Below are 72,089 nucleotides of genomic sequence, written 5' to 3' on the forward strand. Positions count from 1 at the left end.
GAAACCAAGGATCAGAGGAGAAGCCATGCCCAGGGAATCAGGATTTACACAAGACATCATGTGACCCTGAACCTCTAAAAGAGACCACACTAAGCCCATTTGTTTGCCCAGAAAAATGGTCAGAGCTGCCGGCAGGCATGTGACCCTTTCCTGTGGAAGACTTTCCTCATGCAAAGAGTAGGATAGATCCCCTATGAACCCTAAGTACTTGGGACTTGATGAAATCTCTGCTGGTGCCTGAAACTTTGTTTATTCTAATTGTACACCGACATACGGTTGGTCTGTGACTTGCTTTTAGTTTACTTTTGCAGTTTCAGGGTTCCTAGCATTTTAACACATTTTATTCCCTCACAGCTCTAGTGACAATCAGTTAGGACTTTTTAGATCTCGCCGTACTTTTTACCAAATATTGCTTCTAGGTTCATTTAATTATAGTTGTAATGCATAATTAACATTTGTAGTGCTCTATAAATATTCTATTTGACCTGCCTAAGCTTGTAAACGCTGCTTTGCTCTTTTAGTCTGTGTATACAGTAGAAGAAGCTGATAGACTACAGCCCCAAAGGGCTCAGCAGCTCCCACGCATAAAAATTAGCAGAATAGGCGTGAGAGCGCCGGCACAAGACCCCAATTGGTATGTGGCGGTCAGTGAAGGACCAGAAGACAGGAAGCGTCGGAAGTCTCAACCGCTTTCTCCATGGACCTCAATGAAGTACTAGCTGCCATTACTGCTGCAAGAGCCATTTTTGATACCAGTAAACTAGCAGTAGACTCCAGAATTAAGGTAAATCACTGTGTGACTAATACGAATGGTTACCATCAGGAGCAAAGTATTGTTTCAGCGCCATGTGATAACTCACAGAGAATAGTAGATGGTTTGATCATGAATGAGACTGTGGTCCCCTTGCATACTACCAGCATTATGCAGGGTGTCTCAGAGTCAGAAAAACATCAAGCTGACCATGTATGGGGCCAGGTTGCTCCTCTTATCTCATGTGTTTTGTCAACTACCCAAGAGGATGCTAACACTTAAATGTGCTATACTTACAGGGAAAACATAGTTCAGGATACTCAAATGGGTTTCTCTGTTAACCTCCAACTTCTTTTACTTAATACTAGATCTATGGTTAAGCATGCGGTAGAAATAGCGGATTATATAGTAGAGCGACACTTAGATATCTGTGCCTTGACCGAGACCCGGATGCATGAGGCCGCTGGCCCTTCCCTGGCTCTTGCCACCACAAAGATTATGCTATTATATGCGCCAATTGTATCTCAACTGAATAGTTTGGTTTGGTCCCAACTCAAATGGCTCATAATAGGAGACTTTAATTTATGGAACAACGACCCCAAAGATCATGCGGAAAGATAACCTATCAGATTTATGACAACTCTGGGATTCGTACACCATATTGACCATCCCACACATTCATGGGTCACATATTGGATTGGGCGTTTTTATTTAATCTAAAGATCATCATACCTGATATCTCCTTGTGTCCCTGGTCGGATCACTGGTTTATTGAATTTGGTGTAGACATCCCGAGCCAACAAAAACGGACCAAACCTAAACAAAACTGGATCATGTCCAGAAATTTGAAGAGGATTAACCCGGAAACCCTGAGGGATTGGATATTACTCATACCCCAGGAGGCTCTGTCGCCCTCCATGAAATTGGAGGGTATGGCTGATACCCTTCTTGACACCCTCACTAAAGCTATTGATGTAATAGCTCCTTTAAAAAACAGGAAGGTTACCGGTCACACAAAAAACATCTGGTTTTTGGAGGAAATCAAGAAGCTAAGAATGGTAAAAAGGAAAACCTTCTACTAGTGGAAAAAGTCAAAGGAGGAAGAGGATAGGACAATCTATCAGGGGGCGGCTCACACATTTTAATTGGCCATCATAAAAGGCAAAAACGAATCCTATGAAGCACGCATACAAAATGCCCATCACAATTCAAAGGACATTTGTGCAATACTTAGGGAACTGGAAAAACCAGATACTAAGCATCAAGAATTTATACATAAAGATAAGGAGTGGTGTACACAGATCCGGGATGCCATGGTTACCAAGACCAAAAAAATGAAAAGTGTTATTGAGCAAACATTAAACAGACAGCAAATAAAAACACCTAAGGTCAGAGAGAGAAAAAATGTCAATGAAGGGCAATCTATACCTGAGTTTAATTTTAGGAGCATTATGGAAGATGAATTGTGCACTATTTTCATTACACTCAAGCCATCCACCTGCAAAGGGGACCAGTTTCCAGCCACAGCTATCAAGTCCTGTTTGGCGCTCTTGATTAGCTCAATCAATAGGATTGTGAATGCTTCTTTTAGAGAGGGTAGAGTCCCCACTAGATTAAAGGGTGCCTGGATCACCCTGTTTCTTAAGAAACCTGACCAAGACCACAAAACAGCTACCAATTATCATCCAATATCCAATTCCCTCTTCATTTTGAAGATAATGGACAGAGTGGCTTATGAACCACTCTTGTGCCACATACAAGAGAATTCTATCCTGAATGAAGGTCAATCTGATTTCAGACCAGGTTTCAGTACTGAGTCAGCATTGCTAGAATTAAAGTCTAATATGACTTACATCAATGAGGGCTCAACAATGCTGCTGATGTCCTTGGATTTATCAGCAGCATTCGACTTAGTGGATCATTCCCTACTCTTGGATAGACTACAGAATGGAGCTAATTTTAGTGACCAAGCAAGGGACTGTATGCAGTCATTTTTGGGGCTGAGGACGATGTGGGTTTGCAGCAAGTGAGCAGAACTGGACCCTGTCATACTTAGCTATGGTGTCCCCCAAGGGGCCTCTCTATCACCAGTTTTATATAATGTTTTCGCAACTCCCTTTTTTTACATGTTAAAGGAGAAAAAGATCTGCTTCTCAAACTATGCAGATGATTCACAATGTCGTATTCCACTAAAGGACAGTTATGTGAAAGATGTGTTAGCAGGAGCTAAGGTATATGATATAATACACAAGTGGATGGACATGAATGGGCTGGCTCTAAATCAAGGCAAGACGGAACTCATGATTGTCGGTTCCAGACCAAGACTCGACAAACTTGCCGCAGAGTATGAATATTTTCGCATTGCAAATCACGATATTCCCATGAAAGAATAAATGTAAATATTAGGAGTTACTCTGGATGAAACCCTGAATATGTCTGCTCAGGTTAATAGTCTGGTCTCAGCATCAGCCTACTACATTAGGCTCCTTTCACACATCTGCCCTTTCTTGTCCCAAAAGGGCTGTGAAATGATTGCTAGAGCCATCATTTCTTCCAAAATTGATTATTGTGGCTCTCTTCTCATGGGGGTGGGTAAAACTGAACTCGACAAACTACAAGTGGTGCAGAATCACACCATTAAAGCAATCAGGGGAATGCAAAAGTATGTACATGTGTCAGAGGTGAGGAGAAACTGCACTGGCTTCCTGTTGTGGAGAGGATAGATTTCAGGCTGTTTATTGTTACGCATAGATCCCTTATGGGATCTTACCCTGCCTATACTGCAAACAGATTAAAAAGTAATCTGGTAGTGGGCACCCTTCGTTCCAATGATGCAAAACGTTTGGAAATACTGAAAACTGAAAAAAAAATAAAACATAACTCAAAACACATCTGTTTAGATACGATGGTGGCTTGTCCCCGGTCCGCTCTTAGAATCCTCTCTTTTGATTGCTTGGCGCCCATATGCTTCCAGGCCTTTGGTTGTGCCTTACAAATAATGTAATGTAAGGTAATGGGCTACTCCTGTACTGTCTCAAACACCTGGAGAAGATGCGATTGTGCAGTCCCCGTCTGGGCATCTTTAATCAACCAATCGTCCATTTAGGGGGATTTCTGAATGCCACAGAGATGGAGAAGGTCGAATAATGGAGCCACCAGCTTCATAAAGTTCTGGGAATTGTATTTAATCTAAAGGAGGGGCTTGGAATCAATAATGTCTCCCTCCAACAGCAGAACGGAGGAACCTCTACTGGGAGGGCTGATAGGCACATGATAATATACTTTGTGAAAAAGGTGATCCCCTTTCACAACCAACGAGATTATAATCTGTAGGGCTTGCATTTTGAGTTTTCTCTGCTTTATATACACATTAAAAAATGTATTTGTGAGCCTGCATTTAGGTGTAAGAGTAATGAACATGTTTTATTGCACTGAAGGGCCAGCTCTCTCCTGACCCACGAACCCACTGAGCAGCCAGATTTGCCCAGGTCTCTTTGGATGTCCTTTCCCTTTCAATGCATAGCTAAACTTGGCTTTTTGTTGGAGAATTTCCAAGCCACTCAGGGGCCTGAACTACAATGTGCCATCTTTAGCCACTCCTTTGAATAAATGAGTAGCCACACCAGCATACATGGACTGCCAGCCCCAATTGCTGTCAGCAGTGAGCGCCAGACCTTTCAGTGCAGGGTGAGATGCAGTAACCATGGAACCCCCGTGAGCCGAGCCTCCAATTAAGACAGAGAACTCCAGCGCCACCAGTGATGCCTCTGTATCCAAAACATTGTGGCAACGCCCGCAGTGGTGGTCTCCTTCTGCTCAGTTCCTCCCCTGAAAATGTTACCTTGTGGGCCATGTGCACAGGTTCCCCTGCCACCCCTGGGCCTACTGAGGTAATTGGGGGTGCTCAATAGGAACCCCTATTGGCTCTCAGGGGGCCCAACAGCATATTTACCATCCTGGCTCCTGGCCTATCAGATTTTGCTTAATTGCACCCCCTTACCCAGCAGGTGGTCCAACAACACATGAACCCTCATGTCCTACTTCTGCCCCGCTTGAATTGGGACAAGGGAGGCCTGACATTGTTGCGCCCCAGAGCCTTGCTCCAGGAATGTGTTGACGGTTCCTGTCCAGGAGACAGAACATTCTCTTAACACTGGATTGAGGGTAAGTGGGAGGTTAATGTACCTCCAGGAAACAAAACAATCAAAGATGGTTCCTGTGAGGGAGGCTGGGCCTCAAAGGTTAGTACTGGGATGAGGAAGAGGGACGTGGAGGTAATGTCCTTCAGCATCTGTTAGGTGAATAGTAGCTGCCAGGAAGTCAGGAGTGGGAACCCAATCAGAGCCCAGGAACCAATTATGACTTTTGACTCTGCCTGGACTGCTAGCCCCCGTCCACTTAACTTTCTCGTCTCTGTCATTTACGCCACCAGATCAGGGGGTCTAAGCAGAGAAACACTAGTGCTACTTTGTGGTATGCACCAGGCTCCAGCCAGGTTCTGATCTCTAAAATTACAATGAGATTAAAAAAACACAATGGTCTGGGATAAAGTAGAAAAAACACATGGGTCTGCAGGACCAAGAAAGGAACGAAGAAAACCGAGGAATAGACACGTTCATATTTGGAGGGAAGTCTAACTTCTGCTTCGCGGGGAGTTGACGTCATTGGCAGACAATCATTCTTCTGCTGGTTGGTGTGTTATCATCAGCAAAACCCTGGCTTCAATATCTCAGGCTGAAAGCTGGAAGCTCCAGTTATAACAGCTTGATAGATTATCCAATCAGGACTTGGCAAATCCCCTCTCTAAAAAAAAGATCCTTCAAACAGTGAACCTCTCCAAGTATAAACACGCTCCTGACTGGCCTAATCTCCGCTGCGATGAAACATGCTCGCGTGTCAGGCGTTTACGAAGTCATTTGCTGTGGAGACGCTCTCCAGCAAAATCCCATCTCTTCATTGGCAGCTCTTGAAACTCGCCGGTGTTGTGGAAAGAGCAAATAGGAGGAGGCCCTGTCCGGCTCGAAATTAGTGACAATAAAACAGGTAATATATGTAAAGTGCATATGAAATTAGGGTGCCATGCATATGAAAAGTGAAGCCTGATATTTTTGTGTTTATTTAATACAGACAAAAACAACATGGGGTCTTGCTGGGATGAAAGCTAGCAACCAACACATATCGGCGTAAGAAACGTATTATCTCTGCACGATCACGATGTTTTTTTTTTTATTTTCAAATAAAAAATCATGAACAATGTATTTTAGATTGTAAATACTTTGGTACTAGTTTCCAGCGCCTCTGCGCACACAGATCAGTATATCTAGAATGGTTTAACATGCTGGAAAATGCTGGACTGGAAGCTAATTGCCACTGGTTATGATGAATTCAAAACTGTTGGCAATCTTCATTACACTGTGTCTTAGTCTCCGTAGTCGCAGTCCTTCTGTGAGGTGGAGTCTCACAGGACAGACTTTCCCACTCCCAGTACCCAAGAACTAGAAGAAACAACTTTCAGAGCCCTTCTTCTATGTTTAGTATTTTGTCGAACATCCCAAGTGACCTATCATAGCAACTCACCCGCACACTACTTCCTTTCTTTTGTTTGTCTCTGCAGCATGCAGGTTCTTAAGAATTGTGCCGAATCACAGCCATAGCGCCATTTGCGCGATCTGAATGACACCTGGCCTAGTAGGATTGTTTGTCTGTCTTCCCCCCTGCTCCCCCTACCTTGCCTCGTCGCACCTTAAAACGCTTGTGTATAGGCGTTTTATAAATGCCATATCATACCATATCATATCATAGTAGGTTCAAATCATGGAGGCGCATTATGCCCCTATCCTAGGTCACCGGACATACCCTGCTAGGAATAATAACAGGAGCAAAAGAGATGTAAAAGACACGGTATGCAGGAAAGGAGTTTCCAGACACAGGAAGCTAGCAATGCAGGGCTTAATATGTGTATGAGTATGGATTTGTTTGTCCATTATATGTAATCACTGTATATGCATTAGGGATGAGCAAGCATTAAAGTGCTCAACTTGAATGCTGGTTCGAACCAGAAAAGGTTTGAAACGAATGGAGCCATTCGACCCTCTATAGTGATGTTTCACCAGTCAAATGAAACCGAGGCGGCAAAGTCCGATTCAGCTCAAATCAGTTAGCCCCAGGTCGAGCCGTACAACACTATTCTCAACTTGGGTTAAAAACAATTAAAATCCATGTGACAAAGAAAGGTGTGTAAGATCCTCAGACCTTTTTTTGGTGCAAATCATGAGAGGATCATGCGCATCTCATCATTTGCGCTCCCAAAAAATTCACCCTTTTTTAAAGGTTCTCTAAAAATGGGCATCATAGATGCAAAATCTATGTGCACTTTTTACCCCTTTCGAACGTTTTCTCCAATAGGGGAGTGTGCACATTTCAAAGCACATCTCGAAGCCAAGAACAGAATGTGCATAAAATAGTCACACTTCCTTGTACAAATGTGTAATAGTATTGAGGTTAAGTCCTCTTCCCGAGAGACCTACAAGAATCCCACAGCTGATCCTTCTTGTCCGGCTAACTATCGCCCAATTTCCATTACTCATTTTCTTGGTAAACTCCTGGAAAAGCTGGCCATCTCTCAGCTTAACCTTCATTCCGATTCTGTTGGCTCTCTCCATGACCACCAGTCTGGCTTCAGAGCTACCAGAAGCACGGAAACTGCTCTCCTGAACATCCCTGAAGATCTGCTCTCCAACTTTGACTCTAACATTCCCTTTGTCCTCATCCTACTCGATCTCTCTTCTGCCTTCAACAAGGTCAACCATACCACCCGGCTCAACCGTCTCCGTGATAACCTGGGCATCACCGATCAGGCTCTGGCCTGGATGACATCTTTCCTCTCTGATCGACTCTCCCAGGTCCAACTTGGGCCCTTCGTATCATCTATCTCCCTCTCTAACTGTGGTGTTCCCCAGGGATCTAACCTCTCACGCTGGCTTTTCAACCAATATCTGGCAACTATCGCCCACTGCATTGCCATTTTCTGCTCAAAATTCCAGTGCTATGCTGGTGACACTCAACTCATTTTCAGGCTTCCCTCGGCCACCTCCTCTCCTTCTCTCATCTCTGATTTCCTAACTTAGCCGGTCAGATAGCACAGCGAGTAGAGCACTCACTTTGACATCCATGCAGACCCTATGCAGGTTCGAATCCCAGAAGGGCCAAACTTAGCATTTCATCCTTCCGAGATCGATAAATGAGCACCACAAACCGTGGGATAAGCAGCGCTCAGATGCCTGAGGGCTCGTAGCGCTATATAAACACACATTTTTATTAGTATTAATATTATTATTATTACTATTATTATTATTATTATTATTATTAATATTATTATTATTATTAATAACTGGCATTCAAGAGTGGTGTGCCGCCAATGATCTTTGTCAATGCGAACAAGACTGAGATCCTCCTCATCGGTACACCGTGACCATCCTTTCCGTTCACTCTCTGGCCGGCCTCCCTTGGCCCTCTTCCTACCCTTGCCTGCGAGGCTAAGAAACTCTGGGTCATCTTTGACTCCACACTTTCCTTTCTGCCCACATCTCTGACATCGCTAAAAAGTCAAACTTCTTACTGTACCTCCTCAGAGGTACTCTGCCTTTCCTCTCCTTCCCCCAGAAGTTGATTGTCTCCCAAGCTCTGGTTCTCTCTAGGTTGGACTATTGTAACAGCCTCTTTCTAAATCTACCTGCCTCTACTCTCTGCCCTTTACAACTAATCCAGAACAGGACTGCAAGACTTGTCCTTGGCCTCAAGCCCTGGGATCTTATCTCTCAGCTCTGAAATCCCTCCATTGCCTCCCAGTGGATGTAAGGATTCAATTCAAAACCCTCTGCCTTGTCCACAATTCTTTCTGGGGCCTGAGTACAAAATACCTTCAACTATCCCTCTGTTAATACCTCCCCACTCAAGCTCTTTGCTCTTCACTCCTCTTCCTCTAACTCCCTCAGGATCGGTCGTTTGTCTAAGAAATGAGCTGGAGGTATATCTGTGTCTTCAGCTGGGGCCTCTCTTTGGAAAAGCCTCCCTGCCACTGCTTCTGCCTTTGCCCCCCCATCTCCCTTGCTGATCTGTTTCTCTCTCAGCACCGTTCACCTGGCCAACCTCTGTCCTCCGTGCCCAGGTACCTGCTCACCCTGCCACCCTCCTGCACTGCCTCGGGGTCACCCCTTGCACTGGGCTCTGTATCTGTACCCATACAGTCCCCCAAACCCTTCCTTTTCTTTCTGCACTTGTCAGACATACCCTGTCTGCTGCCTTAAAGCCAGCACTTGCCACTTGCTGGCTGCATTACCACCATTCATTGCCTTTATTATTTAGTTTTCATATGTATTTATTATTATTTATCTGTTTCTCCTCTGCTCTGCACTTTCCACTTCAAGCCCCTTTTATGCACTTTTCCCATGCACTTGCACATTCTCAATGTCACTAGGCCTACTAAGATTGTTGTTTTGTTCTCCCTTGTTCCCCTCCCTTGCCTTGTCGTGCTCTGAAACACTTGTGTACAAGCGCAATATAAATAAAATATGATATCATATCATAATGCCTGACAGGGTCATTGCCAACCCTGTAATGCATATTCTTTTAACTGGAACAGCAGCGGTATGAACCCCTGCTGTCTCACTTGCTGTTCTATCCCTTAAACAGGATAGAAATGCTACATTTTCATTTGATAATTTCACAATGACCGCCCTTACAGGGCCCACGGCAGTGCCAGATTAAACCGTATGGAGGCCCCAGGCAGTAAAAAGTTTGGGGACCCCTCGCAAATTATCTCCTAATACATTTTTGATTTTCTGCACCGCTTTGGCACCTCATTTTCGGGCGCCGATGTTATGGTTCTACAAAAGAGCGGCAACAAACAGTATTTATGCTTTCTTCTAGAAAATGAAAGAAGTCTTAAGTTTCAGCCAAAGTTAAGTAAAAGTGCCTGAATAAGATAGATTTGTTCTGGTGCGGTAGAAATTAGATGGTGAAGTTAATCAAACTTCATTTTAACTCGGAAAAGCTAACTTAACAATAGAAATGCAGACGTTGGGTACCATTTATATACTCATCAGTGTTCTCAAAGCTTCTACTCGCAAATGTTCTATTAGGGTCTGGAGTCGGTGGGGACTCGGGACACACAGAAAGCTTTCTTTCTTGAGGTTTCTTGTGCATGACTGCACACCGCATGCTCTAGTGGGATAACATTGAACTAAGAAGAGTGCACGTCGGCCGCAAGATGGAGATGACCATCAATACTGTACATTACACATATGTAGTTTGCACCAGATCTTTTTACAAAATGACAGCTGCCAGAAGATGAGCTTTTAAGAGACAAACTGTTATGTCTCTGGTTATTGTACTTTAAGCTGTTAATGGGTGCATTGCATTAATACAGTATTTTCTCTATAGTGTATCTTTAATGCAAAGTTTTAATTTGTTCCTTTGAGTTGATTCATTTTTTACTATCTTTTGGAAACAATTTAAGAAAGCTTGATTGTAATTTCTTTCAAAATCAAATCAATATTATTTTGATCCATTGTTGCGGGCCTATAAAAAGCAGTGGGGCCCATAGGCCGGTGCCTACTTTGCCTATTTGGTAATCCCACACTGGCCCGCCACTGTGTACACTCCTAATGCACACTTGGGTCCTGAGAGCTTGTCATACATTAGGGTTGTGAGTGTTCTCCTGACACTAATGTATGCCAGGGACATGGCCAGTGCATCGTTTTAGCTCGTCCACCCAACCCTATGATGAATAGAGTGCTCAGGTTTTGCACTGTTACGGGAAAGACTTGGGTAATAAATATTATGGGCAAGTAATCAAGCCATAAAGCCCTATTCAATTTTCCACAACACAACCTTAACTTACATGAGGACCTACCAAGTAGTGTCCAAGTAAGTAAATGACAAGGACACATTTGTGATGTGCAACCTATGATTTTAATCCTTACAAATCAACTTGCAGCTGGAGAATGCTCTGCAGTTCCAGACCGTGAAATTATGTTACCCCTTCTCAACAGTTTTTAATGGCAGATGAATGTCATGGTAACCACCGAGGTTCCAGCTCAGAACATGTCGTCAATGTATGCATATCTATATTCCAACCAGGATGAAAAGTCACCCATTGTAGACTGACACCAAATGGAGGATGTTGGGGGAGTGCTAAAAGCCTCATAAGGTATGGTAATAATACACTTAATCAATTTACTCAAGATGTAATGGGGAGGCTCATGATGCCCGCTTGGAAGTTTTGAAGGTGATGAATACGGAATATGCCTGCTGAAATTCTCTGCTGCACTGTAGATACATGGTAATGCTCTGGCCACATCTAATGCATGTCAGGTATGAAATGGAGGTGGGTTATGCGGCATGCTAGTGCATTAATCTACCCCATCCTATGCCATGAAGTCTTTGCAACTGGGAACACAACTTTGGACAACAGAAGGTTGAGTGCTACATGTTTAAGGATATCACATGGATGGGGTTGTAATGCCCTTTGGATAATTCCTAGGATCCATGAGGGCATTAGTCAGTGTGCTAGAAGAAGTAGAGCTTGAAACTATCATATATCCTGGAGACATGTTGCTTTCTCCGTGGTAAACCTCTCCATTTGTAATGGAATTCTTAGATATCTGCCAATTTTCATTAACAGGTAGAAATGGAGAAAGACAGGAGGAGCAAATTCTTTTGAAAATCTAGAATTAGGAATGGGACCGCGTCTGTAGGAAAGGAATCCCTCTGCATGCACCAAGTTGAGACATTGTGGCAAAGGTATATCTGCAGTACAAATGGGTTCTGAGCCCCCAGAATGGAGAGGCACACTCCCTTATACAACCCATTTTCTGTAAATCGGCCCTTTATACATCCAGGTCACTAAATGAGGGTTGTGAAGAGTCATGTTGAAACAAGTGGAGGCAATAGGGTTGGAGATGTACCTCCAAAGATCTCTCTGGGAGGGATGACTAGCAGAACCTCCACCCCTGCCTCTAAATATTCTCTAGTAGCCTGGATATCAAGTGACAATGGAGGAAAACATAAGGACGACCCTGTGGCAAGGGGAAGGACAGGGATTATTGCATCCCAGACCTTGGGGAGGGGACAGCTGATGCCCAGGACATAAGCATATGAAAATACATTCACAAGAGATGTTCAATGAAGGAAACAAAGCTGCTGGAAAGTACAGGATAAGAGAGCATACTTGTCCAAAGAGGGGAGCACTTGGCATAGGCGATAGGCAAGCATATTCTCCATCACCATAATATATGCTGCAGTTAGAGATTCCATGTTCTGGTCTGACCATTAAGAGATCCCCTTTGCTATTGTGGCAAGGCACCTGCATCTTTTGACACTGTTGGCCATGGATATAACTCTTTGACATCTGATTGTCTCTTCTGACCAGAGACATTTTTATGGGAGGGCAAAACGGGCACTTGCCCAGGGCCCTCACCTTGGAGGGGGGCACCGCAAAGCTGCCTGATCTGAAGAAGTAAGATTACATTGTTCACCAGGCTTAAATAGCACACGTCAGGATATTTCATGGGGTTTTGTTGAGGTTCTAAATCCATGGCTTTCTGTTTTGACAAGTACATTCTGCCTTGATCAATTTCATCATGTATTGTTTTCTGTGTTCACCATGGTATACATAGTTTGTGTGTTCCTTACGGCACAACTCTGAATCATGATTTCCTTCCTGTGGGAATTATGGTGATCATGTGCAATAGGCAACGGTGAAATGCATATTGATAAATTGAGTGCCACAATGGTTCAGAAGTGAGCTCAGTGTGTGAAGCACCCATTGATGAGAAATGTGGTCATATGCAAAATTAGAATATCACATTCCAGCAAGGCTGGCTGAGCCTTTCCTATGTCTGAAGTTTATAAACCTGAATACATATGTACTTGGTTTTGCAGAAGAACATCTGCTATTATCAGCAATGTACCTTCACCAGATAGGGGTTGCTATAAAAACTAACATATCATCTGTATGATGAAGGTCTAGAAATTGGTTTCTTTAGATGGGGTGTTGTAAAACCTAGGTAATCGCCTCCAACGATGAGCATAAACTGTTAGTCCAACAGGTGAATAAGTATCCAGATTCAAGACTGTGGAAAAAAGCGTTCATGCATGTACCCTGCATTTGCCAGCAGACCATACAGTGATCCTGGTCAAATCATCTAATATCTTACTGTACTGTCTTCTGTGAGGTTTGCCTTCTTGCATGCTGCTCTTATCATTTAGCCCATTACTTGATCTTTCTTCTCATGTAGGCCTTTTGGGTGGAAGGGTTGGTAGACAGAAGTGAGGGGACCAGATTTTGCAGGCCTCAGGCAAACATATTTTAAGGTCTGCGTGTTTGACACAAAAACGGTTTGCTTTTTGGTAAAAGTCAAAGTTTTTTATGCACGTTTAGAAATGAAAATGTCACAAGCCATTGTTTTGGAAGTATTTAAAGCTTAAAAATACAAAAGACAAACCCAGATTAAATTTGTTAAAACATCGATTGGTATGCTGGTACTTATATACTTCCCTTGATGATGGAGAGAATGAAGCTAGAACCATTGCTATTTTGCATAAAACCCTTCTATAATATTTAGTTTAAAAATTGTCATGTTTGGTAATGTGATTTGTGTACTTTCCAAGTCCGTTTTTATAACATCTGATTGTTATAGATCATGGTAAGAACAAGAAAAGAAAGTGCTCAAATGCAGAAATTGCAGAGTTGGCACAAATCCCAGCTTCTCCCCTTCAACCTTTAACCAATGTGTGATCCTGCGCATCTCATTTTATCTTGTATTGCCTAACCTCTCTATATTGCCAGTCCCTAAACCTTTCAAAATGGTCGGCCCTTCAGAGTGATTTCCTTCTCATGGTATGATCTTCGTAAAAGAGTTGCTTAGACTTTAATAGTGAGCATATTTATATCGCACATCACAGGCATTTGTTCCTTTGATATCTAATGGCAACACTATTTGAAAATGTATGAGCAAGACCCAATGTCACCAACCGGTAACCCCTATATGCACTCCCAAAGGATCTATGTGATCACTGCAACCACACATAAGTCCGACCCCCCACAGCCTCTCCATATTACTTTAATATCCCATACCCACCCCCACATATATATGTGGTGTAAAGGGGGTGTTTAAAAAAATAAGAGAAAGTCGGGCTTTTCAGCCGTCGCAATTGTGAGGGTGACATTTTGGGCCATTTCCCTCTAAAGGGATATATAATCCCAGGTCACTTTGAACACGTGAAAGAGCTGAGCGCCAAACAGAAGCTTCTCTCATACATTAATTATGTTCATAAGATCTCAATATAACCTTGCTATTACAATCATACCATTTAAATTTTCATCATGTAATTCGACTCTCCACAACAGAGAGATCTCCCAATGTTCATATATATGTAAAGGGTGTGATAATATCACTCATAAAGTAATACCATCAGACTTAATCTGAGTATAATATTAGAAACAAACACCATAAGGAAAAATGGTCTTTAAAACTCCAAAGTAAGAAGAACATATCATGTGCCAAATCATTTTTTGTTCAACAAGGTGAAGCAATTGTATTATACAATTCACACAATTTTCTTTCAAAACTTCAAACAATAAATGCAAGCACAATTGTGATTATCCTATCCTAATAAACTCCATTGTAGATAACAATTGCCAACGCAAATCCATCTTCAAGGCTTTGGAGTCCATAGCTCCTTAATCATTACACAATAAATTTGATACTTGATTTGCCAGCTACAAAATAATGCAGAGAACTAATGTCATTTTGCGGTGACTATAAGTAATTAAAACAGACTATTTGAAAACCATATCCCACTTCGAATCTCAGTCTGTCTGGATAAAGACACCTTCCTGCTAGCTTCTAATCTGCATCCACTATCCATGCTACCGTATGCGTAGCTTTCTCCTTCCTTCCAATTGGTCTCCTCTAACAATGCATGAGCACCTTTGCATTCTGTGAGGCAGCTAAAGTGAGTTCTCTGTCTATAATGGTTTATATGTACCTTTACATATGGTCCTGCATTAATACTACAGGCTGCATACCTTCCTGGATGTTATTGATAAAAATGATCCTGTTTGTACTAGAACAGTAATCACTTCGTAGACAGCTAATGTTGGTCTTCAAATGCTATTTGTTTATCATTCTGATTAGAGCAACAACAAAGAGGTTAAGGGGACTTAAAGGGAGTAAACGTGATTATTATGCTGCGAGATAGCATACCAAGCTATAGGTTGTGAGCGCAACGGGTAAGGGTTGGGGGGGGGGTGCGACCAGTATTCTTGATCCCTTAATTCCTTTGGTTTGGTGGAGGGGGCCCCCGAAGATGTCCATGCCCAGGGCCCCAAAAGTGCTTAAGATGGCCCTGCTTCTGACTAGGACTGCCTGCCACTTCAACTATGATACAAAATGGAGGAGGGATCTGTGAATGGCTGACAACTCACAGAAAGAGTGTTACGCCTATGACCTGAGCCATATCACCTTTACAATGGCTGAGACTAGAGTTGTCCCTGACCAGTGTAACATTCATCCGTGGTCAGGACTATGTGGGTTAGGAGGGCAGGGAAACTCTGGATAGGTTGGCTGGGGAGATTGATGTGAGACCAATGGTTCATGAGTTGACATAAAAAGGGCTTAAGCTGAAAGCATGCCCATGGTAATGCCTATGTTTATGCTGCCTTCTCTCCTTCCCTGAGCCATTCGCTTACTGAGGGAAACTCCTTGTCTAAGCAGGATTGTAGATTTCTCTGTTCTGTGATCACTGATCTTCTGGAAGGAGTTCTCTGAAATGTTGATGATAGGAAGTTTGCCCCTATGATAGGCATTGACTGGGATGGGGCGAGATGGTGCTTTTCCCGGCTAATGAGGAATCTATGTTCTTTGAGGGTTCTGCGTACCCTAAATCAGAAGAAGCCTTTATTAACCATTCATCCTGGTTAGGGAAAGCTTTGAAACTCTCCACAAGCAAAGCAACTTGACCTTGTTGTGGGAACAGTACCTGATGGTGGAGGCACTTTTGAGACCACTACTGAAACGTTCATGAGCTTGAGAGACCATTGATCCATCGTGTCGGGCCTTCCACTGACGAATATCATGTCTTAGTCAGCCCCCTTCTAGATCTTGCTTTTCCCCACATCTCCACAAATAGGCTAATCAGGGCTTCAGTTCTGGCTTGGAATGTGTGAAGTTGGAAGGCCCAGCAGAATGCCAGGATCTGCCTGGCGTTGGGACACACCCTAATGCAACCGCTGCCTTGAACAGGTAACTTTTCTTGGGCGGCCTAGAAAAGCGTATTGATTTTCAAGAAGGAAAAACTCTCTACGATGCTTGACAAACAGAATTAATGATTTTTCTGTCTTCTGAAGTTTTCTTTATTAAATCCTCATCCTCAGGACCAAAGAGTTTTCAACCCCCAGAGGGCATAAAAGGGCTAAATCCTTCTGTCTTAGCTCCATGTGTGCATTGTATATTTGCCAACGTGCTGCAATGAAAAATTTGCTGACTCAGCTGAAACAAATAGTCCATCAAAGTTCACACATTGTAGTCTGCTTTTCTATTCCACCTCTGATATCTATTCCCGCTTTCTCTCCCCCTCTCCCCTGTTAACATTACTGACACTGCACTGAATCTGCAACGGGGCCACTCACCTACCCCGGTCCGTGGCCCTGCCACTCTCCCCTGCACTGCCTACCTGCCAACCCCTGCACTGTGGGACTGTCTCTGTATCCCTACAGCCCCTCCTCCCAGCACTTGTCTGCACTTATCTTGCACTTGCCACCAGCTGGCCCTTATTATTTATCTTGTTCTACTAAACCTGTACTGCACTTCTCTCCCTTTCCCCCTTGCACTTTTCCCTTCCCCCCACCGTGCACTTGCATGATCTGAATGACACCTGGCCTAGTAGGATCGTTTGTCTGTCTCCCCTTGTTCCCCCCCTGCCTCGTCGCGCCTTGAAACACTTGGCGCGTTATAAATGCCATATCATATCATATCATATCATATCATATCATATCATATCATATAAGTGGATAGTAAGGTCCTCCGGACAATGTAGAGCGCCCTTTTTACTGCAACGAGAAACAACACCAGAGAGACATCATCTGAGGGCACTGACATCTATGTAGTCAAATTACAGGGTAAGGAATCTATGTTTGCTACAGATAGACATTCTGTCTGAAATCCGATTGGCTGGTCTATGTCTTTCCACTCCTTAACTAGAAGGTTGTCTACTGTCCTGTGGTAAGCAAACATTCTCGCAAAGTTATTTTGTACTGGCCAAGAGATCTTGGTCCCCTGCACCAGGAAGGTAGTGGGGGAAGTCAGATAGATGTATCATCTCTTTTGTATGTTTTAGTCCGGCCTCCAGATGTCCCCCAGATGTAGGTATATGCCCATGTGTGTGGTGGTTGTCTGTTCTCCACAACGGCCACATCTTTATCAAATCCCAAGTCTAGAGCTTCCTGCTTCTTGAATGCTGAAGCCACACCCATTGAAATTAACTTCTAAAACCGCCCCTACTCTATATGAATAATTGTAGGAGGAGAAGGGGTTGGGGAAGCCAGCTAGTCCGGTACTAGAATTGACTTTCTTCTTTCCTCCACATTTTGGTGCTTCACAGCAATTTTCCTCTGGGCTGCTGTCTTCTCCATTGCTGTGCAGGTGTTAATCTCCGGAGTTCCTGCATTACATGTTGCCTAACGACTATTTCTGTGGAAATGTCACAAAATCTTGGCAACATTATTGGGTCAAGCACCTCGCACTCTGTATACTTTTGGACTTCCTGTCCGATTATTGTTCCCTCATGTAGGTAACTTCTGACTTTATTCATATCTGGCCAGTACACCAGAACTAAAACATCCTGCAACCTGCTCCACAGAAGTGGATGAACTGTAGGTGCATCAGGAAGTGCCACACCTGTGTAGCACCCTGTCCTTTACGTGGAAGCGCAGATAAGCCAGTGCCATGGTACTACTGCATCCTGTGAGCCGCCACTGAGTGGGAGAACAGAACTTGCGGAGGAGTCATTGCTCTCCATTGCACTATATTCATTCATGTACATTGATTACATATAGGTCTATACATAGCTGAATGCCTTTGGACTAAGGGTTGAAGATGCTGCATGCTTCAGATACAGACAAGTAGTTTGGAGGTAGTTTGCTGTTATTGGTCAAATGGGATGCACTAAACAAAATTCAAATGTTAGAAAGACAGAGGCATGGAATATTTCTGGAAAGTATAGGAGGGAGAGTCTCTGCTGGAAGACTCAGCCTCTCATAAGTAAGGACTGTGAAGGGGGAATGTATACATCACTCTTCAGTATTATCTAAGTCGCCCCTTGGTCTAGTATTAGAGACAGTTTCAGCATAGTTGAAATGATGTTTACCCAGCACCACCACCAAGAAGCAGGGTTGGTATCCAGAACAGTCCAAATGGTGTTTACCGAGCACCGCCACCAAAGCTGGTCCTGGGAACAGTCTGAATACTGTATACCTATCACCTCCAGTGCTGGTAGCAGGGACAGAATGAGCATGTTTTGCTCGGCAACATGAGAGCTGGTATCAGGGACAGACCAAATACTATTTACTTAGCACAAGCACCAGGGCTGGTTCAAGACAGTCCAAAAACCGTTTACCTATCAAGGACAGCCTGAGCGGTGGTTATCCTGCATCTGGTACAGTCGAAATCCTATTAATTTAGGGCCACCACCAGGGATGCTTAAGGACAGTCCAGATACCATTTACATTGCACCCCTAAGGGCTCGAATCAGTGACAGACTGAAACATGATTATCTTGCACCCACAGGGCTAGTACCAAGTGCATTCTGAATACTTTTTGCCCATGACCCCTACCCAAAATTCCCCCACCTTCCACTAGTTTCAAAGCACGCTAAAATGTGCCTCTTTCAACAATAGCTAACAGACAAACAAAATAAAAGACCTCTCTCCCTCCACCAACACATTGTGCTACTGTATAAAATGCCAACCCAAATACTGGCACCCCCCCTGTTGTAAAGCTCACCGTTGCTCTCAAGCTAGGTTTGCGATATAAGCAGCACAAAAGAAAATAATGCAGTCACATTCTAAGCTGGAGTCTTTGAACCTGGAAGGGCCTGTTTTACAAGAAAGCAGAACATGTACAGATAAAATGGAGAAGGGTTTTAAAGAGGCAATTACAAAGATGGAGACAATGCAGGGCCTGCATGGCAAATAAGGCAGAATAAATGCATATGGGATGGGTCTGCAATAAGCAGGCAAAGGCAAAGCTGGGGCTCATGATTGGCCAGCGTGCCAGACAATTGACAGGCAATCCAAAGGAACCCACATGGTCAATAGATATATAATGCACAGTGTCTGGAACCTTTGACACCACTAGAAGTAACCCAGAATTGTGTTAATGTGTACATTTATGAGTAGAAATCAGTCAACTCCTCCTCTACCCTAGAAAGGCAAACAATTCACATGCCCTCCCCTTTTATAGTGCACATAGCTGGCACTGGGTTAGTCAGCTCCTTTCTGGCCCCAAGAAATTCCCTTTGGGGACAGTTCACACCTTTTGCATATGTTAAGCCATGCCAGCCCCTCGGTCTCCTTGAAAGGCACCCACAGGTTAGATAAATATTGCATATCTACCTTTGCTTGGTTCCTTCTCACGCTCTTGCAAAATGGTTTCCAAGCAACTCTGGCACAGATCGGTACCTAGTAATGATCCGGAGTAACTGCACATTTGACAATGCATTGATATGGCACTCCCCATCCTATTCCCCTTCCCTAACTGCAATGTGTTCACTAGTAGTGCGCTGCTCGTATCCGTCCTGCAGTCAAGTCAACCCTTTATGGTAAGGGATTCCCCACCCACCTTTGCAGGGGACTTTGGAGAATCCACACTACACTTTGTTTCATTGTTCATCTTTCACATCTCATCATGAAGAACCCAATACAGGGTTTGAGCATCCGCCTGAAACTGAAATTATGAAGATGCTCAACACCAGCTGAGGTGGCGGGAGAGGGGCTTTCCTCTTGACCTGTTTCTGTGAGCACTGTGCGAGGGGAGTTTCCGGCTTGTGGACGACACTGTTGTTGATTTCTGTGAGAAACGACCAGGGTTTCTGGCCTCAGTCCAATCACCTGACAAATGCCTGACAAACACAGTTTGTTGCCTGGGTGGGCAAAAGCCCCAGCTGGCTACTGAGCACAGCACCTGGGTAGGTAATAGTAAGGTTTGAAATAACTCAACCTGTCAGTCAGTCGGAAAACGAGAATGACAGCTAGGATTGAATTATTTCCAGCAGCCATTTCACTGAACTAAAAGTTCAAGCATCCCTTCAAAAGTAGCACTTCCCTTATGGTAGTGAATGAGTGTCCAGACTCCCCGCTCCCCACATGTACCAATTCCCTGATCCTTCTTTCACACAGGATGCTATGTAGCTACTTGACAGAGAGAGAGAGAGGGATCAAGAGAGAAGTGAAAGGGAGACAGGACTGGACAGTCCAAAGTAAGAAAGTGAAGTGGGAGCTGCCTGCAGATCTGAATGTTATGAGAACGGGGAGGACACTAAGTTGTTTTGCCTTGGTTGGACTATTTCATGGGCTGCCATAACGTGTTGTACGGCTTTCTATCCAATGTTATGATCTGTTTGCGGCTTCAGAATTTTCTGTGCCCCTCACCAACCTGCCCATTGAGGTCTACGACTGTTCCTGCACAAGCGTGCTCACATTTAGTTCCAACACAAAGTATGCATACCAACCAAGCCTCCCAAAAATGACAATTGAATGGTCAGCAGAACTCCAACAACAGAAAACTGCACCTCAATCAATCAATCAAACAACACTTATAAACGCGCAAAAACCTTCACCATAGGCATCAGGGCGCTAAAAGAAAAAACGGAGATAAGAGAAACCACAAATATGTACACAAGCAAATATGCTTTCAACTGAGCCATTAAACAACTGAAGTCCTGGATCTTACGCAGAAATAATGTAGGTGATTTGACCGAATTCATGTTTCGAAAAAGAGTGAAGTGACCAATTTGTTTTTTTATTGTGGGGGACAACCCCCCAAACTCCCTCCTTCCCCCTACCTTTATTAATATCTCTTAACTCACCCCCACATATATTTTATAAAGAAAAAGGTTTATTTTTTTCCAGTAAAAAAATAAAAATAAAAAAAATCAGTCACTTCCACCGCGAAACATTGTGTTCGGTCCCTTCCACAGTATCAAAAAAGCTTGACCACCACATCTTTCCAACCGGTAGTGCAGAATTTCCAGCAAACATAGGACAGCCAAATGTAGTAAGCTATTAGGCAGATAACGAGTAATTTTCTCTTGTAGTGCCAGACAACCTCTCGCCCTGCAATGGTAGAGGAATCATACCAAGGGATTTTAACTGAATATGTGCTGCGATTGGAAGCCAATGATGGCTGTGTCGGGCTCCTGAGATAGGCAATACACAGGGAATGCCTTTAGCTACTCGGACTGCTGCATTTTTCAGCACCTGCAGGAGATTTACCAAATAAGTAGGCTGAGCTAGGAAAACAGCTTTACAGTAATCAAGACTACTGTTTATTGTGGCTATAATAACTGCTGCATGACAGCCAGATCGGGTATAGGGCAAAATATTTTTCACATTCTTCAGCTTAAAAAACCATGGGACCATCATAACACCTAGGTTTTCACAACTTCCACAGGAGGGAGCAGAGGGCCAAGATCAGCCGGCTCAAAGTCTGATATCCAGAACTGAGTTACTGCCAGGCACCCAACCGCTAGCGTCTCCGTTTTTCCCCCATTCAGATGAAGCCAGTTTTGGGCCATCCAGCTACTCACTGCTGTTAAGCAGGATCTTAAACGGTTGACAGTACCATCCCGCTCGAGATCCATCTGAAAAAGGATCTGTGTGTGGACACCCTTGAAACTCACTTACATACCACAAATTCATTCTAGGACCAAGTGCGTGCAAAGCTTTCATGTTCTGGACACAGATTAAACTGACATGCATGCAGAGCTCAGAGTACTTCGCATCTGCACGCATCAAAGCAACAGTAAAGCTACCTTGATTCTTCCCTTCCTTGCTACTACCCTAAACCCACCCTCTTCTCTTTCAAATCCACCAAAGTGCCTTCTGGGCATGCAAATGGCACCGGCATGTAGTATACATCCCTGTAACATAACATATCATACCATAAGCTGCACCACCAGGGTTTGTTTCCAAAACCTGTTGAATGCCATTCACACAGCGCTAGCACTAGGCTTGGTATCAGGGACATTGTGAGTGAATGTTGTTTTTCTGTCAGCCCAAGTGCTGCTATCTGACATAGCCTGAATGCTATTTTGACTAGTACCACAATAAGCGTTTGTGTGCAGGGCATGTGAATGTTGTTTACTAAAAACCACCAGCAGGGTTGGATTCCTGGATAGTCCAAATGTGGTCTATCCAGCCCCCCACGGGATAGTATCAGAGACAGTATGATTATTGTATGCCTGGAACCCTAAGGGCTGGCATCATGAACAATCTGAATGCTATTTACTTAGCTCAATCACAAGAGCTGGTATGCGGACAGTCTAAATGCTGCTTATCTAGCACCACAAGAGCTTGTATCAAGGACAATCTGAATAGTGTAAATCTAGCAGCAGCACTGGGGCAGGTGTGAGGGACAGTCCAAATGCTGTTTACGTAGAAACCCAAAGGCTGGTGTCATGGACAGTATGAACGCTGTTTGCCTGGCTGTCTCAGAGCTGATACCCTGGCCAATCCAGGTAGTATTTACCTACCAGCATTGCCAAGGCCGGTAGCTGGGACAGTCTCAATGCTGTTTCGATAGTACAATCTATTTAGTCAGCACCTCCAGCATTGGTATCAGGGACAATATGAATGTTTACAAAGCAGCAAAAGGTCTGTTTTCAAGGACAGTTAGAGTTCTATTTAACTAGTACCTCGCAGGGATGGTATCAGTGACAGTCGGAATGGTGTATACCTAGACTCAACACCAGGCTGGTATCCATGATGGTATCCAGTGATGTTACCGAAAATAAAATATCGAATAACATTTTTACCTAAACTTAATACCGAAAAAATACAGAATTTATAATAAATATATACATGGGGCTGGGGTAAGGGATTAAAAAGAGTGGGGAGCGGGTCGGGAAGGCCTTATTTATCCCCCATTCCCATTGTAAAACATGGGAATGGGGGATAAAAAAATTAAATTAAAAAAAATCGCTATTTTTTCACTGATAAAGTGTTGGTACATTTTGTTTCGTTAAAACAATTTGCGTTAACAACACATGGAACCTACCAGGGCAGCCTGCATACTGTTTTACATAGCTCTGAAGCTAGGTTTGTTGAGAAATGCGGTTTACCTAGTACCCCCCAGGGCAGTACCTGGGACAGTATGCTTTTTATTTGTTACTGGTACCCCTAGTGCCTGTGTCCAGAATAGATTGAATACAGTTTATCTAACTCTACGACCGGGATTGCCATACAGGGCATTCAACATGCTGTTCATCTAGCACCCCTGGGTCTGGTTTCAGGGACAGTTTGAGTGCTGCCAGGGATGGTATCTCAGACAATCCCAAGGCAGTTCAGCTAGGACCCTGAAGGCTTCTATCAGGGGCAGTCTGGATGCTGTTTATCTAAGGATAGAAAGGGAAAAGCTGGAGAGCATGAAGGGCCTGTTTTTCACAAGAATGCAGACTATACACGGAAAAAAGTGAGGAGTAATGCTGAAGATCCAAGGGTAAAGCTGTAGAGTCCTGGGAGTCAGGAGAAGACAGGAAACATCGAGACGGGATGGGCCAACAATAGGCAGGCAATGGCAAAGCTGGTGACTATGAGTGTCCTATATATCATAAGAAGGATGCACACATACAGCCAAAAGGGGGAGGTTTTTTTCTTTTTTTTTTGATGATGCAAGTGTAAAACTGCCAGCCATGCAGAACATATGTTTAAAAGAGAGCAGGAAAAATGCTGATAGGGTGGGCCCACAATGCACAGGCAAAGGTGAAGTTGGAGCCCATGAAGGTCAGATGGCCAGCAGATATGTCAAAGGATCACGGAAGAACTACATGCTGTTGCACCGAATTTACCCTTTCCCCCCTTCACTAAAGACATGGGCTGCCACAAGGTTCACGTCCCACCTCAGAGTCCTGGAGAAAACAAATAGGAAACTGGAACAAACATGGAAGAACCACCATGACCAACAGGACAAAATCACATACCAGAAACAGACAACTTAATAAAGTCGAACTCACGAGAGCAAAAAACAACGCTGTTCTGAACTTATCTAAAAAAGTGTTCAGCATCAGCAATTTGAAAAGGATCTCAACAGCTTACAATAAAACAAGCACTCCATCATAGAAACTATTCCATGACCTTGCAATCCTCTTAAAAAACAAAGTCATAAACATCCAACAACTCCAAAAGACAACAGCACACACATTGTCAGTGACCCAACTCCAGAAGCAACCACAAGACTTAACCTCTTCACACCAATCTCAACAGAAGGATTTACTAAACTAGTATAAGAAAGAAAAAAAAACTGTTTTGCCAATAGACCCTTGCGCAGCAGACATCTACAAGATCAACCTCAGGAAATAGATGCCTGCAGAATATTTCCACAACTTCATGACCACTGTCTGGCAACAGGAACCATACTGAGGAGGTTAAAAGTGGCACACATTAAATCACTTCTCAAAGGTATTGCAGCAAACAAAGACATCCTAACAATCTACCAGCCTATTTCAAAGATCCCTCACCTGGTGAAACTCAAAGAAACTCCAAGAAACCTACATGTATGGGCCAACTATCGCCCAATCTCCATCACTCCCTTCCTGGGCAAGCTCCTGGAGAAACTGCCCATCTCCCAGCTAAATCTTCACACCGAATCTGTTGGTTGTCTTCATGACCATCAGTCTGGCTTCAGAGCTGCCAGAAGCACGGAAACCGCTCTCCTGAACATCCGTGAAGCCCTGCTCTCCAGCCTTGACTCCAATACCAGTTGCATCCTCATCTTGCTTGATCTCTCTTCTGCCTTTGACACTGTCAACCACGCCATCCTGCTCAACCATCTCCGTGATAACTTGGGTATCACCGGTCAGGCTCTGGCGTGGCTGACTTCTTTCCGTTCCGACCGACCCTCCCAGGTCTAACTCGGGTCCTTCCTCTCCAATATCTTTTTCTCTACCTGTGGTGTCCCCCAGGGATCTAACCTCCCTCCCTGGCTTTTCAACCATTACCTGGCACTCCTTGCCCACAGCATTGCCACTCTCTGCCCCAACTTTCAGTGCCATGCGGATGACACACAGCTCATTTTCAGGCTACCCTCGGCCTCCTCCTCCCCTTCCCTCATCTCTGACTGTCTGTCTGCTATCCAGGATTGGTGTGCCGCCAATGACTTCTGCCTTAATGCCAGTAAGACTGAGATCCTACTCATCGGCACACCCACTCCCTCCTTCCCTGCAGCCCTCTGGCCGGCCTCTCTTGGCCCACTTCCTGTTCCCACCTGCAAGGCTAAGAATCTTGGGGTTATCTTCGACTCCACACTATCCTTCTCTCCTCACATCTCTGACGTCTCTAAGAAGTCCCACTACCAGCTGCACCTCCTCAGAGGTATTCTTCCTTTCCTCTCCTTCCCCCAGAAGCTCACCGTCTCCAGAGCCCTGGTTCTCTCTAGGCTGGACTATTGTAACAGCCTCTTTTAAATCTGCCTGCCTCTACTCTCCGCCCTTTGCAACTTATCCAGAACAGGACTGCAAGACTTGTCCTTGGCCTCAAGCCAAGGGATCATATCTCTCCATGACTGAAATCTCTGCACTGGCTCCCAGTGGCTGCGAGGATTAAGTTCAAAACCCTCTGCATTGTCCACAAGGGCTACTGGGGCCGAAATACCTTCAACTCTCTCTTTCCAAATATCTTCCTTCTCGACCTCATCGCTCATCTGCCTCCAACTCCCTCAGTGTCAGTTGCTTCTCTAAGCAACGAGTTGGCGGTAGATCTCTCTCTTCGGCATGGGCCACCCTCTGGCTTTCCTGCCTCCCTGAAACTTGAGGAGAACCATCTCCGGTTCCATAAGTACCTCAAAACCTTCCTCTTTGCTTCCGCTTTCTCTCCCTCTCTCCCCTGCTGAACGCCTGGCTGCCAGTTGCACACCTGCACTGCCTTCCATGGCAACCCTGCACATAAGGCCTGTTTCTGTCTCCCTACAGTCTCCCTACCAGCACTTATGTCTGCACTTACCTTTCACTGCCACCATCTGGCTGTTTTATTATCTTATTTATTCTACTACCCCTTGTACTGCACTTTCCCCTCCCTTTTCCCCCCTCGCACTTTTCCCTTTTCCCCCCCTCCCATGCACTCGCGCGATCTGAATGACACCTGTCCTAGTAGGATCATTGTCTGTCGTCCCTTTGTTCCCCCCTCCTTGCCTTGTCGCACCTTGAAATACTTGTGTATAGGTGCGTTATAAATGCCATATCATATCATATATATCATATCATATCAATCATGGCACATTTGGAAACCAACCACATACTGGACCAGACACAAATGGTTACAGACCTATGAGAGGAATGGAATGAGCACTACTCTCCATCCTGGACAACCCCAAAATTAACTCCAACATCACCTCAGCACTAATGCTACTAGACCTTTTAGCGGTCTTCCACACAGTCGACCATTCAACCCACATAGAAGAATCCATGAAATAGCAATTAGCTACACCACACTACTATGGATAAAGACCTCCCTGACAGAAACAATGGGAGTCATCTGGTTACTTTCCTTCAGCTCAGCACCTCAGATACCAACCTGTGGGGTTGCAGAAGGCTCACCCTCCCCACCAAAACTAGCAAATTAGAAAAATGAACCTCTCTATGTATTCACGTACTGCGTCAGAACCCAGAAGAAATGATGGTGTTGGATCTTGGGATATGATAGCGATAGGCGAGGATCATTTCACCTATCCCTCAGTCTCCCAGGCAGCTGGTAAATTGGGGTGGATTGGGTAGTTTCCTGGGTTCTTTAGGCATGTTAAGATTCCTAACAACTTTGATGCAAGCTGATCAGACTCAGTGAGGTACGTAGGATCATGAAGGACCTGACAGCATTCAGGTGTCATGCAGCGGCGTATGCGGGTGCCCGTTGTGGTCAAATGGCTGCAGTTCACGTGATGCAGGCCGGGGTTGGCATTCGCAGGAATGCTTCACAGTTAGCCAGGCCAAGTCAGTAGTAGAGGTCGGTGGGTGGCGCTCCAGCAGTTCAAGTCGGTGGGCTATGGCCATAAAGTGGTGATCAAGGGTGCGCCGAAGTGCAGTCAATGAGTCAGCAGTTCTCAAGCTAGCTGGGCCAAGCCATGGTTGTAATCCCCTGTTAAAGTTAAAATTGGCAATTAACCCTCCAGATATTTGGTTCGGGTTCCAGCATTGAGCAGACCCTTTGGGCCTGACAAGTAATGAGCTTTGCTAGGACACAATGTAGTGTCAAGCTGGTTTAGATGCATTTCAATAGCTTGGATGGTTGGCAGAACGCAGACACCAGCACCAGCACCTTCCTTATTGTTCAGGATGCCAGGAGCACGGAGCTGGTCTGGGACTCTGGTTTTCGTGAGGCCTTTGCACAGGACCGAATTACAGTGTACTCCAGTTCAGGATCTGCTCTTCTGGCTTAGAATATCCATTTCAGAATGTTTGGCCATGGGTCCACAGCACTGGTCACTCCTGATGTTCCCTGGGAGTGATAAGAGGACAGATCTTCTTTCTGTCTTGGATTGCTCCTTCTTCCCCCCAGGCAGAGGGCTTTGGACAGTACAGCTGACCCAAAGCAAGTCCAGGTGAGAACCTTCAGTACGTCTCTTCAGCATTAAAAGGAACCTTGAGAAAGTGAGGGAAATCTGTTGAAGGGGAACAATACTCCTTCTTTTAAAGGCCCAAGTCCTCAGGTGTGGTTAAAAGCAAGACTGCTTTAGGGGACCTATCCCTGCTCCTGGCTGGAGTGAACTTTGCCCTGGTAATCTTGCACCCAAAGTGCTTTTCTCCAGAGTAAGTGGAAAAGACAGTAAAGGGAAAGAGAGACAGTGAGGAACAAGATGGTAGAAGGCTTCTCCAGTGTCCAGAAGAATCCTGCCTATCCTACTCCCAACCCTTTCCTACTACTGACAACAAAGGCATTTGGATATGCAGCACCCTTGTGTGAGGCTACTCCTCCTGAATGGGTGTACTCATTTGATATCTGGGCCTACTGTGTGGCTGCCTCTGAGGGAGTGTGTTACTGGGTATCCTAAAGAGAATCAAAGAGAGGACGGGTCCACTGGGTGTGGCCATATCGGCCTGTCTGACCAAAATACTCAGTCCCTTCCACAGCAGAGCTGACTCACAGAACCTGACACATGTGCAATATCACTTGGGATGCGGCAGCCATGATCAAAAATATCAACATGCACTATGCCTAAATTCAGGCATAGCTTATTCTTAGAGGTTACCCTGCCACCAGCATGGGGTACTCATGATCATTGTAGTTTGGGTACAGGCGGCATATCTTAATGTTGCGTCTGTGCTGCAGTGACTTTGTCATAGCGGTGACGTTTGAGTGGGCATCTTCTAACCTCTCAACCTGCTCTGCGCCACAAGCAGATTGGGAGCTGTTGATGAGGCTACTGATGCAGCAGTTTACATTTGCATTATGATTTTGGCATTGATTTGCAACACAGGCGCATCTAGTTAACAGATTACCCCTTTGAAGAAGGAATCACCTGCATCATTTTATGTAATACATATTTTCTATGTAAAAAGCCAGCTCTTTGAACCCTTATAGACAATTCCTCGCACCTGTGCATTTCTCAAAGTAATACAAATAAAAACTGCTTCCTCAGCCCATGATTAATTTGCATTTTGTTCTGTGAAATTTTCACTGTGATTTTTTTTAACTGCAAACAAAGCGCTCATTTTTGTTTCTATATTAAAGAAACATGCAGGTGCAAGCCATTAGTTGTTGATACCCTCTGCTCTCTTTGAGTATACAATGCAGAGAACAGTTGCATTAATTACCCATTCCATTAAATGTATCCTTTGTTTGCTTTGAGGACAGGCAGGACATTTCTGACCTTTTCAACTAAATGCTTACAGCAACATTTCATCAGCAAAATTTCATCAGCATGAATTGTCAGGTGCTTAACCGAATGTATTGAAAGTTCATCTAACCCAACGGACTATATAAATAAAAATGTATCACTGTTATTATTATTATTATTTTTATTATTATTATTATTATTATTATTATTATTATTATTATTATTATTATTATTATTATACCTGTCCACACGCAGCAACCACATAAATGTGTAGCACACATTAGGTGATGTCACTCCTATAACTGTATGATGTTTCTTCAATGGTAGGAAATTGATTCAAAGTTTGCTGAACCCGAATTACCCAAATGAGGTGAACATCGGGTGATTTGCGGTTTGGTTGAATTTATTTGCCCAGGATTACTCAAGATAGAAGAAGTTTTTCCTCAGCTGCCACTGGTTAGTTGTGTGTACACATATAATGGAATCTGCTTATTGTCTTGCACTTCGCCTCTTAGATCATTGCATGCATTGGAGTGAGTTAGATTCAGTCTGGCATTGGTAGCAGATCTGAGATAACTCTCAAGGCTTTAGCAATGTCTGGCTCAGCATGGCTGAGCGGCCACTGGACCACCCACACAAAGGCCGTTTCACAATGTCAGGCACTGGGCTGAGCTCAAGACATTTGTTTTATATTAATTACGTCTGGACTAGAACATAAAAAGTGATGAACCTGTCAGTGTTGGAGATGTTTTAGGACAGTGTTGATAAGAGCTGTGTGGCGGGGCAGAACATGAAGGTTATTTCTCTGTGTGCAATGTCTGAGCACATGGTACACTCATGGACGGATGCAGAAGGACAATCTATGCAGCAGCCCAACTGCAATGTCTTATGCATTTACCGAAAATCAGACAAAACAGGAGCCAGAAAGGGCTTTGTGGCTTAACAATAGGAAGCAGGCAAGATATTATATTTCTGAAATTTCCACTATGAATCTTTCCAAAACCTGCTTTCCTTCTTCCCAAGAAATGTGTACCTTTATTTTACCAGGCTTAAAGTAAATCTTGTAACGATCTGAACAGCCCTACACACAGAGCGCACAGGCCAGCTCTACACTCCCCTCTCTTCCACATTAAGGTGTAATCTGATTTCAATGGCTTCAAACCCACAGGGAGAGATTAAGAGCGAGTGTGTCCTGACAACTGTGCACGAAATTCTGTCTGCCAAAATCAGACACGACAGCAGAGCAAAGGCGTCTCTCGCAGCAAGCAAGCTGCATAGCCTCACAGGGAGAGTCTAGATCTTTCTTACCTGTGCACTACTCTGATACTTTCATGGACTGATAGCAGAGCTATCTCCCAATATATTGTCAATACCTAGACAATTTTTATTCTTAATTTATAAAGTCATTTCATATGCATGCTTCAAAACGTATCCAATCAACAAAAGCAATGATCAGATGTGTTAATGCAATGATTCAATGTGTGTCCCATTATATGTTATAAAACACTATGCAACTCAAAACACAAACAAGGATTCGGGCAGACATCAAGGTAAGAGTGAAGTAGATGTAAAAAAAAAAAGATGAACCTCCAGGTTTGCTTCTGTTTTAGGTTTTCTAAATTAGAGTTAGAATTGGAGGTAGAAGCTAGCATATTCAAATTAACGATGTTCACGGGTATCTCGTAACTTTCTGGACTGCAAATATTTCGAATTTAGGCATGTAGTGTCACAACACGACAGCAGAGCTATCTCTCAGTGGAAATGTATACGTTGGAGTTCATTTTAATATGGACCGAGTGGGGAGTAGGAGTGTGATTGCTGCTCTGGCCCATTCTTGCAGCACTGACTAGACGGGGGCAGAGTGGAGATAGAATCACTGCCATGAAGTCCTTCTCTGTCTTGTCACTACACCTCACTGCACACTCGCGGGACGTTTTTATACAGGGATGCCATGTTTGCATGCATCCGCCTTGGTTTTGCACCTAGTCAATATCAGGTGGATTCATATGCACCGCAGACTATTGGGTGCTACATGGCTTGGAATCCCCTATGGAGTAGGCTGACCATGCACAGGGTTGCACCATCCAGCCGTGAAGGTTTTTACTGTATATGGATGACGATGTGTCCCCTTTAAAGTTCATGATTGCGCCCTTCTTACTCAGAACGTTTCTGGGCAGCAGAGTTCTTTGCTCGCACACCTATTGTTTGTATAATTAAAAATTGTTTATGTTTAAGTTCTATCCATATCGTTATGTGGAAGGTGGGAATAGGGTGGGAGCGGGACATGTGAAAGAAAAGGATGTGATGGGGAAAGAGGAAGGGCATTAAAACAAAGACGGTGTTGAGACTGGTACCTACCGTGTGGGCTTGCTGTTATTCCAGAGCGCACAGCACCCTGGGCTGCTGTGTTTACTATGCAGAGTAGTGTGTCCACTCCTCAACATTGGCAAAGAGGATGCTTGGACCCGGCGTGGTCCTGTCAGATCAAGCTCTCACCGAGACAGAGACTTGGCGGCATGGCCCTCCTCAGCTGATCACACCTGCCTGGGCCACGAGGGCGGCAGTGATTCCATTCATAAGCTATAAAGTATACGTATAAAAGCTTCATAATGTGACGAGGTTGGTCTAGTCGCTATAGCACAACCCAGATATAATAGCTCTTTCCAACACAATGTTTTCCATCTGGCATTTACATTTCTCCACAGCTCCATGAGATCCCCCTATACACAATGTTTTAGTCTTTTTTTTAATGACCATTTCATTTTCCCTGGCATAGTTGAATAATGTGTTCAACCTACGCTGCACAATACAAAATATAATACAAATATCAGTGTTGGTGATGGACACTGAAGTGGTGGAAGGGTCGTTGAGACAATTGTTTTTTGGCCGAAAGGGTGGAGCTGTTTAATGAAGCTTGCATGAAGTTGGCCTTCATCAGGACGGTGTGGCTAATAGTGGAGGAAAGTGTCCTGTTGGTCTCTGTCAAAGGAATGACAAAGAGGTACGTGGATCAAAAGGGTGTGTAATCTCATAATGCAGTTGCTCAGTAACAGAAAGCTATTAATACAATATTTAAGATGAAATAGCGATAGTGTCAGGATGACACATCACTAGGCCTACGGTGTGCAATGTTTTGCTACGGTGTGGGGCTGGTGTGGGGCTCGTAAACTGTTCCCCTGTTCTTCTTCAGACACTTTTATTTTGGTATGGAGGCGGTTGTTGAGTATACACCGGCTCTTGCTGCATGCACGCCACCAATATCTCAGGCACAGATTAGCATAAATACACGCCAGGCCACTTCACGGAAAACACGGCGGAGCACCATTGGTTGAAACCATGGCAACCTTGTGTTGCCAGAAATGAGTCATTCGGTGATGGGCGCTGGCACGTGAAAAAAGCAGACATTGCCTATGTAATGCTGCATGACGGATCATTTTCTCGTCTGGGCATTTCTTGCCACGCTCGTGAACCAGCAGCAGCGTCCTGTAGCAACTCCCAGACACAGCATTCCTCAGCAAAGTAAGTGCATAGCCCTCAGACGAGTACACACCTGATCCGATCCCATCACAAACTCCAGATCACTGGGATCACTTCTCTGGGTACAAGATCAGTGCGTCGCACTAGCCCTATAGAACGGCCCCAATTCATAGACACGCATTCCTTTGCAAATCTTATGAAGGCACAGGAACTTCAGTTTTGCATGCGGCACAGCCCTACACCGCAGAGCTAAATTGCACGTGTTTCTTGTACCACACACTGCTGATTCAAGGTTCTGGTTATATCACACTATCAACTTGATTTGATATTCAATACATTAGATGTTTTGCTCTATATTGTATGTTGGGATCCCACCAGCATCTCGAAGATGAATCCACACACTGCTGCCTTGGCACTTTGAGCGTTGGTGTAGCGGTCTGGTATATTTAGTACCTGACCACCACAGTATTGAGGAGGCCCAGGGATTTTACCCCCAATACGCCACTGGATCCATCAGCGCCAAACAACCTTGTATGCACTAGGAACCAGTGTCTTCTGATAGAAAACAATTTCCATTAAGGTAAGACGATTGCTTGACCTTACCTCCAGGGCAGAGAAAATGTGTTCATCATAAGAGACTTGTCTTCATGCTCAAAGTCTTTCCATAGCCATTCCATTCTTGTCTTTCTTTTCAAGGTAGTTGAATTTGCCCGCACCCACCAAGCAACTGTGGTTCATTTCTCCTACAATAAGAACAGTGGAACAGTTTACAAGCCCTTCACCATAGCAAAACATTGCACACGGTACCCCTAGTGATGTGTCATCCTAACACTATCGCTATTTCATCTTAAATATAGCATTAATAGCTTACTGTTACTGAGCAACTGCATTATGAGATGACTCACTCTTGTGCATCACGTACCTCTTTGTCAGTCCTTTGACAGGGACCAACAGGACACTCTCCTCCACTACTAGCCACACTGTCCTGATGAAGGCCAACTTCATGCAAGCTTCATTAAACAGTTCCACTCTTTTGGCCGAAACACAATAGTGTCGACTACCCTTCCAACACTTCAGCGTCCATCACCAACACTGATATTTGTTCACTGTATTTTTGTACTGTGCTCACATTTTATTTGTAACCTGAGTTCCGTTGATCAAAGAAGAAACATGTCCAATGTTCATCAAATCCAGTCAATGTGACTGGACTGTACCCATGTATATTGTGTAGAAAATGTAAAATTGACAAGTGTTCCCGGTTGTCTTTTACTATGACAAACAAATGTGCTTTAAGAAATCTCGGCGCCAAAACCCTCGTTGACCCTCAGAAAAAGGTAAAAAACTAGAGAATTGTTTTTGATTCGTATGAGTATAGTTATGAAAGTGTGTGTTATCTCTCACACTGATTATTGTGTGATTCTATAAGTATATACCCACCTGGGTAAATCAGAGTCTAGCCAGGAGCCCTTTGTTTAACCCTTCTGGGCTGGCTCTAAGCCTAATTTCATATGGTCTTTCCCCTTCTGTAATTGCTTGGCAGTCTGAAAAACGATGGTCTGAAGGGTTGTCAAGAGCAGCGCCTGTGGTTATGATTTATCCAACATCTTCCAGCCATTAAATTTTGGTTTTTCTTTAGTAACTGTCAGTACCTCACAGATAATCCCAGTGGCCAATCCGCTTCCATTCTGGAACAACCCCAAGAAGGGGTCTTTTCTATGAGGGCGACCTTTCCCATGAAGCACAATCCCCCTATTGACCAATACCGGGGGGGTCGTAATTCACATGAAAGAGCAAAAATACCACCAGGTATAAGCACCAGGCTATAAATGTTATAAATGGTAACGTTGCAATAGTAGTAAATATACACATACATCAGAAACAACACTTACCTGCGAAACACTTGGCGACTAATTTAATCTCTCTAAGGGAGTTGTCCAGTGGAAAAAAGGCTCTGCCTTGTTCTGTAAACTGCAGAATAAAGGAGATTGTAGAAAAGGAGGACATGCTATCCATTCTGTGCTAAAAAGCCTACCTGGTATTTTAGACGTACGAATCCGAAATGGAGGATAGCATGAACAAGAGAGGTGAAGCAGGAATGGGAAACTCTAGGCACGAAAGGGAAGGGATGTTGGTAAGGTTAGAGGCACCTAACTCAGGGCAAACAGAAGACACTATAAGAATGGCAAAGTGCACCACAAGCAGCATAGCGTCAAAAGTCCACTGCACTGCTAATTCCCAAAGTCAGTGTCAACTTTAGCACAGGTCTACAAATGAAGGTCAGGCGAACAGTAAGTCAGGGAAGAAATCTGGTGAACAAGGCAAAGGGAAATCCACGAAGCAATCCAAGGGACAGTCAGAGAGTTCAGGAGCCAGTAGTCACGTAGTCAAAGTACAAAGTCGTAATCCAATCAGGAAGTCAAAAACCACAAAACCGGATCAGGGGGAGCACAAGAGAAGGCATTGAAACCAAACACTTTAATCAGAAGCGCCGACGCCGTGGTACTGCAGGAATTTAAACACTGTGGAGCCGGCCTCAGACATGCCAGCGTACCGCTATAAGTCGGGTCTCCATGGCAATGGGGGACGCTGGCTGACGTGAGAGCAGCGCCGGAGGTGCATGTTGCTAACGCTTTGAGCATTGGAGTAAGCAACATGGCAAACGCCATCAATGGGTAGCGGCAGGCTGCTGCTCCTGTGATGCATAACAGTAAACCAGCGCGGGACGGCTATGTTCAGAAGTGGGTCCCGAGCTGTAGACTTTTGCACCACCTGGTTTGGGCAGATCACTATCCTACCACAATGCATCATGATGATATTGCAACTCAGAAGGAAGCAACGTCCAAGACATCTGGCTATGGCGGCACCAGTGTGTGTGGATCTCCCTGAGGTGTTACTGGTAAAGCCGACCCTGGTAATGATGAATGGTAAGGACCATCAGGACCATCAAAGTGGCCAACAGGACCATCTGCTTACCAGGAGGCATTTTTATCACACAATTCCACCTGACATTTTGTGTAGCACCAGCAAATGTCACCACCAGCTGATCAGGGATGGAGTTCAAAAGAAAGACCCATTTGGATATTGCTGCTTTCCCAAACAGACACGAACTGGCTGTGGGAAAAGCTCACTGAGAGCATCTCAACGTTTTCTTCACCATACCCTAGGACATCAGAAAGGTCCAATGAGTGGAACACCAGATCTATGTCAATGATGAGTTGCCTTCCAGGGAGTGATCATGACCCATAAACCTGCAGATGTGGAGGATGTATGTCACCATCTGGCATCCTCCGGAAGTCAGGGATCATCCAGGAGTCCATCAGCCTCTTTGTTTCTCCCATTGCTGACACTTTTAGACAAAGAATGGGGATGGTCAAGTGTGAATTGACTACCATCAACTGAACATCAGCAGCATTCCGGACCAGTGCACCACGAACTGGATGGATGGGGTATCAGATTGCCTGACAGGGATTCTATGATTCTATGGTTCTTAGCCTTGGACATTAGGAGTGGCTACTGCCAGATTCCAATGCATCTCATGAACCACAATAAGACGGCTTTCATCTGCACGTTGCGATTCTGTGACTTTGTGAGGATGCCACAAGGGACCTCTTGTGCACTAGTGACATAGCAGCACCCTATGGAGAAGTAGGTGTGGCATATTAACCTTCCTGAGGTGCTGGTCTTCCTAGGTGACATCATTGTGTTTGACAGGACCCTCAAGCAAAAGACATGAGGCTCATGTAGGTGCTGGATCACCTAAGGGTTCAAGAGCTAAAGGGCAGTGTGGACAAGTGCCAGTTTTGCCAGATGAGCATCAAGTACATTGGACACATTGGGCCTCATTACATGTTTGCCGGTATCCCGCCGGTAATACAGGCAAACTGTAATACCGTTTCTGCCACTTGGTATGCCAGAATTACCAGCAGATTCCAAGTGGTGGAAGCGCTGGTCAATCCCCAATCCATGGAGTCCTTGAGGACTCCATTGGGGGATTTTCCGGTATTCCCTGCACTGGTATTACCAGCCCAGGAATACGGGCAGTTTTTTGCTCGTAGGGTGACGGATATACCTCCAGCTCAGAGCTGGAAGTAAATCCACGATTCCAACTTGCAGTGTGTTGGTGTGGTAACATGATGGTATGCGGGCACATTATTACTGCACCAACACACTCATAATGAGGCCTATTGTCTCCACAGAAACAGTGCTTTGGTCATGCAAAAGATGATCACCCTCCTGACCAGTCCTTGAACCCAGACATTGAAGTAGTTGCACAGTTTACATGGATTCTGCCATTACTGCTAGAGGTTTGTCATGAAATTTCCCAGAAATCCATGTCCACTTATGGGCTTGCCCAAGGATATCGATTCATCCAGAAGAGCAAGCGGAATACAATCAGTCACAATACAGTTTTACATCATCCCCATGACCCTTTTGGTTAGGGATGGACAGATCGATGCCAGCTGGTCTTCAAGGAGCTTAAGCAGACCCTCACCACAGATCCAGTCTCGGCCTATGTAGATCCCCAGCAGTTTTACATCTTGCACAGGAAGGTAGGCCTGGAAGATTTGGGGGTGTCCAGTATCAGTAGACCAATGATGAGATGAGACCTATAGTTACACGAGCAGAGTTCTGTATGCAGTCGAATACCCTGTCCAAATGATGGAGATTTTGACATTGAAGTGGGCCACTGCAGAGAAGATCCAGAACTGCATCAATGGTGCCATCAATGGTACCACCTTCATAGTGAGAACTGAAAACAATCCTCACGTGTTAAAGTCATTGAAGCTGGATGCTACAAGGCATCGGTGGCTCGCTGCACTGTTCACATATGACTTCAACCTACAGTATCATCCTGCTACTACTACTAACATTGATGCTGATGTCCATTTTCAGACGTCATTCTCCACCAGATGATGCACCGGTATCCACCACATACCAACAGGAACCAGACATAGCCATGAGCGTGGGCTGCTTAGGATAACACGTAGGAAGGTTTGTCTGTCTCCTTTCTGTATTTTATGACTGCCCAGCCATTTACCTTCAGGCTTTGTACTGTCATAGGTTCATTCATACTTTCTTATGTCATCTCACTCCTCACACACACTAGAGAGACTAGAGGGTATATTTTTCGGGACCTCTCTAAACAGCCCTCTTCAGCTTAAAACGACATGGTACACAAACTTTGTTTAGAAGGTCCCTTGTCTTTCCATGCTTCCGCCATCTGGCTCATGCAACTGCTTTTAATTACTGTCTGAGTCTTACCCTCTACCAAATTATCATTCCTAATACCTCAAAGGACTTTTACTCGATCCTTAGCATTTTTTATACACAAAATATATATTTATTTATTCTTACAATGACACAAATTCATATGAAAAATGACAAACTGTTTAAAAATACAAAACAATCACTGTTATTGAACAAAAAGTCTGATCAGTCCATGGAAAAAACTGTACATTGCTAATTACTTATTGCTTTGCAAACTTAATTCATCTAATCTGTTATGCTGCCCTTCCTCAACCGTGAAGAAAACACAGAACAGTTCCTCATTTACATTGATTCCAGTGATTTTATTTAATCATCCATTTATTCTAACAAATCACGCATCCCAATATACCTATGAAAAACTCAGGGAAAAATCACACATGCTCACTTTAATCCTTCATAATATTTCTATAAATCAGCAAAGAAATAAAACAATTGTGTGAGAAGACATTCATGGTATACATGTGTTTCCTGGTTAGAGTAATTCTGTGTTCCCGATATGGAGCAACATGAAAATAAAATCAACCTGCCATGCAATCTTTTTCTTCAAGAAATATTTAAAATACGTCTTAACCATTTTAAATTCATAGGCCGCAAACCACATTGAGCAATAGCAAAGGAGAATAGGCTGTGCTTTTTATGACATAGGAAAACACATATTTGATTCAGATTATATGAGAGGAAAGAGCAACATTTTGTTTAGTATCCCTAGTGCTTTCTTCATTGAAAGTCAGGTCCATTAAATGAAGAAGCAGCCATATGACACGCCTCATTTCATAAAATAAAGTCATTATTCTAATTACATTTTCTGACATGGCATATTCACCATGCAGCTTTGCCAGTTGTTTGCTCAAAGATGCTGCATCATGTTGTCAAATCTGACATTATTCCCAATTAAGAAGGATGCAAAGCAAAATTTTGAATGTTGAATAACTTACCTTTCACTCCTGGCAAGTCACGATTTACCTTGTCAATGGTCTCGGACAAGGACATGCTCCACCTCTGATTTCTGAAAAGTACTTGGAATTTCACCAGGGCACATATATCTGGCTCACCAGCCCGTGTGATAAGGCTGTTTATCCTTCGCTCCTTGCAATGAACTCAAATGCCCCAAAATACCAGAAGAGTGGAAGTGCAAGGGCTGATGATTAGGGACTGATCCAGCAATATGGCAGGCTACAGCAATAGGCCTGAACATCTTAGTTTACAAGTGTGCATTGAAAGGGCAGACAATCTGAGAGACCAAATCCATCCCTGGGAAACCCATGACGAAAAAAAAATTAAAAAAAAAAACTGCAGCTTGTCTGTAGCTCTATTCAATCATTTTGTCTTATGTTATATCCCTATACCTTTTTCTATATCATTGGCCTGTCCCCCTCAACTTGTGATGTTTACATCAACATGACTCCATCACCACATGCCATTTTCTGTAATGTTCCCACTTTTGCCATCAACCTCTGTAATGTGTAAGGAAATATGATGGGATTTTATTGCCAACATATAATATACAGCAGAGAAATACAGCCAGGCCCAGTGTAAAGACATAGATGGGATTTTATTGCCAGCATACAGTGTGAATCAGAGAAATACATCTAGGCCCAGTTTTTCAAACTGCAGGCATTACTTCAGTAACAGCCAGTAAAAGCCAGCAGGCAAGTTATCAGAATACTTTGTAAAAAAAAAATGTTTTAGCATGGTGCACTGCCAGGTTAAAATAAGGAGGTGCACAATTTTATATTGGATGTTTCATGTGTGAAAACTGCATTAGAATACATAACTAATTAACCTTGTACTAACCTTACTAAAGTACTAATTTCAACTTGTCTAACATTTTAATACAGTCATCTGTGCACAATGAAAAACAGCCCATGTTTAATGTGCACTGTTTGAAATTAATTTTTCATGAGGAAGTACACACTAGTGGTTTTTTCATCGTGTGGAGAACAGAAATATGTAAAATGCAGGAAATGAGAAGAAACAGTTGCTTTGCAGATGAAGTCTTCATTGTCTTGAAAAACCAAGGCTGGCACAGGGCACATTCTTGTTGTTCTGATTGGTAGGAAATGTACGTGGATAAGCCACGACAACAGAGGGCTGAGTTAGAGTTTTCTTGAGAAATTAAGAGAAGGGGGGTGGCAGTTCGTGCTGGGACCAGGAGACGGATGGTGCCATATCTGTTGAACTCCAAGTTGGTTGAGCGCTGGCTACAAGCATAATCAGCTAGCAGCTCCCCACACATACGAGGGAGTTTGGCACAGAGTCTAGGTCTGCGAAGACTGCGAGGTCATGCAGGGACTTCAGATTTCACTGGCCCTGGTAAGATTAGTACCAAGTGAGGAAAAATAGAATGATATACGTGTGTTGCTAGAATTTATTGACAGTGCAGGGAGGTTAGAACAAATTGTATGTTTATTTTTCTCTCTCTATGTTCAAGGTGTAAGAAAATAAATTGTTGTTTGCTAAATATTTGCTTGTTTCTGTTGTTCTTTTATGTCTTGCAGATGATGCTGTAAATATCATGTGGTAAAATGTTTTGCAGTTTGTAGTTGCCATGTAATATAGAGTGCAGATAAAAAAAAAATTAGACTTTGGTGTCATTCATGCATCTGTGAGTCATTTATATAGGGGAAACCCAGAGGTGATTTTTATATCAGAGATATGGTGCATTTACCAATTTACCACTGTAGTTAAAATAGCAAACAAGAGATAGTGTAAGTATCTGCAAGGTAGGAAGGTGTGTGTGTATGTGTAATGAGTGGTTCCTTGTATGCTGAAAGGAAGGTGCGTATACATAGATTACTGTATGTACATAAGCCAGTAATATCAGCCACAAACCATAGGTGACGGTCTGAATAAACTCATTGGGTTCTCTGAAGTGTCATAAGGCTGGGCGCTCTCTACAGGTGACCTAAATACATTCTGATAGAAAGGAAGGGTTTGTTTTATGATGGGGTTGTGGTATAAAAAAAACATGGTCACCACTATACCACAGGAATAAGATCATTTTTAAAATGCCACAAAGTAAGATACTACTAAAATTACCACCAATACAAGCTAACAATATATAATCACCAAAATAGAGTAATACCAAACCCACTCTAAATGTAAGGCTAGTTTACCCCCAATTTACTACCAAAATTCTACAGTAAGAAAAATACAGCCAAATCCCGAATTTACCCCAATAAGACAAAATCTTCTACAGAAATGGTGGGTTGGCTAGGAAAATAGACTGTAGAGCATCTACTGGGCATGGCAAGTGAGTTCCACACTACCATACTTGCTTTAAAGGAACTCATTTTGTGAGAGCAATGTGACACTGAAAGTGAATCTCAAAATGTCACAAATTGATGCCATATTCCCAGAGTTGGTGAAATAATTGGAGCGAAAATTATATGCATATGGAACATGGTCATCAAATAATGCCACAGATTGGCATGACCGTATCTATGGGGAAGTTCAGAAAGAACCATTGGACGATATTGTTGAAGAAGGTAGCATAATTCAGGTCTGTTTTCTGAGTTTATTAAATGCCACAGATAAACCTGCAGAGAAAGATTGTCTGATGTGGCTATGTGCCAAAACATGGTTCATTTTAAATATGTCTCTGTGAATGCAAGAAAATGATGCCAAGCTAATTAGCAGACTAAAAGTTGAATTAGATGGAGCTAGTGAACAGGAGAAAAAGTTAAGAGCAGAACTGGATGTATGTCAAAAGGACATGCAGTCAAAGTGTAAAGAATTTTGACACTCAATTGTCTCAAAGGAAAAAACAATTTGAGGACAGTGAGCAAGAATTAAAACACCTGAAAGGATTGTTAGGTCACATTAGACAAGATAAAGACAAGGCTATTTTGGAAAAACTAATTTTACAAAAAGAAAATTTAGAGAAAGAAAGTGAGCTTCAGAATGTTGAACAAGAGATAGCTAAAATGTTTCAAGAAAGATACAAGCAAGACAAAGAGTTTAATGAATGTCAAATGCAAATGAGCGATATGCAAATTTTGATTAATAAAATGGCTGATTAAAACAATTACTTACGTAAGGAGGCAGATTGACTCCTTAAAAAGTGCAAGGATCAGCAGATATGCACTTTCAGATCCCAAGACAGGCGACAGGGCACCACATTCAATGGGATTGAGGTGAATTCCATTTCTACCCGTGGAGATAGTGCCCCAGTGGCTGTGCCGGTATCTGAGCTTGGTTGTAGTGCCTTTGGGGGTTTGACACACCCATTGGGGGTTGCCACCAATCCCATACACATGAGACAAGGATTGAACCACAAAGTAGTGCAATCCCAAACATCGCACCAAGTAGTCCTATAAAGATAATGAAATCAATCAAGGTCCTGATCAAACCATTCAAAAAAGGAGGGGCGTGCTATATAGAGGACCTCTTAGAAGTGGTGCAAAATATATTTAAAGCCCTCCACATACTTAAGGAACAATAAAGACAATACTTTTACTTAACTCTGGATGCTCCCACAGCGAGCTCATCAGGGGATTAAATGAAAAGCAGAACAAGACATGGGCAGAATTTGAAAAAGAGATAAGATGTCATTTTTCTCTATTCCAGTCATTACAGGAGGCCAAAAAAGTTGCATACACGATTACAGCTGGGCCAAATACGTCCCCTCGCCAATTTCTGCAAGACTTAAAAAGAGCTTTTTCTCGTTTTGATGTATCTTTTGATCCCAATTCCAATGAGTTTAAAACTGCCTATTTTTATGGTTTGCAGAAAGACATTGTATCACAGTTAGACCACAACTTTGATTGTGAGAAGTCCCTTGAATGGATTGTGCACCAAAGTACACAACTATATGAAGTGCTATACTGTCAGGGTAGAGAGAGTGATACAATGAAAGATACAAGATTAAAATCTAAAGAATCCTCTGCAACAGTAATGGAGATCAGGTCAGCTAAAATGTCACTTGAGTCTGCTCAAAGTCCAGGTAAAAATAATGTGATACCCGAACAGAGGGGTACTCCCTTTGCACCGATGTTTCAGTCACATGATCCAAGTAATAGAGAGAGTTACATTAGTCCTAGGTACTTAGGAGACAGACCTCGGACAGGATATTGATCCTACATGTCAGGCATGAACAATAATCAAAACAAAACCAAGATCAAAGAAGTAATAGTCCCTTCCAGATATTGGGGAGACAGAGCAGATTTGTCCCCAACACCATGATATATGATAACCAGGACAGACACCGTTATATGGATCGATTTACTGAAAATGGGAATCAGCATAGGGTACAATACTCACAAAATGAGAGACAGGACATGAGGCAGAATATAAATTATGCTCCACGTCAAAACAATCAATCACCGCCACCAGGGGATTACAACCAAAGAATAGGTACACCTCACTCCCCGCCCCACATGAATCCAGAGTTCAGAAACAAATCAAATAGGAATCACTCTCCTGAGAGATACCAGAATAGATTTAACCAGGTGGAAAATAACCAATACCGGCATAGGCCGCAAAGAGAAGATTCTAGAGAGATGGAAAGATTCCAGTGTCTCGAGGCCCAAGTAAAAATGTTGGCTGAACAAATAGGAAAACTCTGTACGGCTCAAAAACAGTCATCAAAGGAAAGGGCAGAAGGTCATAGAAGCGACCTGGTGGCTTCTCATAATAAGTGACTAAATATTCATGACACCTGCAATGATAAAAAGACAGATTTCCCTGATCCGGTTTTGCATAATGACTCTGAGCTGTTTAATGATTTAAAAACAAAAATACCTGCAAATGAACATGAGGCAGAAATTGCAAACACATTTAAAAAAGAGGTTTGCTTTAACCTGGAGTTGAATCAAACGCTGGAAATTTGTACAAATGAAAAAGGAAATCGAGAAAACATGAGATTCCAAAGGAACAAAGAGAAAGATTTAAGAAAGACAACTCATACATGGAAAAAATAATTGACCAGGGAGTAGGTGTGGATGTTAAAACACCCTCCCTAGACAATCAAGATGCTAATAAAATACAGGCAGGAAGAATAAGTACTAAAAAGGAGGGTAGAGATCAATCACCTGAAGAGTTATTTGAGCCACAGATTTATGAGGAAAATAAAAAGACTGGCATCATACCAAATATCGTCAAATGCCCAAAATTAAAAAATTACAACTTATCAGGTGATGTTTATATGCATATTCAGTTGAGGGATTGTAGTGTGGACTCTGATGACCGCCGGATGGAAGGGCGCACGGTGGCCACACTCCAAATGACCTCTTGAATATGGGTAGATGAAAAGATTTATCAAATGGAAATGGACAGAAAGGAGGGAAAGATGTCCTTTCATTTACCGATGTGCTTAGTCAAGAGTGAGAAGGGTCTAAGAAAAGTGAATCCTGAAATCAGTAAGAATTCACAGTTTGTGTGTGTATTGGAAGAAGTTGAAGACAGATATTATGCTCCCATTACTGTGGAAGAGGAGTGCAATACATTTGCAATGATTGACACAGGCGCACAGGCCACTATTATGTCCAAAGAATTGGTAAAAAGTATCAATGAAGGGAGATCTCCCCAGAATCAAATTAAAGTGAGACAGAGTGAAGGCTCAGTACATACCTTTAATGGGGAGGAGGTGCCTATCGAGGGTGTCACTGAAGTTGACATAAAGATAGGAAAACACAGAATGAAACAGAAAGTATTGATTCCATCTATCTGTGACATTCTATTCTTGATGGGAACAGATTGCCTGAAAAGTTTGTCTCCTCTCATTGATGTGGTAAATGGGGTTCTGTGATCTTTAACCAAAAAACCATTAAGGTCTAAGAAAATAAAGCCACAAAACAGCAGTGTAAATGAATGCCATACTGTTGCCAAATCGAATGATGCAGTGGAAGTGTACCTACACAATAGCTGTGTGCCTAGTGTCACCGTTATTTTGATGTGTCAGGACAAAATGCAAAATGAAAGAGAAAAACAATCTGTGCAGATTTATTTGGACCCTAGGAAGAAATGGCAAACTGAAATAGATGAACACACATTGAGCTTCTATTTAAAAGAGAAGAAGTGCAAACAGAACACCATCCCTAAAGCAGACATAGAAAAACACATCACCACCTTTGCCGAAATACATATGGAGAATGAGCAGCCATGGATTCACATTGGTATAAATGGCCATTCTAAAATGATAAAAGCCACTTTGGTGCTTGAATAGGAAAGGAGTTTTATTAATGAGAAACTACTGCAGAAAATAATGGAAAGGGAGGAGATCCCGAAATTTAGAATTAAAAACCAATACATCTCTGGTTTAGACAATCCAGATTTTGAAAATCGAATTGCAGGAAGGTGCATGCTAAAGATTAATGTTGGACAAAAAAACATCTACCACAATGCGTGGATAGTGAGTTGAACACAAAGTGATTTTTATTTGGGCAATAACATCATGCACTAACCAAAAAATATGGTCCCGGCTAGGCAGGCCTGTGCCCGAATTTGAAGACAAAAGAAAGGCTTATCATTGTGCACAATTGGTACCATATGAAATTGAATTACAGGTGAAGAAGGATATTACTATTACTGCATTGACCAAGCAGGTTGCTATAAGACTAAAGCATAAGAATTGACAGCAAAGGAATGATTCTGATGCATTTGTGTGCTTGAATGAATCCATGAAACAGCAAGGGCTAGATTATGAATATACCCCATTGATAGATGTTGGGGAGGGGTCCGTCAAAATTATGGTGGATAATAAAGGATGTCAAGATATTCATTTAGAAGAGAATTCCTTAATAGGAATGGCCATACAAAAATCACATTATACTGCAGATTTCAATAACATGGTGATTGGAAATATCCCTGAGAGATATGTAGATGCGCAGGGTGTGTTGTCAGAGTATCTGGATTCTCAACCCAAAGGGATCTTCAAGATTAGATTCAATCTGTATACCCTTATGATTGCAATGAGACAGTGTGCTGTCACCAGGAGAATTGTATAGTATTTGAATTAAATGAAAATGATACAGAAAATCAGCACATTGAAATGGAGGCTGATATGCCAAAATATTTAAAAGTGGCAGCTTTGCAGAGAGATACAGCCACACAATTGGAAGAAAGCACAGACGTTCCTCCACTGGAGGATTTCCCAGAATTTTCAAAAATGGTAGAGGAGCAGATTCTATTAGCAGATGCCTGTAGTGAAGATGATAATAATGAATTGAGAAACATATTTATGGAATTTGAGGAAGTTTTTGCCAAAGACGCATATGATTGCGGCATAACTGATTTACATGTTGCCACATTACCCGAGGGTTGTGGTAGAAATCCAGTATGTATGTGCCAATATCGATTGCCACTGGCATGCTTAGCGTCATTGGCAGAGATAATTAAACACTTGGAGTCTAGTGGAATTATCAGACCCATTCATAGTACCTCCAACACTCATAGTTTGGGTGTATTAAAGCCAAATGGACAATGGTGTCTGTGTGCAGACCTGAGGGAATTAAATAAAAGAGTGCCAGTGTCTAGATGGCCGCTGCTATTCATTGATCAAGGACTTGCTCAAGTGCATGGGTCAAAGGTATCTACCACATTAGATCTCACATCAGGGTACTGATGTGTGCCATTGGCAGAGGACATTCAGAATTTATTTGCATTTTCATTTGATAAAACGCAATACACTTGGTCTAGAACACCATTGGGTATGTCAATAGTGGAAGCGAATTTGGCATATTTTTGAGAAAGGCTACGCCAGATGCAGTGGAAAGAGGGACCATAGTTTATGTAGATGATGTCCTGATAAAAAATGAAAACTGAAAAAGTCATTTTGATGAAATTAGACATGCACTTGGCCAACTGCAAAAGGTGGGTGCCAAAGTATCTTTACAGAAAGCCCAATGATGCAAGAAAAAGGTGAATTTCCTAGGCCATGAAGTAACTGAACATGGGCTAAAGCCACAAAAGAAAAAAGTGGAGGCCATACAGAAATTGAAAGATCCTAGAAACATGAAAGGTTTAAAAAGCTTATTAGGAATGACGGGATATAACAGGAAATGTATGGAAAATTATGCTGAAATCACTCAACCATTGACTAAATTATTAAAGCTGAATACACCCTGGAAATGGGAAAAGGAACAATCTGAGGCAGTTGCTAAACTGAAAGAATGTCTCATAAAGGCACCATGCTTGGCGTATCCCATAAAGAACAGATATTTCTTTATAGAAATAGGATTCACTGAGCAGTGTATGTCAGCAGTGTTATCTTAAAAACATGATTTGAAACATAAAGCCATTGCTTATGCAAGTAAGGCATTTTCTCAGATTGAAATTAAATTCAGTGATTGTGAAAAGGCACTTTTGACCGCTGTGTGGGCATTGCAACATTTTTGTCCCATTGTCCAAGTGGAGAATGTAATCATTGAGACAAATCATCAACCATTGCAGTTTTTACAGAGTGAAAGGATTAGATCAGGAAATCTAGCAAAGTCCAGAATTACTTCATGGGCATTGGCATTGCAGGGACATCCTGTAGAAGTGAGATATGGCCAGAATAAAAAGAGCCCAATTGCTCAAGGCTTGGCAGATTTACACAGCTGTGCAGCTGAATGCGTATCAGATGAAGTAGAGGTGGAGTCCAGTTTGCAGGAGTTTGAACAATCACCACACAAAGCATTTCATGAAAATACATGCAAGGAATTGCCAACTGCATATGTCGATGGATGTGCTTTTCACATTGAAAATGACAGCAATAAACAGTTGGTATCCAGGATAGGAAATGTCTGGCTGAGATGTGACGACATTCCTGGTATAGGAATGAGAATTGGGGCTAGGAGTAGCCAGGTAGCAGAGTTAGCAGCCATTTATAAAGCAATTACTACTGCAGTGGATAACAAATTCAGTGAAATTGTACTGGTGATTATGCACCAAATAGCTTTGTAGAACATTTGCCTGGCTGGAAAGCAAGAGGCATGCTCACATATAACAAAAGTCCCTTTAAGCATGGGAAAATGATACAAGCTATAGACAAATTAGTGTCAGAGAATGATTTAACAGTATACTGGAGGAACATTTGTGAACATTTGAAAACACCAGGAGAGGATAAGGAGGGAAATGATAAAGCAGATCAATTGCCCAAGATTGGGGCTGTTATGGGAGAGTTGTTGCCCATTGAACACTTAATTGGTGAAATACAAATAGATGCAGTTACACACTCTAAAGCTCCAAAAGAAGTTGAACAACCCATAGTGCAATGGAGTTATGATACACCAGATCAAGATCTGATTAAGGCACATATAGATGATCCAATGTTGGGGATCTATTATAATTATTTGATGGACCCCAAACACAATCCTTTAACTGAAAATGATTGTACAGGAAAAGAAGAGTTGAGAGTGTTATTAAAGAATAAAAAAATGGATTAGACTACAGGATGGACGGATGATCTGGGAATCCATAACAGGACAGATACAGTGGGTGGTATCTCTTTCATTCAGAGGGCTAATGTTACACCATGCACATGATGCAATAACTGCAGGACACAGAGGTTCACAAAAGACTTTAGAGATACTGAAAGATTAGGCTTACTGGCCACACATGTCCCAAGATGTGGAATTATATACCAGATGGTGCTTGGTATGTGCACAATTTAAACCTGCTTCACCAATGAAAAGAGCTTAATTGATTAAAAGAGGTTTAACTCTTCCATGGTCAGATTTGCAAATTGACTATGTAGGGCCTGTAAAGAGATCGAAGTAGGGGAAACCGGTATCTTTTGACAGTGGTTTGTTTGATGTCGAAATGGGTAGAATGTATTCCTGCACCAGATTGTAGTGCGCAAACAACATCTACATTGCTAGTAAATCATGTATTTTCAAGATTTGGGTTACCACAAAAGAATAGATTCAGACAGGGGAAGTCATTTCACGAGCACTTTAATGAGCAAGGTGTGGCAGATATTGGGGGTAAAAAGAAAATGACATATCGCATATCGGCCCGCCTCTTCTGGATATGTGGAACGTTGAAACACATCTGTCGTGCAGATACTAAAGAAGTTTGTAGCGGAGGCAGGTTCTAGTTGGAATTTACGATTACCTCTGGTATTGATGGCCATCAGATCGACTCTTGCTAAAGCGACAGGTATCAGTCCTCATGAGGTGTTAACAGGAAGGAAAATGGTACTGCCACAACATTTATTATACAGAACACATGAGCAGACACTTGTGAGTGCATCTACAGTTCACAAATATGTGGAAAAACTGAGGAAGCATTACAACATGCATTTGCATTTGTGCAGTGAAATTTGGAAACAGCTGCTGATAGTGCAAAGTCATATTATGACAAAAAGACATCTTTGAAAGAGTATAAAGTAGGTGATTAGGTATATGAGTTTCATTTTGGAAAAGGTAAACATAAAAACTCAAAATTGCTGGCAGCATGGCAAGGTGCATTTGAGATAGTGGATAAAGTGTCCCCGGTAGTCTGTAAGATATTAAAGACCAAGGGTGAAATGGGGACAGAACAATTTGTTCATGTTAACCAAATTAAGCACTCTCATCCTAAACATGAAGTCAGGAGACTTGAGCAGGTAGAGACAGGTTAAGTGTACTGATTACATGGAAAAGAAAAATGCAGTGACTATTTCATAATGTCTCACACCATGAAAAAAATTGATATATTGTTTAGTGTGGAGATAAATACAAATGAAAGTACCACATTTGGGAAAAGTGCATTAATATACATTGATGGAAGGTGCTGAATCATGTTAACTTACTAAGGTACAATGTGCTAAAATGGTCTGCATGAAAATTGTTTTGATGTGTAAAATGTGAAATGTATATGTTATTGTTTTCTCTCTAACGTGCTTAGTTGCAGATATTAGGAGTAAATCATAATGCTTTGGGGGCACATTTTACTTTTGGCAAAGTAATAGAAATGTTGAAATTGGTATTGTGCTATGTACTTAATCTGTTCCTTTTCTATTTGATTTAGAGTGAAATAACTAACATATTGGTTGGGGTCAAAGGTCGCAGGACTGGAAGACGCGAGAGATGATGTAGTCCTGGGGTCCATGGGATGAAGCCCAAGTAAAGCCTCCGGACCGAAGTATGGAGGTGAAGACAAAGAGACTGGGAGGCCAAAAGAGGTGATTTCTTTGGGAAAGCACCCAAGAGCACTGGGATGAAAGAATTACACCGAATGATATATTGGAAGTTTGGTGATCAGTACATCTCAGAGGTGCGGTCATGAATATAGTGAATGCCATCAAGGGAACAGTAGTGAGTTGAACTTAATTCTGCAGCGTTCCTGATGAAGTGTAGTATTATCCTATATGACAGAAAATGGGAGTAATGGAGACTCACAAGTTTGTTATTTTATTTATTTATTTTAGTTAGTTATGTTGGTCATTTATTTTATCTGTTTATTTTATTTTATAATTTTGTTGTCATATATGAAATGTAGATTTCACATATATATAAAGACTATGATTGAAAAGACATTCAAACATACGTGGACACTTCGGTTGGAAACATACGCATACAATATTTCGTTATACATGCACATGTATATGAGGACTCATGGGCCCATTTGGGATCTGTTTTACTTTTGTTATGATTAAGCAGTGTTTTTTATGAAATGTTTAAATGTTCATTTGATTAAGTTGCTATTATTTCAGTTGTTAATCATATGATGGAAAAAGAGAGATGTACATTTTGAAAGGTTTCTATGGGTTTGTTAGCCAGAATTGTTGGAAAAAGGAGGGAATGTGTAAGGCAATATGATGGGATTTTATTGCCAACATATAATATACAACAGAGAAATACAGCCAGGCCCAGTGTAAGGACATAGATGGGATTTTATTGCCAGCATACAGTGTGAATCAGAGAAATACAGCTAGGCCCAGTTTTTCAAACTGCAGACATTACTTCAGTAACAGCCAGTGACAGCCAACAGGCAAGTTTTCTGAATACTCAGTACACAAAACATGTTTTAGCATGGTGCGCTGCCAGGTAAAATACGGAGGTGCACAATTTTATATTGGATGTTTCATGTGTGAAAACTGCATTAGAATACATAACTAATTAACCTTGTACTAACCTTACTAAAGTACTAATTTCAACTTGTCTAACATAATAATGCAGTTTTATGTGCACAATGAAATCCAGCCCATGTTTTTGGTGCACTGTTTGAAATTCATTTTCATGAGGAAGTGCAAACTACCGTTTTCTTCATCTTGTGGAGAACAGAAATATGTAAAATGCAGGAAATGAGAAGAAACAGTTGCTTTGCAGATGAAGTCTTCATTGTCTTGAAAAATGAAGGCTAGAACAGGGCACATTCATGTTGTTCTGATTGGTAGGGATTACAGGTGGATAAGCCACGTCAACAGAAGGCGGAGTTAGAGTTTTCTTGAGAAATGAAGAGAAGGGAGTTCTCAGTTCGTGCTGGGACCAGGAGACGGATGGTGCCATATCTGTTGAACTACAAGTGGGTTGAGCGCTGGCTACGAGCATAATCAGCTGGCAGTTCCCCACACATACGAGGGAGTTTGGCATGGAGTCTGGGTCTGCGAAGACAGCAAGGTTGTGCAGGGACTTCAGATTTCACTGGCCTTGGTAAGATTAGTACCAACTGAGGAAAAATAGAATGATGTACGTGTGTTGCTAGAATTTATTGGCAGGCAGGGAGGTTAGAAACATGTTTAGGTTTATTTTTCTCTCTCTATGTTGAAGGTGTAAGAACATAAATTTGTGTTTGCAAAATATTTGCTTGTTTCTGTTTTTCTTTTATATCTTGCAGGTGATGCTGTAAATATCATGTGGTAAGATGTTTTGCGGTTTGTAATTGCCATGTAATATAGAGTGCAGATTTAAAAAAATGAGACTTTGGTGTCATTCATGCATCTGTGAGTCATTTATATAGGGGAAACCCACAGGTGATGTTTCTATCAGAGATATAGTGCATTTACCAATTTACCACTGTAGTTAAAATAGCAAACAAGAGAACGTGTAATTATCTGCAAGGTAGGAAGGTGTGTGTGTAAGTGTAATGAGTGGTTCCTTCCATGCATGCTGAAAGGAAGGGGCGTATACATAGATTACTGGATGTACATAAGCCAGTAATATCAGCCACAAACCATAGGTGGCGGTCTGAATAAACTCCTTGCGTTCTCTGAAGTGTCATAAGTCTGGGAGTTCTCTACAGGTGACTAAAATATATTCTAATAGAAAGGAAGGGTTTGTTTTATGATGGGGTTGTGGTATAAAAAAACATGCTCACCACTATAGCACAGGAATAAGATAATTTTTAAAATACCACAAAGTAAGATACCACTAAAATTACCACCAATACAATCTATATATATATATAATCACCAAAACAGTTTAATACCAAACCCACTCTAAATGTAAGGCCAGTTTACTGCCAATTTACCACAAACATTTTACAGTAAGAAAAATTCAGCCAAATCCTGAATTTACCCCAATAAGACACAATCGCCTACATCTCTCTTGATCAAATATCTTGTATTGCAACATTGAGTGTCCTATGATCTTTGCGAGTAAATAGCCTAGATACACTTTCAACTCTCCTTTTATCTGCTAATCTAAAAGTGCACAATTTTCTCAGAACAATGCAGCATTATTTCTTCATGGAAATGTTCTTTCCCCTTAGAAGTTCACGTTATTCTGTAAAACAATAATGAATGAGTACATGCAGTAGCAATTTCAAATGGTCAATAGTTATTTGTATTTGCATGTTGCCTAAATTGTGTACCAACCTAATTCAGGGTGCAACCATTTTTTTCAGTCTCTCTGTTAAAAGACCGGTGTTAGGTGTTAAAATGCCTGCGGTGGAGAACCCACTTCACTACTTAAATCATATGTATAAACGTATTTCTACAAAACCCTATTTTCAATGTAGGTTTAATGCACATCTGGTGTACCAACTTTATTTACATGGAATTCTCCAACCCACTGGATGAGGCTGTGCCAGCCATGCAGTGCAACATCACTTTTCAACAACATGCACCTGAGCAACTCTCTGTGACACGAAATCGGATCTGGCCATCTCAATTAGTGAATCCTGGTATGACCCCATTCCTCCAAGTCAAGGTCAAGGCAGTGGACATGCCCAGGTGCAACTCATAAAATGATGCAGGTGCTGCGTTGCTAAGGAAGTGGAAGATGCTTTTGCAGATGTGTGGAGTCCTGCACCGGGAGATTCATGTTAGAGGCCAGACATTGCATTCTCTGATTTTGCCACAGCTATTCTGCCAAGCTGTATTGTATGTGATTCACGCCCATCATGGACATGTTGTCAGAGACAGATTCTTCAAGTTGGTCCATTCTTGGTAGAGTGCTGTTGCCAGGAATGTGTAACAAAGAATATGGTGGCTTGCTGTGTAGCCGTTTTTTATTCCCTGCAGAGCCCTGGGAACATGATTCTCATCTGCACTGACTTTCACAGCTTGATCGATGAGGGGTGCAGCACTCCAGTTACTTATACTTTACTTTTCTAATAACTTGAGGCAATTCCAGAAATTATTTAAGACTCACTTGTTTGCACTTACCTTGCCTTGAAGTCACTAGAATTACCAATTGGTTGTTGCTTGTTCTGTTTTCTTTCAATAGTCCTTATAGTGCCTTTGGGTCTGAGCTCATTACAAATGTATACAGTTAAATGTAATTCAGCTGGACTCGCGATGTGGCCGCCCACACCATGCTAACAACGGTACAAAACATGATGCCAACAGATTAAATGTCATTGTTTTAATTTAATGTAAATGTATTTAGCTCACATGGAACTTTCCACATATAAACATGCATATCTGTGTTATTTAACATAATCATCATTTACACAGAAAACGTGAGATGATAAAATAAAAGCAAATGTATACAGATTTAGAGTTCAAACACCTCCCCTCTATAATCTACACATGATATAAAGCAATCTGTAGATGTAGCAGGTTCGAGTTCAGACAATAAAACCAGAAATGTTCACTCTTAATTTCCTCGTACTCTCCCACAAAAACACCAAACCCCCAAAGTGCACATGTAGACATAGTCAATGCATGCCTAGGAGGCTCAGGCATATAAGGTATTTACAAATTGTGCAAGTTCTATTTTGGGATAATAATCCTTGTCTGGACCCCGTGATAGAAAGTACCGGTAGCTGATTAATGTGAACTTCTAGAATCAGCCATTTGAACCTCAAAATGGGACACTCCATTAGATACTTTTGGGGAGACCGAAATGTGTAAGTTAATCGCCTCATCTTCTGATAAGAGGGCAGTTTCTCAATGTGTAAAATTCGAATTCCAGTCCCACAGCACAATCTTCTTATGGATAGCAATTTTAAGCCCATAATAATCTACACGTTCTTCACCCTTTCTGTTTACTAAGGGCCAATTGATCATTTCATATAAAGACTGATTAGCCAATGCAAAATTAGTCCACCTAATAATCGGTTCTTTCTCAAAATACCCTTCCAAGATATTCAAAACAGAACATGTAGGAGTGACTAGTGATTTCAAATATAATGTTCCCCTTTTGCTTCAATGCCAAAGGACTTCAATGAGGTCAAACCAAGTTCTAACCTCAAAATATGCATCAGAACTGCCTGGGTTAGATTTAGCATATGCTTCAAAAAATGGCCCTCTAGGATGTTAAGCTAGTCATAGTCAGGCAGTACTATCACCTCCACAATATGACTGGACAGAAGCACTGGACATAAAGCTTTCTAATACTGGGCATACTGTAATCAGCTATCCACCCTGCAAAACTCAAAATGGATAGCACTTCCTCGTAATGGCTAGTATTACCAGTTTCTAGGCCCAGATAAGTGTAACTGGTAACATAATCAATTACTTTCTGCTCTAAAATAAGGGGGAGCTTAGACATTTTACGAGAGGAATAGAACATTGTCTTAGTTTTGGAAGACTTGTTCTCAAGATGGTTTGCACAAGCGCATATCCCCAAACATTTAAGAGATCTAAGTATGCCTGAAAAGGTTTGGTCAAAAATGGCCAACTTGTCTGCAGCCATAGAAGAAGGTGCAGGTACCTTTCCCAATCAAGGGGGTCAATGAGGGGACTCTCTTAGAGTAAACGCAAGATTGGCCAAATGCAGATTGAACAAGAGGGGTGCCAAAAGTCAACCCTGCTTGTCACCGCTGGCTGTATCAGTCCAATCTGTAAAATGACCCTCCCTGTCAACATTAATTTGAAGCTTGGTTTCTGTATGCAGACACCTTATGATTTGGAGAAGATATGCTGGACACCCCATCACCTCAGGCTTATGCCAGAGGGGGCCATGCTGTACACTGTCAATGGCAGAGCGCAAGTCGATATAACAGGCATAGAGACCAGCACTGCCACCACTCATGGCTCTACATTTTAGATATTTAACCAATCGTATTTTATGAGAAGTTGAACAACCAGTGCCAAACCTGATTTGGAAGTCGGCAAAACATGGGCGCAGTCTAACTATTGCAGTAGTGAATAGAGAATAAAGGAGGCCAAGATTTTCCCTGTCACATCAAGCATTGAGAGGAGGCAGTAATTTTCTGGTGAAATCTGCAGCCCCTTCTTAAAGATGGGAATCATAATGGCATTACACTAGCACTTGGGTATTTTGCGTGATTGACATACCCTTGCAAACAAAATTTCCAAAATGGAGGTCCATTTTTCGGGGTGCTTTTTTAGAACAATGTTTGCGAGGCCTTTGGGGCCAGGAGCTTTAGAACTTTTTAACTTACCAATGGCTAACAGAATATAATCTCGGTCCCAAACTAAGTCCACTCAGTGACAGTTGGTGCCTTCCCCGATGTAACATCGTTGTTACTAAAGTAATTATCATGAACATCTGATGGCCTGCAGGCGGAGCTGATTGAATTGTCATTAATGATTCCTTAGTGCACGGATCCCCTTGCAATGGCTGCCATAGAGATTTGCTTGTCCCGGTCTTCAGTATACAAAACATGTATTGCCATTGGCCCTCATTAAAACACTGGCGGTAACCAATGGCGCTATTAGCACCATGGTTGCTGCCGGTATTGTAACTAGTCCGCCATGGTGCAATGGGGAATTACCACCCCATTCCAAGGTTGGTGGGGCAGTAATTCCCCATGCACCATTGGCCCTTCACTATTCCCATTTTTCCCCATCGGGCTCAATGGGAATGGGGAAGGCGGTAATTACGGTACCGCACATTGCGGTACCGTAATTACCTTCAAGGTCCCTTTGCGGGTCCCTACTTTAACGGCTGGTCCAGACCAGCCGTTAAGGTTGGGAGCCGCAAAGGGACCTCATAATCAGGCACCAAAGGGTTAACATCACCGCAGCCTTTTACGGCGCCGTTAACCCCTTAGCGCCATAGTCGTAATGAGGCCCATTGTCTATTCTTCACAGACTGATAGCACTATCTTATCCAATTGCGATACTACAACTTGATTTTATTAGTACCTAAGGCCAACTGAATTGCATTCAAAGAGTCTTGTGTTGCCCGACAAAGCCCCCTACGCTTCAACCATTTTGGCATAGAGAATGGTTTTATCAGAGACTTTACCTTTGAACTTGTACAAAGGGGTGAGTAGACTCCTGAGATCAAACCACATTTATCTGATAACAATTTAAACCAGGCTTCTAACTCATCTCCATTAAGGTGATGCAATTCTGTGGTCAAATTAATCGTGAGGTTTTGCCAAAATTCTGAAAATATGCAGTTACCCGCCAAAATAAGAGGTAGATCACCAATTCTGATTGCACGAGGGGCATCACCTAAGGGGAGAGAGTTAAAGAAACTCTGGCATGGTCACTGCAATCACTGGGACTAACAGAAAAGGCTGTGATTTCATTAAGCATACTTTCCCAGGAGAACCAATGATTTGCCATTGGACCATGTAGGTGCCCCAAGAATATCACTGTATGTGCGACCATTTAGCATTGATAACGCCAAATCCTTACAAAATTCCAGCCAACAAACACCCTCAGAGTTGGATTTTTTAAAGGATATTGTACACATGTCTACAACACAAGGAAATGAGGAGATTAGGTTTCGGTCAAGGCATCTCGCATTGAAATTACCATCCGTCGATAACATCATACCAATAAATAAATCAGTGATTGATTCCAGTATTAAGGCATTATGGAAGCCTCCTGGTGGATCTTATATATTCAGAAAAAATACACGCTTGAAAGGGTTGTTAGTTAACACAACGTCTATGGCCAAGATGAATTCACAGTCAGTTTTGACCTGCCTTGACAACCAAATCGATTTAACACCCACAAGTAGCCCACCAAAAGGTCTCGCCTTAGGGCCCTTTTTATCCAGGGACTGATAGATAAAATAGCCATTGGCATAGAAAGGAGCCACCAGCCAGGTTTCCTGTAGCATGAATAATTAATACCATAATACTTGATATCAGGTAGAGACACTCGGCTGCCTGTCGACCTCTGTTTTGGAACATCTGCATATGGAACAGGCAGTAAGAACTACACCAGCTATGTGAAGAACCACCAGAGAGCAAACAAATTAACTATGATTCCAATGTTAGGTTTCACACCCTCGAGTCTGGCGATTGTGTGCTAATTCATTGTCTTGGGAGTATAGGAAGAAATAAGCTGGGAGACTAGTGGGAGTCTCCACCCTTCATGGTAGAGCATCCTTTAGGTGAGCTCCCCAATTGCTGGCTGTGCAAGGAATGGCAACCCATCAATGACAAGGCCTGCACCGTACCCAGCTGTTCCTAATCTGGGACAAGGTTAAGCCATCACTCAATCGGCTGAAGATGGTACAGCAGCTGCATTGCACTAGAGACTCGAAGGACACCACCAAGGCTTAGTATTTGGAAGCTTCTAAAGCTTCAGTGACATTGAGACCAGCGTAGGGCCAACCTGACAATGGTGAAACAGACATGGAGAATGACAAATTTGGTATTGGTCGAGACGTCTTCCCTGACCTGTTGCAAGTGTGGGTTCTCACACCGATGTGTCAAGACCCTGCTCCGGAAGAAACTGAACATGAACCCGTGTGTTGTTTCTTCTGAAATATGTAAAGAGACAAACCAGAACCAGATCCCGTTGTACCTGCTGTGCTGTGCATGCTAAGGGATACTTTAAACATACCTTCATTGGGAGAGAATGATCCTGGCCCTTTGGAGGGCATTCGGTTGAGTCAGGAGGGGACCATTGTGGAAGATGCTTCTGCTCTCTGCTGTTCCACCAGGGAGAGCAGATCAGTCCTAAAGTGACACAAAAGAAGGGAGTAGGCAAAGACCCTGTGTGTGTGCGCTGCACGTCTTGAATTAATTGTTGGAATTGGACTGCGTTGCAGAAGTCAAAAACCGGGCATGCCTACTCGTACCTGGTAATGTGGAAAGTCTTTAAAGGAAATGACTCGCAAAGCGCACTCTTCCATGAATTCGTAAAGTTTCTGTGATTAGTGAGGCATAGATATACATAAATGTGAACAATCAAGATCAATGAGCATCAATTATTTATTATCACACAGTTTCAGCCGACACTTGTTTCGACAAAAAAATCGTTCTCAAGGCTATCTTCTTAAGCAATCAATGAATAGTAGATCGAGACACGTAATTTACTCAAAATTGGTTCACGGAACTATTAATCCTTTAGTCTTTCGTACGGCATGGAGTAGGGATCGAGCACTGTTACATAGGAAACCTTTATACACATATTGCCTAATGGGGAGACAAGACAATTGGACTTTGAATGTCCTTTAAGTCAGGACCATAAGTAAACTACAGCTCCAGATGATCTTTATTCAAGAAACGATCGTTACAGGATTCATTCATTCATTTCCAGTGTAATAATCCAGTGATTATTGGATACATTGATATAAAACAATGGTTAAGTTAGCACAAGTCAGTGGACCGTGGGCTCCAGCGCTGCACAAAAGCAGTCCCGGGAGGATAGCTCAGCGACAACGTGTTTGCCTTGGAAACAAGACAACACGAAGAAACACAGGCTTGTTCCCCGGGTCCGCGCTTAAAAAAACATCTGGGTATTAAGCATGTTATAAACACGCAACTAAACTAAGAGACATAGGGCCTCATTAGGACTCAGGCGGTAGCCGTGCCCTTATTAAGGGCACGGCTGCCGCCGGTAATTGCCTATTCCATGGACCTGGTAAAAATTAATCCCCATTCCCATTTGAGCCTCATAGGGCTCAATGGGAATGGGGATGATGCTAACAACGGGCCCGTTAATGATGGGCCCGTTGTTAGAATGCTGGTCCCCTCGCGGGACCCGCAAAGGACGTCTGGTCTGACCAGACGTTCAGAGCGGGTCCAGCGACGGAACCTCGTAATAGGGCGCAATGGGTTTAACAGCGCCAGCACCTTTACCGGCGCCGTTAAACCCAATCCGCCAGGATCCTAATGAGGCCCATATTCTTGAAACAGCGCCTCGATGCCCCTGGGCTGTGTAAGTGCTTTAAAAATGCAAAAAAAGAGAAAAAAAAAGCCTCAACCAGTGATGTGGGAACATGGGGTGAAAATAACATATTTTAATTTTAAAAGTATGACTGTAATGACAGAGGCACATACATTAAACCCACCTTTGGTAGAATTGTCCCAGGTCTGTATCATTGAGCTGGGCTGTAAGCGATATTCAATCAACACTACAGCCAAGTCAATGCCTAGCCTGGGATGCTGAGGAAAACCCTTATTAATGTATTTTTATGTCTAGTTCAGTACTCTGGATGACCACCCTTGTATAACACCACCCTCTTAGAATCCCCCTGACCCCACTGAGCCAAGAAGTAGGTTTGTTTTGCAAATTAAAAGGTTTATTTGAAAAATGAAACAATATATATATATGTCACACTTTTATGATAAATTAATATCTGATAGTACACTTAGACATATGATGTTGATCAACAATGGGTAATCTGGCACTAGCACACTTCTTTACAATCAATGAGGAGTTAGTATAGGATGGCTACAGTAGCAAAAATACTTTTATGGTTTCAAGGGAAAAGCAATGAGGAATAAAATGCAGTACAGAAATATTTGATATGATTTTAGCAAAAGATAAGATAATCACTTTTTCTCTGGCAATTCATCCCCCCCCCTATGCAATGTAATAAATGGAAGGAGATGGAAAGAGGAGCACACAGTTCTCAGGAATGCAATCAAATACAATACGAAATTCAATTCCCACCCCAGCAAGCTTAGAGAAAACAGGTATGAGTTTTAAAACACAGGCCCAAGTGCTTTGAATGTGGTGGCAATGAAGTGAGAAATATGCTGAAAATGCTTTTAGTTCCCTTTAGGAGGTTCAGGGTGAGTGAGAGGGATGGTTATTAAGAGGCAAACAAATTTTTAGCAAAGGAAAGCCAAAAGCTGCTATCTTTTTACAGGTAAAGAAATCAGGCCAAATCGCAAATCGCAGCAAAATTCGCGAGTGCGTGAATCGCGATTACGGCAAAAGTATAAGGAGTAGCAAGTCGGTTTTAGGTTCGTTGGAAAGCTTAGATTCTTAGATTAAATGTCGTTCCTAGCCCAAACGGTTCCAGAGATAAGGACGATTAAATAAAGGTAGATTTTCGGATTTAAAGTAAAACTCAAAATGACAGGTGACAGCTTGCAGCTTCAGAATTGACAGGTGACAGTCGTGCAGCTTTAAAAATGACAGATGACACGATTTCTAGGAGGCTGTTCTACTTAGGTTAAAATAGTTTGGATTAGATTATTTTAACTAAGAGATTGGTTCTGCACAGTTCTGCTAAGTACTCACAATATAAATTTGAAATAGGCCTCGCCACGGATCTGGTCAGGTTTTGGACTGGACTCCGGTTCTTGTCTCGGCACTTCACAGTGATCTGGAGCACTAGTTCTGCTCACAGCGGTCTGGGTCACTCTGGATCTCTGGTCTGGTCTCTGGCAATTGTTCTTGGCAAAAGAATTCAAACAGCTCGCCCGGCTGTGGAATCGTTTTCAAATGATTTTAAGGTTGCTGAGGCCTGCTGAGAAGAGTTCTCAGTTTTTGGGTTTAGGCCCTTGCTTTAAGTTCTGAAGTAAAGCTCTGGTCTTTGGAGATTGATGGATTTGAAGTCTGGATCTCTGGATGTGAAGTCGTCGGTCAGCATGCTCCGCAGCAAATGGAATTGAATGTCTCTACCTGTCCCAGCAGTCTCTTTTTATGTGTTTTGAAAATGGGTGTGTGCCTGGGCCTAGCTAAGCCTGCCCCTCTCTACTTGTCATTGGCCCAATTCTCCCCTCTCCCATGATTGGGGGAAGGAAATGGATTGTCAGTATGATGAAGTCTGTTTATGGGTCAGAGGATCCTCCCCTGTTCAGTTTGCCCACAAATCTATATTTGATTCAAATACATCCTTCCCAGATATACAATTTGTTGAAATTACATGTGCACATTATATATTCCTTATGGTCCATGCTTGTCCGCCTCTGATCTTCCTGGGGGCTTCAATTAAAAAATGACAACATTTTGCGCTTTTTAACTGGTTTTGCAATATCGGACATTAACCCAAAATTACACACATGTGCGCAAGCAGTATGGACATTAATTGATGAAGTGTCAGATTTTTAACATGCAAACATTTGGAGTGAGACCCTATTTTCCGCTAGCAACCCCCCAGAATACACCACAGGGTCCTAACGCCTCTCAAAATGTTCACAGAAAAATCACAAAAATAATGATATTACTTATATAATTCTGACAAGTCCGCACTATGAGTTATCTATCTTTTTAAAATTATGCCCTGGTCAAAAAGGGGTGTGGCTTCCCACATCACAGGGTGGAATAACTGGTTTATCCACTTCCCCCAAGCTCAGCTGCTAGCAGAGGCACTGCCCCTCCCAGTTTCCCCTAAGAGGAAGCCACTTTTACGACGCCCCCAATATAACATTTGCCTGAGTCCAGGATAGGCCTTTGTTCAACTCCCTGTAGTCCCCAGCTGCTCCACCCCTAATCTAATCAGAGAGGTGACAATTCCTTTTGGCAAGGGGAAGAGTGGCTGAGCAGGTTTCAACTCCTGTCGGGGGTAGTTGTCAGGCAGAATCTAGTTTCATTAAGCCAGGTTTCAGCTAAATGTCACTTTTTGTTCCCAGTTTAAATCACTTACAATTTTTACATATACATTAAATAATTACTTCCTTCAAGTCATTTCAGAATATAGTTTTACATTGTATCCACCTCTTAGCAAGTCTTTCCTTGGTCTGGTTTTGTTTCATTTGTTCAGTTTTACACAAAAGTCTGGTGGTTTTAAAACGCCGGCTTTCTGATAGTGGTGAGTACTGGTAATGCAACCATTTTTGGGATTAAGAAAATGAATTCCCCACAGTTCTGAGTTGCTTTTTTGGCAATCAGCATTGCCATTCCCAATGGTTTCAGGCTACTGTGTGTGTAGCCCACTGGTGGTTTTAGGCAGTGCCCTCCTGTGCTCACAACATAGGCAAAAATGGGTGGCAGCCTATTCTTCATGTTTTCCCTGTGCACTCTCTGGGGAGTTCTGGTCATCATGATGTTTTCCATGCCAGTACTGCACAGTTTTATTGTAGGGCTTGGATGCATGGGTAAAAACACCCCACAAGCCCCCCCTCTTGCGATGGCCATTCTGTCCTTTCACTGATGGAACTCGCAAGATCAGGGAATGTCGCCTCCTCTTCTTCCAATTCCATAGGTGGCACAGTTCAGCATCTTTTCCTCCCTCCAGTTGATCAATCAGTTCTCCTTGCTTGTCATGATGGGAGGATTGGGCGGTACCCCGGGCCCCTTGGGTCTCTGCTCCCGGTCTCCGGATCGTCCTCCTTGTCCAGTCTCTAGGTTTTCTTTCTCCTAGGACGACAAAGGAAAAGCGGCAATACCTATTCGTAGACATTTTTCCATCACTACTAATGGTGTGGCAGACATATACATTTTATACTTTAACATACCTAACATTTTACTTTTGAGATACAAGTTATCATTCAAAGACAGTGGCTTACAAGAGTATAATATTTTAGAGACTATATGTGGGATATTTTAGGGTTGGAACTGAATTAATCTTGAGCGGTCCCCTCTGGTAGTGCAGAGGACTCCTCCAGTTGCTGCAAGTGTGCCTGGGATGGCAACACTTTAGCTGGTTAATATGGACCCACTTGTCTTCCCCTTCCGCCAGACTGCCTTTGGGAATGCAGATCTTATATTCAACAGGGGAGATCTTGTCTATAATTTTAAACGGTCCCTTCCATGTAGGCAAGAATTTTCGCTGTTTGGCCTGGTTCCTTTGGAAATTGTATAGATAGACCCGATCACCCACCTTATATTCCTTTCGGGTAGTTTTTAAATCATAGTAGGTCTTCATGCTCTCGGCTGATCTTTCTAGATTCCGCTGAGCATAGGCAAAAGCATGCTGAAGGTGTTTCCTTAAATTCTCCACATACTCATGAGTTGTGGAGGCATTTATCAACGTTTGCTCTTGGGTTCTGTAGAGCAAATGCTGGGGAAGCACCATCTTGCGTCCAGTCATCAACTCAAATGGTGACATTTTGGTTGCAGGTGAAGGGGTAGATCTGATGGCCATTAGGACCAGAGGTAATCGGATATCCCAACTTGGCCCAGAATCTGCCACAAACTTTTTTAAGATGCTCATAATGGTTCAGTTGTATCTCTCTACTGCCCCAGAAGAAGCTGGCCGGTAAGCAATATGTAGCTTTCTTTTGACCCCCAGTATCTCCCACATCTTTGTCATTACTTCACTGGTGAAGTGGCTACCTCTGTCTGACTCAATCCTTCGAGGTAGACCGAAACGGGAAAAGATGTGGTTAATCATCAGGGCAGCTGCTGTTTCTGCCTTGCAGTTTGGTGCCGGGAGACATTCCACCTCTTGGTAAACAAGCATGTAATGGTCAACATGTACTTGTTTCCTCTAAACGAGCGAATCACAGGGCCTACAAAGTCGATTTGCAAATCTGACCATGGCAGTGCCATCCCCCTCTTTTGGAGAGGCGCACAGTGTGTGAGGGATGATGGCTGAAATTGTGCACACACAAGACACCCCTTCAAGTATTGGTCGAGGTCCTGCCCCATGTGTGGCCAGTATGCAACCTCTCTTAAGATTTCCAGTGTTGTGTGAAACCCCCTATGACCGGCGGTGGCCGCATCAAGGGCGTGACTTAACATCAGGCTTCGGAATGAGGTAGGAACCACCCACTGATCATGGCCAGCTTTGGATTTCCTTACCAGCAAACCGTCTTGGATTCGGAGCATTTTTGGACATTTCATCAACACTCTTAGGTCCTCTTTCCCAATGTAATCTGTGTCCGTCAGGGGAAAGTTCTCAGGGTCCTCAAGGTGTTGGTAAAACTTACCAATGATTGGATCCCCCTTCTGAGCTGTAATCAAATCAGCATCAGGGGTCTCCTTGCTCCATTGGGCAGTTGAAAGATCATTGTGAGCATTTGTCTGGGACCTAGTGGTAGCGGTGACCTGGATTTCCCCCAACAGGGACTCTATTTTGATTAGATCCCCTTGGATGGCCCGGTTTTGGCCAGCTGATCAGCTAAGTCATTTCCAGGTTTGTCTGGTCCCTCTTCTTTGGAATGACCCTGGATCTTTTTCCAGTAGATGGTCATCCCATTCGAGGTGACCAGATCATCAATGTTTTTGATTAACTTCCCATGTTTCAGGGGTTTGTTATTAGCGCATAACATGCCTCTGGTTTTCCAGTTGACCAGGTGCTCCACGAACCCGTTCTGTACATAATCCGAATCTGTGATTATGACCAGTTTGTGGCGTTGATGCTGGACAGCAGTGAGGATGGCCTGATGCACAGCCATCAATTCTGCCACCTGACTACTTCGGGGACCAATTTTGTATCCAGCGGAGGGTTCTGGGAACTCCTTCACCCATGCATTCCCTACGCCAGCCACCAGTTCTTTCTCCCCGTCGTTGTCAACATGGTAAGAGCATCCATCCACATAGACAGTGGGCATTCCCTCACACTTGTCTTCTTCAAAGACTTTGTTTGGGGAATTAAGGTATGCCTCCATGTTGTCCTTGATTTTTAGACTTTCGTCCTCGAGACAGTTTTCTCTGGCACAATCATGCAAGTCAGCCAGACCTTGCGCGAGGGGACTCTTCTTGTTTTGGCCATATCTGACCTCCACAGGAAAGCCTTGCATTGACAGAATCCAGGAAGTAATTCGGGAATTACTCACATTTCCGGCCCGGATTCTGTCACTTTGGAGATATTGCAGAGGCAGAGGTATTTTCTGCTGATTGGAAGGAGCGTTTCATTTCTCCTACGAACGCTCGTGCTTGCAAGGTCCATCCCTCACAGCTGCACTGCGAGCAGAGCTCTTGCAGCCCATTCTGCTTCCTGGAGGGGGCGGACCCCTTCCTGAACACGTGACACAGCACGTGACTGCCAGCCTGCACAAGTTGCCGGCACAGCCGCCCTTGCGGCGTATTTTCTGCTGATTGGAAGGAGCGTTTCATTTCTCCTACGAACGCTCGTGCTTGCAAGGTCCATCCCTCACAGCTGCACTGCGAGCAGAGCTCTTGCAGCCCATTCTGCTTCCTGGAGGGGGCGGACCCCTTCCTGAACACGTGACACAGCACGTGACTGCCAGCCTGCACAAGTTGCCGGCACAGCCGCCCTTGCGGCGTATTTTCTGCTGATTGGAAGGAGCGTTTCATTTCTCCTACGAACGCTCGTGCTTGCAAGGTCCATCCCTCACAGCTGCACTGCGAGCAGAGCTCTTGCAGCCCATTCTGCTTCCTGGAGGGGGCGGACCCCTTCCTGAACACGTGACACAGCACGTGACTGCCAGCCTGCACAAGTTGCCGGCACAGCCGCCCTTGCGGCGTATTTTCTGCTGATTGGAAGGAGCGTTTCATTTCTCCTACGAACGCTCGTGCTTGCAAGGTCCATCCCTCACAGCTGCACTGCGAGCAGAGCTCTTGCAGCCCATTCTGCTTCCTGGAGGGGGCGGACCCCTTCCTGAACACGTGACACAGCACGTGACTGCCAGCCTGCACAAGTTGCCGGCACAGCCGCCCTTGCGGCGTTAAGCCCTGGAGACTGTAAGGGCTGGAGATACTGTTTTGCTGTTTGGCTGTGATCTGTGAGTACACTGTTCTGGGCCTTCCCAAGCCAACCCAATTGAAGTTGTATTCTTACTACGAGGGTTTGGGGTGGAGAGTCGGACTCTGGCAGCTCCACAAGCCGTCGGGCGTTCCCTTCCCAGAAAATGACTATTACGCTGACACAACTCATTTACTAAAACTTTTATTTAATTGAGTGTGTAACATTGCTTTTTATTTTAATTCGCTCTTAATGCTAGGTTACATATATACTTCATAGGGTTTTTAGACAATGTACTGGTCTTTCAGAGTTTGATTTTCGCTATTTGTGCCATACTCTAACACTTGCATTTTTAAAATTTAAAAATTGCCTAGTATTTTTTGCTGTGTGTCTCTATGTCTAACTTCCCCTGACATCTAGGCTTATTTCCAGTGTATTTCTGGGTACCTTCTCTGACATAACTCTTATTTTCTTTCTCATTCTGCCTACTGTCAGGCTGAGGTTTTATCTGAATGACACGTAAGGGACTTAGAAGTCAGACTGCTATGGAGGTCTCACCTCCTTTGTCCCCTTCGCCCATTGTCAGTATGCCCTCCATGCCATCTACAGTTATTGTGCCAGAAACCCCCATTCCTATTGCTATGGGGAGTTCTGATGATGCTCCACTTCAGGCCCATTATAACCCTCTCCTTTTAAGGGACATAGCCCAGGCCCAAATTCATGTGAGAGAGAGGTCTGAGGTTTGCAATGCTATGGGTATCACTTTACGTAATACAGCTCATAATAACTGTATTTTCAATGGAATACATGACATTTCTATAGATACTCAGGAAGAACGTCTAGCTGCTACTCTTGCCTCCAATCTTTTGGTCGGGGTCAGTTTCTCAAAGACAAAAAGCAACATGGCATATGACAACAACCCTTTGCCTAATATCCCTCTTCCAATGATTGCCTCACTGAATCCTAGTATGCCCATACCCCCAGTCATGGTGGATGAATCAGAAGTTACTGTATCACAACTATTAGAGAAGAAGGACAGTGGGAGCGTTGTTATCTCTCACACTCAACCCTCTTTAGGATCCAAAGCATTACTCAGTGATATTAAGCACACATCTTCTTCTTACGTCAACCTTTCTACTAGTGCGGTGGGAACTCCCTTCCCCCCTAATGGGATCTCTTTGCCGTTCAAAACCCCTCTCAACAAGCCCCGTAACTCAATATCAAAAATAAAAATTAATCTAGGTACCCAGGGTAATCCAATCCAGGGGAAAAACATCACACATTTTTTTGGTAAGAAATCTGTTTCTAGCACTCTGGCTAAATCTCCTCACCCTCTTCCTCCAGTACATACCCCGGCCCACACTAACTTAATTAATGTAGCTAAGAAACTGGATATTGAAGATCTCTCAGTCCAGGATATTGACGATATCAGTATCATAGAATGTGCAGATAAGGCAATTGCTGATAGCCACTTGGACTCCCATCTTAACAAAACAAATAATGTAACACAACAAATTTGTGATGAATCATGGGCAGGTTCCCCTTCAGATCTCACTAACTTTATTGACGAGTATACTGAAAAACAAAACTGGTTAAAAGAAAGAGGTCTTCTTCCGGACTTCAAAACTGATCCGCCCAGTGAGTCTATTCTACATCATACCCTTAAAGATGTTGATGATAGAATTAAACTCTCCCATCCAACTATCTCTGCGTTGAATATGGTTCTGAGTTCCTTTGTGAGTCTCTATGATAACATCTGGTCAGAGGTTACATCCCATTCACGTATACTTTCTGAAATATATTCTAGGCTGGAGGGCCTAGATAGATTTGAAGATTTAGTAAAAATTATAAAAGAAGAAAATCAATTTTTGAACACTCAAGGTCTTGACCCTACCTCCTTCAATCCACCTTTGGCCCCTATACACGATTTTCATCAGGGGCCTACGGGGACCACGGCAACTACTTTAGGGGTGGTCCCCAATGCGGCCCCGGGTCTTCTGGTTCTCCAACCACTAGATCTTGATTCCCGGGGCTCTTCCTCTATGACTCCCCGAGCTGCCTTTGATGGTTTGCGAGAGGCTGACGACCCTACAGATATACTTCCCAGTGTCCCGACTGTATTCTCTACGGAAAGAGGAGAGGACAAAGTACAGGAGGATCTGCCAAGGGTATCCCTCAAACCCTCTATACAAGATCGTTCATGTGCAGGTGGGACTGCAGAGTCGGCCGTCCGTTCTAAAGGTGACCATATCGCATCCTTAGGAGAAAACATGATTATCCTAACTCCAGAAATCGCAGCAATCTCCTCTGAGCCCCCAGAGGAAAATTCCTGTCCAAAAGTCCTCCCCTGTCTAGGAAAGAAAAGGAAAATGAGCCAACAAATGAAGAAAACAAAAAATCAGAAGAATGTCAAAAAGATTACTTCGTATACTAATCAATTTTTCAAAAACCTCTTTATGGCAAACTCTTTAGTCCCTTCAACCACTGTTGCAGTTCCACAGGGGACTGATAACTCTGTTGAACCAATCCCCTCTTCCATTCATGTGACCACTCCAGATACCACCAATGCTCCACCTATTTTACCACCTGCATCTGTTTTAACGGATGCGGTGGGTATGTTGATTAATACCTCTGCTTCTATAGATGCGGGGCCAAGGACAGTTGGTACTGGTGAAATTGCAGTTTCTAGCATTCGGATAACACCTCTTACCGTACCAGCATCCACTAGTACCAACCCTGTAGCACTGCCAACTGATATTGTTGCAGCGGAGGCTATGGACTCTGCCCCAGAAGCAATTCTCCCTTCTACTTCTCTGGAGTCTATTTCTGGAAAAAGCCTGAATCATCCGGACACTTCTCTAACTACGCCGACTGTTAATATGGTTAACATTGATATGGTTAAACATTTATTTCAGTCACTACTTCTTCCCAAGATCAGCAAGGTGACAGTGTCTAATTCCAACGTAAGCTTGTCACAAGACGAGGTTCCTACTACTCGGCTCTCTCCTTCTGACCCGGCATTCTTGTCTGCTCCTGAGGAGCCCCCTGTTAATATGGACTGCATTAAGAGGGATGGAGATATGACAGATCGATCAGACAATGTCTTATCGACTCTCCCCCCTTTTAACCTTGCTTCTCTTAGCATCTCAAATATGCGCATGTCTGCGGCTCGAGAAGCGGTCCCCTCTGGGTTTGACTCTGCCCATAATAAGAACGTTTCCAAATCTTGGGAAAGATTTCCACTGGGGCCAAATGTCAACCATAATAGGACTATACTAAGAGGGGCAAGGGGTTGTGATCTGGCGGCTGACCCCCTTGGTCACTTTACCAAAAAAATTACTGAGTCCTTACCTGTCTCTGCTACAACAAAAGTTTCTGGTGATGTTATACAGCTTTCCAGTCTTTGGGGCGAAGATATGCCAATCTGTTTAAATCGTGGTAACATACTTAAAATCTTTCACCAACTTCCTTCGCTTTCGCTTATCTCTAGCTATGACATAGATTGCATTTTATTCCCTTTCCATGATCGGGTAGATGTTAGTAATATTATTCTTAGATCGAAGGTAGTTTTAAACTTGATCATGGGGCATATGGAAGGGTTGAAGCAACTAGGATTTGAAGCAAAAATAGTGGACTCTTCTCAATTTGCCAAAAATAAAGGAGAGGGGGCTGAATATAGAGGTAATCTTACAATGGTCTACCATCCAGAAAGAACTCCCCCACCCCAACGGAGGCATTTTTTGCCCAAATCTAATGGAGACTCCGCGAGCTGGGCACATGTCACCGCAGGCTTATGGAAATGATTTAATTCCCGCTAAATCAGAATCCTCTTCGAAGTCCCGCCCTCTGAATAGCTTCAGTTTCTTTTCTTGGAACTCTAGAGGTAATTCCCATTTGTTCACGAACCTAGAAACGGTTGCCGTGATTAAGGCTTCGCATTGTTTTTTTCTCCAAGAAACTTGGCTACTTTCAACTCCAGTTCTTGATGGATTCGATATTTTCTCTCAATGTGCCAAACCTAGCCTGGGAGGCCGCGCATCGGGGGGACTCATTATAGGGGTAAGAACCTCCTTCGGCTCTGTTGCTAAGGAGCTTTCGGATACACCTTTTGGCTTTATGGCCTTAGAGGTGTTTTTTCCGGATTCTAATTGTTACTTTCTCTTGGTCAATGTTTACTGGCATATGGGAATCTCTCCTCTCGAATTGTTTCTGGAGAAGTTAACTGATACAATCCTTGCCTGGAAATATCTGCACCCCATGGGCAAACTCATTTTGGCGGGCGATCTAAATTCAGACTGCACTCTTTGTCTGGAATCCAATTATGATGACCTGGGCTTGGTTATGGAAGACGATCCACGTATAGGATTAAAACTTACATGGGGCCGATCTTGGAATCTGGCTTTGGATTCAATTGGCCTAACTTGTCTTAACAGCCATTATGATGCTACTAATCCTTCCTGCCCAACCTGGCGTAGATCGTCCTCATCTTCCACCTTAGACTACGTCTTTGTCGACCATTCCCTGATTCCATTTTCTTCTAATGTCGAGGTGTCCTTCAACTCATGGAGCGACCATGGTATTCTCGGGGTTCAATTTCTATGCCCCTTTTTCACCAAGCTTCTGCCGGAGGGTGGACCCACTCAGCTTTATACTGTTAGTCAAGGGACAGGGATAAGGTGGTCTCCTTTTAACATCAGTGTTCTTAATAACAAACTGATCTCTTCCCTTAACCACACCTCGCTCTGCTGGAAAATAGCAGTCTTTAACACCTCTTCTTTTGATAGTTTTCTCAATGTCTTACAGAGTAGTATTTATGGCCAGCTAAGGAAAGGAGTCTTCAAAAAATTTCACAACCATAGTTTCGACCAACAATTGGCCAATGTTAAGGCCCTTACTAAGAAACTTATTAGGGATGTTCAAGCCCTAGATATGGATTGGGCAGATAAAACAACAAAAATTAAAACCATTCGTCAAAAATACAAAAACTACTGTAAGCATAGAAAAATTACTATGATTCAAAATGACGCACAGTATATGCTTGCAGTACTAATAAAACGAGATGTGAGGGCTTTTTGGGCTTCGGTTTCCAGCCTTGATAACACATTGATGGCTGATCAGCTTAATGCAATCCCAGAGGCCAAATGGTTTGACTATTACTCTAAACTTTTTGATATTGGGGAGGAAGACTTGGCTTCGGATGCATTGATGATTTACCCATCGAATGACGCATGGAAACCAGTTTTTGATCTGGAGACAGTGTTCTGTCTTATTTCTAAGGCTAAGAAATCTAGGGCGCCAGGCCCAAATGGCCTTACGAACAATACATTCAAAGCCGAGCCCGAGATTTGGGCCAATCTACTCTTCCTGCTTTTTCAGGACGTAGTAAATTCCGGGAAGGTCCCTATGAGTTGGCATACGGCCCATATTGTCCCAATCTTTAAGAGAGGCTTACGCTCTGAGGTAAAGAATTATAGACCGATCTCTCTTATAGACGCGGACTGTAAGCTTTTTGCTTCTCTGCTCCTCTCCCATCTTAACATATGGATTAGGGACAATCATATTCTCCCCAAATACCAAACTGGCTTCAGGGCCGGCCACTCTACCAATCTCAATGGTCTTATTATAACTGCCCTTCAGACCTCTTCTTGGGGAAAATCTGATGGTCCTTTGTATGTCGCCTCAATTGATTTATCCAATGCATTTGATCTGGTCATTAGATCCAGATTATGGGAAAAATTAACTAAATGGGGCATCCCGGCGGGCCTCCTTTCTCTCATTATGGCCCTCTATGAAAACTCGGGGGTACACATCAGGCTCGATTTGGCTGGTACTCTCTCTAGGAGGATTAGGACGCGTATCGGGGTGAGACAGGGTTGCTCGTTAGCTCCCTGTCTATTTATCCTCTATTTGGCTGATGTGGATAACTTCCTGAAAAATGCAGGCATGGTGAGTGCTAAACTTGGGGACCTGAGATTCTCATGGTTGGCATATGCCGATGACTTTCTCTTGTTCGACCAGACCAAAGTGGGCCTGCAGAGGCTCCTGTGTAAATTTGAACAGTACGCACTGCTAAATGGGCTGAAGATCAATCCTGGTAAAACACGTATCATGGAATTCTCAAAGGGGAGAACCCGAAACAACAAAGTATGGAAAATGGGGGGAACAAACATTTCTCGAGTTAACAAAATCGTCTATTTGGGCTTTTTGATCTTGGCCCAACCATCGGTGATAGAACTGAGACGATTTCTTAGACAGAAACTGCTCCCTCTCATCTCCCAATCACGTACTTTGGAGAATAAATATTGTATGTTTTCCCTCAAACCCGTGGTAGACTTTTTCAAGGGTAAGGTGACTCCAAAGTTATTGTATGGTATGGAACTCCATTATTTTACACTTCTGCCCTTCTGGGACTCTCTTGAAGGTATTTACTGGAGGAAAGTTTTAAAACTGCCCAATTCAATTCCTACTGTTGCCATTAGATATGAGTTGGGTCTG

The sequence above is a fragment of the Ambystoma mexicanum genome, chromosome 8 (genome assembly GCF_040938575.1).
Source record: "Ambystoma mexicanum isolate Mex_15411 chromosome 8, UKY_AmexF1_1, whole genome shotgun sequence".
Taxonomy (NCBI): Eukaryota; Metazoa; Chordata; class Amphibia; order Caudata; family Ambystomatidae; genus Ambystoma; species Ambystoma mexicanum.